General features: G+C 40.3%; 1 protein-coding gene across 1 annotated transcript; it reads left to right on the plus strand.

Moving 5' to 3' along the window:
- Positions 1–20,030: 20,030 nt before the first annotated feature.
- On the plus strand, positions 20,031–38,958 carry LOC126236152 (mitochondrial import receptor subunit TOM20 homolog). The gene is made up of 4 exons (XM_049945237.1): positions 20,031–20,240; positions 20,315–20,406; positions 33,725–33,898; positions 38,455–38,958. The coding sequence occupies exons 1-4, from the start codon at positions 20,111–20,113 to the stop codon at positions 38,518–38,520; spliced, it is 462 nt and encodes a 153-aa protein (XP_049801194.1). The 5' UTR covers positions 20,031–20,110; the 3' UTR covers positions 38,521–38,958.
- Positions 38,959–72,089: the final 33,131 nt, after the last annotated feature.

The raw sequence follows: 72,089 nt of genomic DNA on the forward strand, positions 1-72,089 counted from the left end.
GACAGTTATTAGACATATAAATAAATTTGATGTAGGTATAATTGCAAGCAATCTGTTTGACATGTCACTGATAGTGTAATGGTGAACAGGAGGGGCTGGGAAGCATGGTGAATTTATAGTAACGGTTCGAAACACCTTGAAAGACAAAATTTTTTTCTGTTATATTTTGTTGTTTATTCGAATTATTTGGCGTTATTTGTGAGTCTATAGTCACTGTGCCTATTATCCACAATGATTCCATTTGTGTGCATGGAAATTAGCAGGATGGGTATATTACCCTTACTAACGGAATGTGGGAATTCCAGTAGCATATCCGTTGTTTCTGCAGTTTGCTCCCACCTCCAGTTCCGTTCGTGGTGGTTCTTCTGTCTTCAGCTGTGGCTGTCCTCAGCTAATTGAAAAGTATGAAAGTCACACGACACGAAAGCAGAGCATTTGCTGCAGGAAATACGAAACTGCCAAGACACCTAAGTGATAGTTTCATACTTTCTGCGACATGATTAGCGCTCTCGCACCTCATTTGTGTTTATATGGACATACTTATACAGTAGACATTCAAGATGATAAAATGTGTGGATTTATTAGATTACAAAACACAAACTGTTTCACTGTTTCGAAACAGCGTATCAAAACATTACATTGTACTGTTTCATTTGTTTCGAAACAGTTACGTGTTTCAGTTTGCCCATCTCTACCTCATAGAGGGAATATCCAGTGGCCTCATGAACACGGTTATTATATGCTGATGTGACGTATTAGACGTACCTGTGCCAATCAGAATGATTTTTATTGACATAATAAGAAAGCATATATGTAACTGTGCAGTGGACTCGCTCTAAGCGTCCGTTAGCCTTAGGGTGAAATAGGGTAGTTCTCCACTTTTTGATTCACTATAGTCGACAAATTTCTCTAAATAATTCTGACATAAAGTTCGTGCCTTGATCTGTAAGTACAGCTTCAGGACTTCCATATGGTAACCCCAAGTGGATGACAAATGCTCGAGCTACAGTTTCTGCTGACATGTCCTGTATGGGGACAAGAATAAGGAATCTTGAAAAATGATCTGTAATTGACAATATGTATCTATTATTCTGTGGTCTCAGAGGGAAAGGACCGACAATATCTGCTGCTACTAAGGCCCAGGGGCAAGTGGCTTCTGGCACTTGTTGCGAAGGTACCTTTGTTCGAGGTGGCAATGACCTCCTAACACAAGGCAAACAATTTTGTATATATTTTTGTACGTCTTGCCATCTGCCTTCTCAGAAGTAATGGGCAGCTATTCGACAATTGGTGGCATGAAGACCATTATGACATGCTTGTAGGTTATCAAGACACTGTGCTATTATCCTAGGACGTAATTCTTTCGGGATTACTACTCGTTTACCCAGTGGGGTTTTTCGATACAAAATTCCACCTTCTTCAGAAAATTCGGGCAAAGTTTCATACCTCTGGCATTCAACATCTCTTTGCTGCGCTTCCCTCAATCCTTCAATAGAAATATCATTGGCAACAACTACTCTAACCTTCCGACTTAACGCAACGGCGTTTTGATCCAACTTGCCCGGTTTATGTTTCACTTAATATTCAAATTCGCTCAATTTTAAAGCCCATCGAGTTAACCTGCTACTGGGATCTTATAAGCTTAACATCCACTGTAATGCGGCGTGATCTGTAACGACAGTAAACTTCCTCCCGTATAAGTAGCATCGACAGTAGGTTACGCCAAACATGAGTGCTAAAAGTTCCTTCTCTGTCGTACTGTAATTCAGTTCCGCTTTGTTAAGCTGTCGGTACGCATAACCAATTGGTCGCTCTTCTCCATCGATTTCTTGTGACAAAATGGCTCCTATGGCATAGTTTGAGGCATCTACCGACAGAATAAATGGTTTTTCAAAATCTGGGCAGACTAGTACAGGGGCTCTAGTCAAAACATGTTGAATCTGTTGCAGCGCTTTATCACATTCCTTGGTCCAGGTGAAACTAAATCCTTTCTTCAATAGTTTAGTCAGGGGCTTAGCAGTGGTGGAATAATGTCTATAATAATTTCCAAGTCCTAAGAATGACTGTAATTCTTTGGTATTGGTTGGTGTTGGAAAGTCCTTAACTGCTTTGGTCAAATGGGGATCCGGTTTGACACCTTCCTCACTTATTATATGTCCTAAATATTGTACCTACGATTGAGCAAAGGCAAAATTCTCCAGTTTCACACTCAGGTGGGCTCATTTCAACCTTTCCAATACATCCCCCAATCTCTCTGCATGTTCCTTTACGGTCTTAGAAAAAATGATAATGTAATCTAAATATACTTAACATGTCACGGGTTTTAGTCCACGCAACAACAAGTCTGCAAATCTCTGGAAAGTGGCGGGTGCATTCCTCAAACCAAATGGCATTCTTACAAATTCATATAGTCCTGTAGGTACAACGAAAGCAGTTTCATGGCGATCCTGAGGTGCAACAGGGATCTGGTGATATCCAGAGCGTAGATCAAGTGTGATGAAAAACTTACAGTTGTCTAGTCGGTCCAAGGTGTCATTGATACGCGGTAGGGGATATGTGTCCGGAGTAGTTACTCGGTTCACCACCCTCATATCGACACATAGACGATAGGGTTTCTCACCATTTGCTGACTTCTTCGGCACGACGACCACGGGGGACACACACGAGCTTGAGGAAGGCTGAATAATTTGTGCTGCTAACTGCTGCTGAATCGTATTTTTTACTACTGATTGCAAATGATATGGTAAACGATATGGTTTTTGCGCAATGGGCCGATCTTCACAAGTTGGAATTTCGTGCTGAACCAAACCCGTAGCTGGTAGAAACTGCCTCTCTTCAAACAACCAAGAAAACTCCTCTAACACTGGCTGTAACATCTTTTTCTCTTCGACATCTAAATGACTTAACTTCCCTGACAACTGATTCCGTAATGGCGATGCCACATAACCCACTTCTCTACCTGGAAATTTCTTTTTCTTCCGTCCCTTCTCGTCTGTACTTTCTTTGAATCTCAGCTCGTCCTACTTCTTCCAAAATCTCCTGTCCACTAGCGACAATAGTACGATTTGGTATTATAACATCTTTCACATAAAATTATCTATACTCACAGATATGGAAAAACCTTCCTGCGTTCTTTCCAGTCGACAAATATTTCTCTTAATGTGAACTTGTTGACGATCTAACACATCATTCTGGGTGAGTGGGTCCACCAGAATGTCTGTCCTCGGCTGCCTCCGATTCGTGACATCCATCCAAAGAATTTTTCCATTTCCGCCTCTTATCCTTACAGGGACAGTGGGTTTTATCGCCCACATTCGCGGTTTTATGGGAGCCTGTGAACGGCACCTTTCACAGCTTCTTCGTCTCTGATTGGTCAGCGCACTGCCGAAACGATTAATTGCTTCACCTAACTGCACAGTTCACGTCCGATAATTCACTGTCGCCTGATAACGGTGCAGGAAGTCATTCCCTAGTATGATGTCGAAATCGCGTTTCTTTAGCCTCACTATTTCCATCTCCTGACTGTAACTATTCCCATCTACTTGCAGGTTCACCACACACATCCCTGCAGGACTACTAATATGAAATCGGGTGGCTGCAGTACCCTTCAGTCGTTTTTATCTACAAATAACACACTCACTTGTACACCAGTATCAATTAAAATATTAACTAATTTGTTGCCGAGTATGTCACTTACACTAATGTGCTCCACCTCTTTACTCTCTCAGGTCCTCACCGGGTTTGTTATTCTAGTCAGGAGCAAGGGTGATTGGCGAGCCTGCCCCCCCACTCGTTTTCCTGATTCGACCCCGCGTTGTGGCGGTGACTGCGCATCTCATTAGAAAATAGTGATTTTGTTGGTGAAACATTATTGAGATGGCCAACAGTCTGCCAAATAGTGCAAAAAGGTAGACGACAGCACATTGCCATGTGGTTAGGTCTCCCACACCGCTGACAACTTACTTCCCTTGCTAATACTGGCAATGGTTCCGGCGGACGCGGTGCGTCAGCGCAGAAGTGCAATATATCTTCGCGTACTATTGCCAAACGAACAGCTTCAAACAAAGAGGCGGGGTAGGCCGCTTTAACCTCTCCATCCATTCGGGGGTCAATACCGCGAATAAACACATCAATAGCTCGTGCTTCTGCTTCTGGGTGCAAAATCCTATTCTCATTGGTGTTTTCGCCGAGCTTGTAGGTACGACAAGATACGGCTCGTAGGCGATCTGCAAAAGCATCCAAATCTTTGTTAGGCTTCTGCCTAAGAGTTGATAACTGATCTCGATAGTACCCGATACCTCTGGTGTCGGAATAACGCGTAATCGATCCACGGGCCAAAACTTCAAAATCTTGGGTATCACGCAATTTGTCCACTGTCTCTATGAACATTCTTACTTCCCCTGTCAACTTAAATCTGGCTATGTTGACCAATAGATCATCTGGGCAGGCACAAGTACAACCCACATCACGAATATTCTGTACGAACATAACTACATTTTTATGAGACTTTTCAGAAAAGGTGGAAATAAAAGAAGCCACAGGAAAATTGCTTACAATTGCCATGTTAGCTGAGGTTGTGGTAGTTGTATTAGTGACAGAATTAGTATTAGCTGTCACGGGTTGTACAGTTGTTATGGGTGTGGAGCTAGCCACAGATACAGAAGTTCGCACGCTGGCTTCCACCGTCTGTTTCAAGACGCGGTTTTGCTCGATTAACTCTCGATTTTGTATGAATAATTCATTCTAGTATTGATGGCTTCGAGCGGGTCTTGCTAGGCAGCTGCCTATCCGGGAGTATCCCGTTCCGTTGCTCGAGTTCCCATCAGCATGTTTACAGGGGGCTCAAGTGATCATAAATGAATGCTACAAACAAAGAGAGGCCACAAAATATCCTAATCCAGCAGTGGATGGCCGACGATGTTAAGGTGTGAAGCAACGCTGCGACTTACGCTGAAGTTGAGTCGGCGCGACCTGTTGGTGGTGGCGACAGCGTGGTGAAGTGGCGGGCGGCAGGATCGCTGGCGGCTGTCATAGATGCAGGCTGGCTGCTACCCGGCCCTCGTGCGGCGGCAGATGTGATGGCGGCCGATGACGGCGGCTCGCCCGGCACCCGGCTGCATCCCCCTCGCACGGCAGCGGATGGCGCGATGACGTCCATCTCGCTTCGTTCGCTGTCATCTCTGACTCAGGCGGCTGCGTCACTGCAGCGCGCGTCCTCTACGTGTTTCTACCATGGAGGTAAAAATAAGAGGAGTTGTCATGACGTCACAAACTTGAAGCCGACCCAAGTGAAGATCCACCATGTTAGCTACCCCAAAACATTTGCTTCTGGTGGTTTGATTCCGTGTTGTCATGAAGTGTTTTGATAAAAAATTCCGGCTGCGTCGCTTACGGGTGTACTAATCGTTCTGATTGTAGTCTAAAGTTTAAACAAATCACATTTCATTTGTAAGTGGACTTATTAAAGCGCTATTTTCTTACATATACTTGAAATTCTGATGCACTGTAAAGTTTTACAGTATGGTTTTAGCCGGCCGGAGTGGCCGTGCGGTTCTAGGCGCTACAGTCTGGAACCGAGCGACCGCTACGGTCGCAGGTTCGAATCCTGCCTCGGGCATGGATGTGTGTGATGTCCTTAGGGGACTGATGATCTCAGAAGTTAAGTCCCTTAGTGCTCAGAGCCATTTGAGTCAGTGTGGTTTTATTTCTGTGATTTGATTTTAGATTTCCTATCAACGCAACGCAAAGAGCTCTCTGGAGGTGAGCAAAACACTTGGTTTTCATTGTTTGAAAAGTCCTGGCAAGAAATATCCTGGAAATGAGGACAAATGTTTTAAAATGCAATAATTTAGTGTAAATGTAATGTAACTACATGTAGTTAATTAAATCTTCAGCATAATGTGTGGAAAACATGTTACAGTGGTTAAATTATAAGTACTTAAAGGGTTACATATTTCTTAAAGCAAAGTTCCCTATCTAAGTCCTTGCTATTTAGATCATTACATTAATCACTGCATTGTCGTGTTACCCTGTAAATTGCTGTTATTTGCAACACTGAATGTCACTTGGTAGGTACAATTTAAAAACAAAGCAGATGTGTAAACTACAATGGGCCTGAAATCTTAAATTCAGTTCTTTTCCTTCGTAATTTAACGGATCTATCACTTTGTTGACATGACAGCCGGTCTGTTTATATCATTCCTGCATACATCTATGGGACATCAAAGGAAATAAGGTAAGTTTCTTGCAAACTTGAACATTTAAAATTTGCATTTTACTTGAAAATGAAACGAATACAAATCGGTGCCTCTGAACTATCAATCATTGCTTTTGGAGTTCCGGCTTTATCAATTATCGACACAAACACAATGAAAGTGAATAGAAATGCTTTACGAAAGCACACTTTTCATAGCACATACCGTTACTTGTCTTCTCGGTTATTGTTTGAACAAAAAAGAATTACAGTATTGAGGCCAGAAGCGTCATATTTTCGTGTCGTAAAACAGTGTAACATTTACTATATAAAACAAATATCGGGTGCACACAGCAGAAATAACGAACAAGAAGCAATTGTAAACACTCGTCTGCTACTGTTTTGGGGGATCCAAGATGGCGGCAGGCCGCGCCCACCGGCTTCAAAACAATGTACAGCGTAAGTCTGTAGCGCCATCTCCCCTTATTCTACCTCCACGGTTTCTACAGACACAGTCACGTCCCATGCGGTGCGAACATGGCGGCTGGCTGACGCATTCTATACACATGAAATGCTCGCCGCTCGAATCCTAATGAAGTGGAAGCATCCTGCCGTGGCTAAAGCTCATTGTCCATAAAGAAGTGCTAATGATGTTATAGCATGGGGCTACTGGCAAGATACTTTCTCCGGAAGAATTTAAATTAGCGACAAAGTCGCTATAGGAACGAATCCAGATTCTGACACCAGTTTGTGCAGGAACGGCTTGGTTGGGAGTGGTCAAGGTGGATTGAAAGACAGTGTTCTGCTTCAAATGGGGCCTTTTATTGGCAGAAAAACCAAAAATTCAAATGGGCAACACGAGTCAGACCTGGGGAGGTGAGGGAGAACCAAGATGTAGTGGTGGGCGAAACATAATTCGCCGCTAACTTCGGCGACATTGAAGAAAGGTGGTTGCTGTCATTCGTACAAGTCTGAATGGTGTGGCAGCTACAGAAACAAAGTCCTCGGCGCTGCAGCACTGGGAAGAGAAGATGATGTTCACAGCTATAAAGCGCGTGCCAGAGAGCACTTTTGGCCCACGGGCGGCAGGGTACATCCAGCACAAGAACGCGGCTTCCTCCATACTGATAGCCCAGGAGCCGAGAAAAATGAGGAGGGCGGCATGGAAAGTTCCGAAGCCTGGCCTGACCAGCTTCGCCTAAGCAGCATTACCTCATCAGCACACGAGGGAGGTGCACGATCGAGACTGCCCACCTCGGTGTTGACTTGCTGCTACCGGATCTCGGGATGAGAAAATTACAGACAGCTGAAGCTACCGGCTAATGCTTGACCATAGCAAGAGACTGAAATAAACCTTTTGAAATAAAATAACGATAGAATCTCCTACTATCTGGCTCGACCTTACAGTGTATTTTCCAACCTGTCTGTCCTCTCGTACGCTGTTGATTACAGCATAATGATTGACTGACAACACTTTGTCTAGATGGAGGGAGCTTACCAGCCTGTATTGTTGCAGCTGTATAGTCTGTACAATGTGATGTACAGCTTTCTATGAGAGCAAAACGAGCAAAACTTGTTAATATCATTTTAGCACCTGACACAGACCTTGAAGTCATAGTAGAAAAATGAAGTGTACGGCAGTGTACAAAACTGTAGTCATACACAGCTTGGATGTGTTACAGCCAAAAAAATCAACGTATTTAACTGCTTATCAAGGACCCATACAGGAGTCCTCTCTTGTGATTGATAGTCTGCTGGATATGGTCTTCCTCCAGTGCAGTCGACTAAACTTTACGCAGATCTGTGCAAGTGACTCTGTGCACTAGCCACCTGCTCCAACGAGGTGATACATGTATATGTAATATGCTCGATGTCAACAGACAGACAGTATTTGTTTTTTCGATACATCGGAAGAGAGAAATACAGTAAAATCTTGTAGGAGGTTCTATTATAAGGAGTGGTATAACTGGTTAAAGTTTGCATGTAGATAGTTCTCTCAAAATTACATTGATTTTGCTCATAAAACTAATAGAAATCGGCTATATCTATTCTCATTGAATCATGGCTGTTTTTACTATTATCGTCAGGACTGTGTGTTTAGAAAACAGGTGTTGTTGCAAGTCCTGTGTTATTTCATACTTCCTAACTGCTAATTATAAAGTAGACAACACTTTAATTGTAGCTCGTTGTAGAACCTAGAAATGATAGTACATTTTTTCATGTGAGTAGATTGCGTGAAACAGTCTGTGACGAGCAAGCTGCTTACAAAACTAGGACACAAGAATCTGCTGTACGATTAGAAACTTTACAGACATGTCTGTAGAGGGGAGTTAGGAGCAAAAATATCAAATGTAAGCATGCATACGGTAATTGGTTGCAATGTAGGGGAAGGGAGAAATGCGGTAAAATCTTATAGAAGGTTCTATTACAAGACAGGCTCTCGTGATTTGTTTCATAAACAGCAGTGTGACATAGCTTCACATTGGTAAAACAGGACTTGCCATAGTGTACAAAACAGTAACGTCCGCTTGAATTATAACAAGTTGTTTTCGAAGATAAAAATGATTGTTTTTCCAATATGTGAGCCAATGGTATGAAAGATTGTATCCTCTAATTTTATATGTCTGAAATGTTTGTAATACACACATGAATGGCAATTTATTTACAGACACTCATTTGAACATAATATACGCTCTCGGGTCATGTAATTTGTCCATCAAACTGACTGAAACTGCTTAACATAGATGTTTTTCTTCGGAGTGCAAATTCTCTCTTTTCTTTACTCTGATGACGATTTGGAAATAAGGTGGTGGTGGTTAGTGTTTAACGTCCCGTCGACAACGAGGTCATTAGAGACGGAGCTCATGCTCGGGTTAGAGAAGGATTGGGAAGGAAATCGGCCGTGCCCTTTCAAAGGAACCATCCCGGCATTGGCCTGAAGCGATTTAGGGAAATCACAGAAAACCTAAATCAGGATGGCTGGAGACGGGATTGAACCGTCGTCCTCCCGAATGCGAGTCCAGTGTGCCAACCACTGCGCCACCTCGCTCGGTTTGGAAATAAGGAGGACATTCTGTGGTGATCAGTAGTTTTCACAGAAAAATAGTGGATGTTTTATTCCCCAATTTTATGCAGGGTGGGCATGAGTAGGTCGATTTTGCTCATAAAACTAAGAGAAAATGGACTGTGCCTATTTTCGTGGAAAGAATACATTTATTATCATCGTGACTATGTTCTCCGTTGTAATAGATGCTCGGTTGTAAGAGATGCATTGATGTTAAATACGACTATTCTCCATCGCAGAACTGTGGTGTGGTGGACAGTCCAATGTGTTTAGTCTACCGACACAGATGTGGAGGCGGGATGGAACCGCTAAAATTACATTTTGCGTTGGTGAAGGGCCGTCGCCTGAAGGCAGACTGGGTGAGGCCAGTGTCTGCGGGGTATGGCGGAAGGCTGGGTGTGGCCAGCGACCACGAGCAGATGGCTGTTGGCCACTGAAACACCAAGAGCTGCTAGGCGATAGCAGTTGACCATTGGAAAAAGCTGAGCTCCCTTTGTAGGTGGATGTAGGGAGGGACGGAGGTATGGTTGAGGGGAGGAAGAGGGCCTCGAATTTTGGCAGTTTGTCATTGTACATCGAGGACAACTCACGTTCAACTACCGCCAAGTCTGGAATCTTTTGGGACGATGATTTTCCCCCATACAAGTGTACATTATGACCCGTTCATTCTGAGTGCAGATTTTTCACGACAATTTCCAAGTGTAATTAGAATAGTGTTGCATTTTTTCCATCAGTTGTGGTACCATGCATTGGCTTCAGTTACCTGGGCTGCAGGGTGATTGTCGAGCAGGCATCTGTAGCGAACTCTGACATCAAATATCGATGGGTACAGTCCTCAGCTCTAGGCATACAGGTACTGTACGTATTAAACTCCTCTCTGTCCATCACCAGCATCTCGTCAGTTGAATATATTTCCCACAAATAAAAAAAAATACATATCGTACCTTACAGCCCAGCGTTTTCCTGCCAGCTTGTAGATAAAGGGTAGAGTCTGATTGCGCCTACCACTAGTTTCAAGTGGTATTGCGAATTTTTTCCCCTGCAAGATAACACCAGTTGTAGGACATCGCCATTTTTGAGCTGTGTCGCGATTTCAGGCAGTCCTTGTGTAGCGCTATGCATATAGTTGTGTAATTAGACCGGTCTGTATGAGTAATGGTGTAATTAGGAACGATCATTAGTTTAGTTTCACATCCAAAAAAAAGTACACTAACCTAATCTTCCTCTCCTGCATCTTGGCAGTTTCCATTTGTTGGGGGATGCACTCGGACTTTTCATCCACAAGGTCCAGGTTTTGTCTCCCAGAAATGGCACCACAATTTTTAATTTCCCGCCAATTCCAAGCGCCCTTGGTGGTATAATTCTGTTAGGGGCGTGCATTTGGGCTTTCCCACCAAGAGGACAAGGGTTCAAGTCCCAGAAAGGGTGCCACCATTTTTAATTTCCCACCAAATACCGGGTAGGGGAGAGGTGGGATGTCAGCTCAAGCATGGGACAAAGAAATTGCCATCAAAATTCGAAATTGTTGCCAAAATTCGAAATGCCCGCCAAAATTCGAAATTCGCACAGGTAGGGTATGTGGGGGAGGGGGAGGGGCCAGAGAGGGGGAGGGGGCTTGGACTCATGTGCAGGCTGAGAAAAACACTGGGGGTGGGGGTGGGCATGGTCAGGGTAATTAATTGGTCAATTTAGTTAATTTGCATATCAAATTGATATGCTATCAGTATTGCGCTAATACCTCCTGTACCCTAGTACAGGTAACATTTTATCACGAGAGAACGTATACAAGATGTCTACACAACATGAAAGTCAAAGTCAGACTGTTTTGGACCTCCATTCCTACAGATATCCCATTTCAGTGCTGTAGCTCTTTGGACTCTTACATCAATAGTGCTGTTGTCCTTACATGTATACACCCCATAATATAATTATTATCCACTTTCCCACTCTCTACAACCTATTGTAACTCATTTCGTTTGCTCTGAGCAATATAACAATTTTCTGTGCTGTTTGTTTACTGGTACTTGGTTCAAATGGCTCTGCGCACTATGGGACTCAACTGCTGTGGTTATCAGTCCCCTAGAACTTAGAACTACTTAAACCTAACTAACCTAAGGACATCACACACATCCATGCCCGAGGCAGGATTCGAACCTGCGACCGTAGCAGTCGCACGGTTCCGGACTGCGCGCCTAGAACCGCGAGACCACCGCGGCCGGCTACTGGTACTTGTTTCTTAAATTGACAGACAAGTAGGAAACTACCATGCAACTATTTTTGTCTCTTTCCATAACCTTCATGGAATCGTTAAATGCTGGCGTTTTACCATATATGAATTTTAATTGCGGCTCCAAGCATCCATTAGAGAAGAATGTATGTAGTACATCTGAATCTTTTGCTTGTGATAAAAAGCAAAATTTCAATGGGGAATACATTTGAAAGATTCTTTCAGCTATAGACTAAATCTTAAGCCATGTTGGTTTACTATACTCTAACATTAGTTTGTATTGTACCTCTGCTTCTTTGAAAGAACCTTTATGAGCAGCTACATGCACTGTAAATATTTTAAAAGTATGAATAAATGTTCATAACTTTGTCATTGATGTCTAGTGGTAATTGATCAGCTGATGTTTGAATAGTGTAGTGTGCCATATGTATGTGTAGCCCACACCAAAAATTTTTCTGCCTGTGTCCTTGTGAAGTTTGAAGTAAACATTACATTGTCCTTCACATTGATTGGTAGCCAAGTTTATATCTGCACAATTATCAATTACTTTTTCTTTAACTTTGTGCTTTTCAAGAATGACCAGTAAAGAATGGTATATAATGACTCCAGTTTCATGAGGCAAAGCCAAGAGATCTAATATTTTGATGATAATTCCGTTTGTAGTACTACGCTGGTACTGGAAATATTTTGATTTCTTTTGATCAGAAATACCTGTAAATATACAGACAAATGTGACATCATTGAGTAATGTCTTAAGATTATCTGAAAGATACAGCACTGTCATATTCTTTATAACAGCTTCACTCTTAGTTGTTGTCCAGGCATACTTCTTTTCAGAAACTTTTTAAACTTATTTATAACTGCATTCCATCGATTGAAAACTTTTTGACTTACCATACAGAAAGCAAATGAACTTTCAGCTTTTGCAAGCTCTTCTTCCTTATCCCCAATTTTTTTTATGGAGGTAAGTTGACAGAGATACTTACTCACCTAGCAACATATAATCATGAGCAAATATGGGGCATCATGACATAAAAGGGATTAGGGATCACAGGTCATTGTAACGAGAGTGATCTCTGTAACACCAAAATCTACCAAAAATGAACACAAAATATACCCATTTAGAAAAAGCACATGGAAATCCATTTGACCCCTTTGTAAAAGACAGCCTTCACTACTTCAAAACTGACTATGAAAGTGATGACCAGATGTGGATTAAATTAACGCATTAGCGCCGTGGGTTGCCATATGGCAACGTTTGTAACACTTTTTTAAAATCGTTGATACCACGACATCAATGAAGCGAGAGTGTTGGCAGCACTGGATTCCATTCCACAAGACTGTAAAGATCACTACAATGCAACAGTTTTAACAATACATTTAAATTGTGCGGCGTAAGCAGTGTTGGAAGTCGTTGTTTGCTGAATGACGAAAAAAAATGGAGTGTAAGTTCGAGTAAGTACGTTTTACACAGTAACTTACGATATATAATTTGATTTTTTAGTATGGTTGTGCTTTAAATACTCAAATATGTATTCTTTGGAGGTTACTGCTTGCTGTGAAATAAATTACGTTCATTTAGGCCGTTTGAACGTCGGTGTTGCCATATGGCAACGCTAGGCGCTTGTACTCAGTAAAAGGACGGATTTTCTCTTTTTTGTTATAGAAAAGGTTTCTCGCTTTCTGAGGCGCTGGAGATTCTTTATAATGACAATACTGAAGGTGATGTGTTTGTTGAGCCCCCAGATCCGAATGTAGACACAGATGAAGATTCGGGAAATGAATATGTTGGCGAGTAAGTATGCCTGTCATTGGTTTGTAATTGTTTGTGTACTGATACCGACTTTATTATGATTTGCTATTTCATTTCTTATTTTTACAGATTATTAGACAACCTGTTCTCTCGTCAACTACGAGCTAATGCTGAAATAAGGATACCAAATAACGAAAGGATCGGTGTTGATTATGAGCACTGTAATCCGCTGGCGCCATCAATGTGTACTGCACAAGACCCAATTGTACCTGAAACAGCTACATGACGTCCAAATATACCAGAGCCATCTGTATCTGAGGTAAGAAACCAAACTATTTCTCAGCTTGATTTCAAGAGAGAAGTAGCAACAGTGTACTTGCAAAGACACCAAGCTTTACCAAAAGGAGCTGGGAAGCCATCTGCTTCAAGGGCATGTTCCGACACCTGCGTATGAGATTCAATTAGGTTTGATAAGACTGACCACCTCATCCAGCACACAGAAGGGAAGAAGAAGAAAAGGTGTGCACACAAGGACTGTAAATCTATTGTGAGAACAATGTGTTCAAAGTGTAATGTGGGATTGTGTATTGACTGTTTTATTCCATTTCATGTAAAATAATGCTGAGTTCAAGGTTTAATTTTTGATTATTAATTGTACTATGTTATAAAGTATCAATTGTAGGATGAAGACTGAATAATAAATTTGCGCAAACCTTGTATATGTAATAAGAAATTTCAATGACCTACTTATTTTAGTTGAAGTTGTAATCCATATAAATTTATGTAGTGAAAGCGCCTAGCATTGCCATATGCAACATCAAATATCTAGCTAATGGTGGTAATGACTTTCGTCGAAACAACTCTATTGTGTAATTTATGCCTTTTGCAGACATAATAACGCATTTTTTTAAAAAAATCACGAAAAAATTAATTCCGGCGCTAATGGGTTAAAGAAATAGTATCGACGCCAATTAAGAGGTTTATACCAAATAAAATAATAAAAGATGGTATTGATCCTCCTACAATATGCAAAGCAGGTCGGAACACTGTTGCAGAAGCAACAAAAAAAGCATAACATATATAAAGAAACAAAATCTCGAGAATTGGTCATATTTTACTGAAGGTCACAACTTACTATGGACTGCAAAGCAACATGCTTTTAACAGCTTCTACAAAGAAAGTCGGCTTCGAAATCTGACAGAAAATCCAAAGAGATTCTGCTTGTATGTAAAATATAACAGTGGCAAAACTCAATCAATACCTTCACTGTGCAATACCAGTGTTAATTTTACCAATGATAGCACCACTAAAACGTAGTAACTAAACATAGTTTTCCTCAATTCTTTTACCAAGAAGACGAAAATAATTCCAGAATTCAGATCAAGAACCGGAGCCTATGTCACTTAGAACACATATCCTCTGTGCAGCGAAGCAGCTTAAATCGCTTAATAAGGGTAATTCTTCCAGTCCAGATAGTATACCAACGGAGTTCTTTTCCAGGTAAGATCGATGAAGAACATAAAAATAGTCCAAAGGAGGTTAACTTGTTTTGTATTATCGCGAAGGAGAGTAGAAAGTTCATGGATATGATAAGTGAGTTGTGGCAGCAATCATTAACACAATGGCTTTTTTCGTTGTGCAAGACCTTTTCATAAAATTACAGCCACCAACTTATTCCTCTGAATGCGAAAACATGTTATTGTTGCCAACCTATGTAGGAAGGAATGATCATCACAGTAACATAAGTGAAATTAAAACTTGTACAGATAAATTTAAGCATTCACTTATCCTATGAAATGGTAGAGAAATGGTCTGGAGATGGTTCAATGAATCCTTTACCAGGCACTGAAGTGTGAACTGCAGAATAGTAATGTACATGTAGATGGTCATATACCTGCAGTGGTCAACACCATTTTATGCTTCTCAGATGTAAAATGCCTTTATATATAATGTCTGTTGGCATGGGCAACAGAAAATATCCCATCATATATATTTCACCCTAGTTTTGCAAATCCAGCATGAATTTACAACTTTTCGTTTTCGGTGTAGTCGTCAACATTAAATAAAACAAAGAAATACTGTAGTGAAACTGGATGGAACAGACAAATACAAGTTAACAATGTCGTATAACTGAGCTCACTGACTTAAAACCAAAAAAGTTGTCACCACTAACCCTTTTTTTACTTTGACTAACAGACCTATGCTATCAGAATGAGATTTTCACTCTGCAGCAGAGTGTGCGCTGATATGAAACTTCCTGGCAGATTAAAACTGTGTGCCCGTCCGAGACTCGAACTCGGGACCTTTGCCTTTCGCGGGCAAGTGCTCTAGGTGGAAGGTAGGAGACGTGATACTGGCAGAAGTAAGGCTGTGAGTACCGGGCGTGAGTCGTGCTTCGGTAGCTCAGATGGGAGAGCACTTGCCCGCGAAAGGCAAAGGTCCCGAGTTCGAGTCTCGGTCGGGCACACAGTTTTAATCTGCCAGGAAGTTTCATATCAGCGCACACTCCGCTGCAGAGTGAAAATCTCATTCTGGAAACATCCCCCAGGCTGTGGCTAAGCCATGTCTCCGCCATATCCTTTCTTTCAGGAGTGCTAGTTCTGCATGGTTCGCAGGAGAGCTTCTGTAAAGTTTGGAAGGTAGGAGACGAGATACTGGCAGAAGTAAGGCTGTGAGTACCAGGCGTGAGTCGTGCTTCAGTAGCTCAGATGGTAGAGCACTTGCTCGCGAAAGGCAAAGGTCCCGAGTTCGAGTCTCGTTCGGGCACACAGTTTTAATCTGCCAGGAAGTTTCATATCAGCGCACACTCCGCTGCAGAGTGAAAATCTCATTCTGGAAACATCCCCCAGGCTGTGGCTAAGCCATGTCTCCGCCATATCCTTTCTTTCAGGAGTGCTAGTTCTGCAAGGTTCGCAGGAGAGCTTCTGTAAAGTTTGGAAGATAGGAGACGAGATACTGGCAGAAGTAAGGCTGTGAGTAACGGGCGTGAGTCGTGCTTCGGTAGCTCAGATGGTAGAGCACTTGCCCGTGAAAGGCAAAGGTCCCGAGTTCGAGTCTCGTTCGGGCACACAGTTTTAATCTGCCAGGATGTTTCAGACCTATGCTATGTTTCTTTATCTCAGTCCTTTTCAGTTCTCACTTCTGAGAAAGTCTGAAAAGGTATCATCAGTGCTGCTCTTAGGTATGATATCATAAAAATGTTAGCCAATTCACCAGACCAAGGCTTACACATTCTGATCGACATTTACAATCATTGTTGGAAAATAGGTAATCCTGGACGATTGGTGCATTTAAGGAATTTTTCTCATACTCGAACATGGTCAAGTCCCAGGTGCGGCCGCTTCAGACCATGCAGTCACTCTTACTTCCTGTATACTCAAAACATTATAAAGAATCTTGAAAAGTCGATTGGAATAATATTTTGAGAGTAATTCTCTTCTCCCTGCCTCTCAATACAGATTTCGAAAAAAAAGAGGTAACACTGGCAGCCAGAGTATATTAACTATGGTCATACAATAAAATGCACTTATGCTTTTAAGGCTACAGTACTGGTGTTAGATGTTTCTGGGCATGTGACAGCATGGACATGAACATCCTGATATAGAAGCTCTAGTCGATGGGCATCCCAGATCTCATTACCCACAACCTTCATTCCATCATATATCAATATGGATTCTATGTTAGGCAACAGAATGATACACTGCATGACCTATGCCTGGTCGACTGAGGACTGCCGCAAGCCTCCATTTTGTGTCCAATTCTCTATACAGTGTATTCACCTGAACTTGACACAATCTTTGGTCCTTCAGCAAAAACCTTAATGTACAGCAATTATATCTGCATGAACACTTTTTCTCTCAAATTGAGGATGGTACTAATGTGGCTGTATCAAACAGAGGACATATTCTTCTTCTTCTAGATGTGCAGAAATGTATTTAGTCTGGCAGGCACCATCTTTACATGGTGGAGACAGACAGTAGCAATGCCAGAGCTTCGAGTATGGTCTTTTGTCATCCCCAGAAGCAGTTCAATCAAACGACTTCGACTTTATGTTGACAGTAGACTGACACAGGCATATCATGTGGAAAATTTGAATACCATGGTCGGCCAACCACTCAGTATAATACGAGTTGTGTTCCATGTATTGTGGGAAGCTGATGTTACAATCCTACTCACACTTTAAAATGGCATGATTCATTCTATTTTGAAATATGGGTGCATGTTATACGGTAATTCTCTGTTGTCAGTACCAAGTAGGATCAGTCTGTTACAGTACCACACTATTTGAATCTGTGGAAAGGAGTTCTTCTCTTATGAAGGGGGAGGCAAGAGAGAAGACCCTACAGCTAAGGTGAAATTTATTGGCTCAGAAATTCATATTTAGCAGAGCAGCAAATGCAGCTCATCCTCTCCTCGATGTACAAAACTGCTTCATTGAGAACAATGGATGCATTGATACAATCCAATGAAGAAAGGCACCTTTACTAGTTCAAAGATACAGACAGCAATTATATGTGATCCTCTCATAATGAAAGACTCACTGCCACCTATATTTATTTGGGATATGAATATTTTATCACCCTAGAGCGTCTGAGTCATCATCCACTTTTCCTACTGTTATCTTCCTACAGATCTCGTCATCATGGTCATCACTGATCAAAATATACGCAGACAGCTCCAAAACAAGAGAAGGCATTGCCTTCACTGGCGTCCACAGGGATGCACTATCCTGGGCAATTTTTAAGCTTCCAATGGAAGCTGACTGCTGAAGATTTCGCAATGAAGGAGAGTCTTAGATACATGGCAGATCAGTTTGATGACATCCTTGTTGTCAAGGATTCGAGGAGTGCTCTGGGAAACCTAGAAAAACATCAAAGAACGCTAACATGAACATATACAGGTATTGTGGATCAAGGGTCACTTTGGTATTTCAAATAATGAGTTGGTGGACCAGCTGTTGAAACGAAATGTGAATAATGCTCCACTTTATTACATTTCCTTGCTAGTGTGAAGAAGCAAATCTTTTATGGATGGTCTAAGATGTGGCAGCTCTCATAATCATCTAAAGCTAGGGAAACCAACCTTTTAACTTACCTGGCCCACAATGGAACGAGAAGTGTGTATTTAGGCTGCACCTAATACGCTTAACACCTACAATTACAACTGAAGAAAAGGAATGGATCGATGAGAGAACAGCATCATGAGGTGGGAGTTTCAAATTGCAAATATTCAATTTACCGTAACTTTACATAATGGAATGTTTTTCTTTCATTTTTTTTCGAATCTATAGTACATCTTCCCTTCTTGAGCTGCACTGATAATTACTTTGGGCCATATGAGGCCCCTCGGGCCATGGGTTGGACATCTCTGTTCTGAGGAAGACATTATGCAATAGTACAGCCGAGCATTTAGCAAAAAAATTGGTTTACGCAGATAAAGCTCTCTAGAGATCTTACAACTATTATAGGGCATATGCAGCTGGGTCATGTTTGGTATCTTTCACATCTTTATAGGATGAAAGTCCAGCCTTCCCCATACTGTGAAGTCCATCCAACTCAGGTCGCAGAACTCAGCTATGTGATGCTTGGGAGATCACGTTACGACAGGCAACGGCGCAACGTTCTCACAGTATCTGTAAAAGATCTGTTTCGACAGCTGGCCACAGTAGACTATGCCTAGTTTCTACAAGAAGCGCATGTACAGCTACAAATTAGACACAAAAGTTTCAGCATTAGAAGATGTGACACATGGACTGTGCTGAACAGTCGGTGGTTAGCAAGCGGGGTACCAGCGAGGTGGTCTTTATCTCGTCCGTGTAATCTTCACGGTAGTTTTTATATTCAAGATACTCGAATGCGATTTATGCAGTAGACTGTCTACGGCTCCTGTCAACATTCATTCCTCGGTGTTATAGTCATATTTCCTTTCATTTTAATTTTTCTAAGTGTATTATGACGTTTAACTTGTCCCAGCGTAATTTAATATGTTGTATGTGTGATACTGTGCAACAGTTCTGTCAATACCCCCTCCTTTTACTAAGTGGTTAACGCCAAAGGCCAAATAATAATAATGAAAGTGATGATAAAATTTCAAGCCTTAATATATAAACACGACAGTGAAAAACTGTTTTCGTCTTCCGGGAGTGTCGCATGTAAACGTAGAGAATCGAAATAAAAATGATCTTCAACGTCTTTTACATATTGGTTTAAAGAAACTGATTGAGGAGCTCCACTGGATGACAATTGTCATCTGCAACAGCTTTACCATGCTGGTCCCTGTTTGACCCATTGAGTAATAGCTTAAGTTTGATGGGGAATTCCAAGTTACTTTCCGAATGTCAGCTACTGCCATTCTAGTAAGCAGGGGCTCTCCCCTTATAGACTTATGTTGTAGCGCTTACTACTTATTAGGCGATAAGAAAGGGAGTCAATGATAATGATAGCTAGTAGATGTGAAATTTTCTCTTTCAAATTGACAGTTTTGCATGAAATGCAGCTAGTGACAACACTTAAGCTAACGCATTGAATTTTTCTTCTTGATTTTACAAATGTGGAAAAGGAATATGCATTTTTTGTTTGGTAGTCCGGACTCCTTTCTTTGTATATTGTCTCTGTGTTCCAGAAGCATGTTAATTGTTGCTTTTCTTTTGTCAGCTGCAGATATTATTTGGCTAACTGTTTCATATATTTTGGCGCGGATAAAATTTATGGTGTACAATGTAATTTCGACTTTACAGTTCCGGTACACCACGTGAACGCGTATAATGTCGTCTTCGCATTTGTTTGGTTTTCGAAGTTCTTTGGCCTTCAGAAGGTTTGTGTGGGGGATGTGTGGCGGTGAAGTGAAAGGAAGGAAAATAATTTGTGTTTAAGAATGACAATGGTTTCGAAGGCGGCGATTGGAATTGCGGCTGGTATTTGTGGGACATTATTTCTTGGTTACTGCATATATTTTGATAGGAAGCGCAGGAGCGATCCGAATTTCAAGAAGAAATTGAGGGAGAGTAAGTGCAATAGATTTTGTTGTAGTAGTTTCAAGCAGTTACAGAACTTACAGATATTGCTGCTATTTCTGCAGGAAGGAAGGCCAGAAAAGCAGCTAGCAAGGAAGGGTCCAAATTTCCAGATCTGAAAGACAGGGACGACGTTCAAAGATGGTTCTTGCAGGAGGTAATTCTACAGTAAACAAAGTTACAAAATTGTTTTGTCTGTCTTTTTCGCTAGTTTTCTCTACATTTTGATAGGTGTATGTTACCAACAGTACAATGCATTAATCGGACGACACCCCAGAATATTTTCTTAACATCTGTGGCTCGAGATTGCTTTTTTAGGTTATGTGTGAGACTCATTTTCTGCACTTTTGTGTCATTTCGTTAAGATGTAGATTTTACACTTACAGCAATAAATTAAGAAAACAATTACTGCGGAAGACTGTCTTATCTGTTACTGTTAGTGTTACAGTTCAAAATTACTTGTGTGATGCTTGTGAATTAGTACTGAAAAATGGGTAAACATTGTTTAATGCTGTTCTGTAATATTTTGAAATTTGTAAGGAAATATGCTCGATCAAAGGCTTTTTGTCTTGGAAAAGATATATTTCACAAATGTGATAATTCTGTCTGCCCTAAAATAGTATATATGATGACCAAGTTTACTATATTTTGTTAGTTCCATGGGCCATTAATTGAATTTGGTGTGCAGCTGGATTTTATTATGAGTGATAACGTGTTACTTAAATAGCAGGTGACTTTCTTGGTGGATGTGATCAGTCTTGAAAGTGTTCGATGTAAGTAGTGTTGAAAGCTTCATGGGTCATTCCATGTCAAGTCACCCAGGCCTCGACACCAACCATGTCAGATTTTTATGAAAAATTTGTTTGCTCTATCTCTTATAGTCTTTTTTATAAATTTTTAAAGTTTTTAGATTTGGCGTTGTTTCAGCAGTCGGAAATCGTAACTTAAATGTGCCCTCACAACTAAAAAAAATTGTATATTAAAGAATACTCAAGATATCAGTATGAAATTTTGGAATAAGTTTGTGTATTATATCTAAACGTTAAAAAAATTACCATAAAGATATATTAAAATCTTCCAAATGAAAACAAATTTACAAGGTTTTTTTTCTTTTTTTTTTATGCTAACGGATGTTTAGTTTTACAAAAACTGCAATATCTAGAGTCTCAGACCGGATAGAAAGCTCAAATTTGTTTTAAAATACTCTTAATTGTATAGGCTATTAGATAAAAGAACAATTATGTTGGCTTTTTAACCTGTTTAATAGTTATCTAATTTTTAAAATAATATTAATTATATTTTAAAAATAAAAAGTACCAAGTGACTTAGACACCGAAAATAAGTTTTTGTCTTCTTGGAGTAACAATGTACGCTTGGATTTTTTGTTACTCCTGTGTTTTGAACAAAAAATTATTGCAGTGTTAAATAGTGCTTGGATAGTATTTTATTAAGTTTATTCAAACTTTCAGTAAGTACTGTTATTTAGTTTACAGAAATTCTTTTCCAATATCCTATAAAAGTAACCAGGACAGTAATCAGACCAAAAGTGAAATTAGTATGTCAGATATTCAAACCTGTAGCGTAGGATTACTTAAAAAATCTGACTGTTTCCAAACAACCTACACATCCTTCAAAAAAGTTACAATCGGTATCTGAATTGAGTGAGGAAGAAAAAGATTTGATCCACTTACGATCTGGAATTAAGCTGTGTGAATTTAAGAATATATGTTCACACAACAACTACTACTTTTTAAATGTTTTTGAAAAGTATCAAACAACTTGTGTAGACCCACTAAAAAAACACACAAAGCCCATCAAAAAATTGTTGACAAGTGTAGGCTTGTATCTTTCTAAACAATTACTGACAAAAAATATTAGCATAAAACCTGGACAAAAGCTTTGCTCAACATGCCATAACTTTTGTGAGGAAAAATTGAGTTGAAGTCAATGAAAGTGAAACAGATGATGAAGTCATGGTTGAATTAGAATCATTGGAATCCAGAAATGAATCCCACGTACAAACAAACATTGCTCTTGATAATGTAGGTTTAACACCGATAAAGCTTCATGGCTTGTCAGAACACAGTAAATGGTCTTATTTTAAAAGTAAGGTTAGTAGTATTGAATAGACTGCAAAAAAAGGCAGTTTCAAAAGCATTAAAATATGATGGACGAAGTTCTGATGATGACGAAGAAGATAAAAGTGTGGTTGAGAAAGCAAAGGATTTTGATGTAATGATTTCTCTTATGAAAGAGAAGATTTCATCTGTTGGGAGGTCTAGAAAAATTCAGATTCTGACCTTGGCTCCAGATTCTTGGAGTCGAAGTAAAGTGATGAAAGAATTTAATGTAAGTGAGTACATGGTGCGACAAGTTAGAAAGCTAAAAACTGGAAAGGGTATTTTGGAAACTCCTGGTCCAAAACAAGGTAAAACTCTTTCTGAAAATACAGTAAGACTTGTAACATATTTTTATGAAAAGGATGAAAGTTCCAAAGTGCTACCTGGAACAAAAGACAAAGTAAGTGTTCAAAAAGATGTGTACGTGCAAAAAAGACTCACTTTGTGTAACTTGAGAGAACACTATAATTCTTTCAAATGGGAGAATCCCGAGGTAGAAGTAGGATTTTCAAAATTTTGTTTCTTGAGACCTAAATGGTGTATCCTTGCTGGTGCTGCAGGCACACACACTGTATGTGTATGCAGTATCCACCAGAATGTTAAACTATTACTGGATGCTGTGAAAATTGAAGAATCTTATAAAGACCTAATTAAGATGCTTGTGTGCAACACAGAAAACCAAAACTGCAAATCCCAATCAGCAGCCTTTAAAAGATTGAAAGAAGACCCACCACCTAAAACAGCAATTATAGTGATGGATTTCAGTGAAAATTATTCCTTTGTTGTACAAAATGAGATCCAAAGTCACCACTGGAATAGAGGTGGTTGTACTCTACACCCAGTTGGAGTTTTTCTAAGAAATGAGGGAAACAATGTTTCTTTCCAACCACTGTTTTATTAGTGATGACCAAGAACATGACACTCGTTTTGTTAATTTTGTACAAAAAGAAATTACAAAGTGGCTGTCATTACATCATACTGACATTGACTCAGTTCACTACTTTACAGATGGTTGTGCTGGGCAGTACAAAAGTAGAAATAGTTTTAAAAATTTGACTGAACACGTGAGAGACTTTAATTTGAAGGCCCAACACACTTTTTTTTTTTCCCCCCGACAAGTCATGGGAAGTCAATTTGTGATGGCCTAGGAGGAACTATTAAAAGAATTTTAAGGAAAGCCAATCTACAGCTTTCAGACAAAGAACGAATAATGACAGCAATCGATGTGTACAAGTTTTGTGAAAAAAATATTCAAAACATTCATTTTCACTTTATTGACAAAAAAGAAGCTGATTTGCTACGGTTAAAACTAGAAAAATGTTTTTCAGCAACCCGAACCATTCCTGGAACAAGAAGTTTTCATAACTTCAAACCACTTCCAACAAACAACCTTGAAATTAGGACTACAGATAGTGTAAAACCCTCCTTAGTCTTTTCTTTACATTCTTCTTCTGATTGGGTTCGTGTTGAACCATCCATAAATAGCTATGTGGCTGCAAATTATGATGGTAACTGGTACTTCGGACTGGTAAAAACAATATTCAATGATGAAGATGATGCAGAAATTCTATTTCTACATCCTTCAGGACCAGCTGAATCATTTTATTGGCCTGAAAGAGAAGATTCTTGAATAGTGCCTTTGGAGCACATAGTCTGTAGTAGACGCACCTCAATCAAGCGACACTGGAAGAATGTATTACTTCAAAAAAGACTGTATCAAAAGAACTGAAAGCTCTTGGATGAAGTGGAAAAACAGTTTGAATCAGCATTAATGTTTATTAAAAAGACAAAATTACTCAAAAAATTCAATGTTCCAAGCAATCAGTTGGGTTATACATAAGTGTCATAAGTACACTATCTTTGTACATAATTCTAATGTAATCTACTATAATTAATAAACATGTTAAAAAAAGCCACCATTATTTTTGTTTTATCAAGTAGCCTATATGTTTAAGAGTAAATTAAAACAAATTTGGGCATTCTATCAGGTCTGAGACTCTAGATATTCCAATTCTTATAAAACGAAACATCGTTAAAAAAAAGAAAAAATGCGTATATATTTTTTTTCATAGAAAATATTAATATATTTTAATAGTATCATTTTTATCTTCAAATATGTATAATAAACATACTTGCTGCAAAAATTCATGTTACCTAAAAGAGTTTTTAAGATAAGCAATTTTAAAGTTTTGAATACAAATTAAATTTACCATTTCTGAAGGTTCGGAAAACGCAAACAATAAAAACTTTAAAAATTTATAAAAAAACTATGAGATACAGCAAAAAAATTACAGGTTTTGTGAGGATGGTATTAGAACCATTTGAGCCAAATTTCATGAAAATCTAAGGAGGTTGGTGTAAAATTTATTTTTTATTGGGTGATTTGATATGGAATGACCCTCATGTAGTTTATAGGCCTAGTGAGATGACATGCCTTCAGTTACTGTAGAGTAAGGTAATTCCTATTATATATTGCAAGACAGTTTGTTAAAACCCGTTACTACAAAGAACACACCAACATTATGTATTTCCATGATGGTTAAATTAAGCTACAATGCATGTGTATAGTCTACAAGCAGAGAGTAATGCTGTATGAATTTTGCTCATGTTGAAACTTTGGCTTCCCAATAACAAGAGCAGTCTCAAAAACTGTTATTTATTCTCTTCTTTTATCCAAGTGTGCTACACACTACAAATTGTGTTTTGTCATGTTGAATTTATAGAAGCTACAGTTGGTACTAATTTAATGACAGTTCATAATATCCCAATATATTATATCCAGATAGGATGTGTAAGTTTGTAATGATCCTATCATACTCTTTACTGTTCTTAAAAGTATAGTGTTCTATGTTAAGAGGTTGTGGTCACGCATTCAAAGCAGCATGACCTTACCACCACTTTGACTGTCTTATGTGGCTGCTAAATTTAGACTCTCAAATAAATCAACAATATAAAGACTTTGCACACTGCTTTTTGTAACTTACACACTCCTAATGTAATTAATTGTGTTTGTGTCACTTTGAAAGTTAACTAGGCAATCTTACTTCATCCAAATTATTTAGTAGATGACATAGGGGGTTGTTGCAAAACAGTTATAAACTTCACACCTTCAACTATCACTTCGATGGGCATTGTTTTCCAGTAAAGTGCAGTGACACCGTACAGCAGGATGAATAATGACTCACCTTGTGAGCAATCCTTCTAAAAAACTGTTTGTCTTGCAATGAACAGTCGTTAAACCAGCTTGTTTGTTTGCCTTGGGGGAAATCATTCAATTTAATATTTAGTGACTATTATTATTGTTTCTTGTACTGGAATGAAACTTGTAGACTTTAAGTTATTTCATATTCAAGTATTACTTCAAGAAACTTGTTAAAAGGAGCCAAATTTAATACTGGTCTTTATAATCAAGTTACTTTTAATCTTCATTTTTGAGTATATGAATTTGTCAACAACAGTCATGCATAGAGTGAATCATTGTGACCCATCAAATTTGAGAGGCTCCTTTTTCTGGGGCAGTGGAGGCGTCCGATCCCACCCGTTGGCTTTGTCCAGTGACGTAAGCGGCGGCGTCGTGTGTGACATCACGATGGTGCAGAGTTTAGTTTATGAGTGTGCTGTGTTTGTATATGTCATTTTGTTGCGGTCGGTGGTGTCCTCTGGTGGTGTGTTTATACTTCGTGTGTTATGTGATGTATTGGCTTCATTTTGGTGTTGCTGCTTGATCTGTTCAGGTGTCGTTTGTGACTGGTCTTCAACAGAAATTGGTTTCAGTGAGATAAGAATTAAGTTTTTGTTGTGTCTAAGTTATTGTAGTTCTGTTTGCTGTATGTTGCTTGATGAGTCATTTATTTTAATTTGTTGCTGTTTTTGTTAGGTATGGATATGACGGATAAATATAGTGGGTGACAATATGTTGTCCCTGATAAAATTCTTACAATTATTCTGGCTGTTGGCTGAAGTGGTGAAGTGTGGTGTGTGTCATCAGAGCATGCGGTTGGCCAGAGTTCCGGCGTCTCGGACCAGGGACTGGTACATGTGGCGGTGCCATAGGGACAACATATGGTGCTCCATAAGGAGTGGTACCTGGTTCGAGAGATCTAGGTTGGGCATGCGAGAGATGGTGTTGCTGACGTGTTATTTTTGTTATAGATCCTTCCATAGTTTTTGTACACATGAGACTGGTGTTAGTGAGAGGGCTGTTTATGACTGATTTTCGTTTTGTAGGGAAGTTTGTTCTGAATATATTAAGTACAGGGGTAAGTTGGGTGGGCCTGGGGTGTTCGTGGAGGTTGACAATTCGCAGTTTGGGAAGAGGAAGTATGGGAGGGGTAAATCTCCAGTTGGTTTATGGGTGTGGGGGCTGTTGTATCTGGGGGCGGTTTTTCAGTGTGTGTTTTTAGCGTTTTGGAGGGGTACATGAAAAGGAATTGGTGGGATTAATTGAGGAGTTTACAGATGAGGTTAGCACAATAGTTTCTGGTGCTTTTTCATCTTAAAGGGGGTTTGGCCAGAGGGGTACGATCATTTATTTGTTAACCTTAGTTTAGAATTCAAGAATTATGAGACTGGGGCACGTACAAATATGACGAGGGGTTTTAAGGGGGTGGTTAAGTCAGTTGTTGGGAGGGGGAAGAGGCACTCTTCTAACCTTCAGTCACATTTAGATGAGTATTATTGGCAGAAAAGCATCTCAGGGGACTATTGCGTTTTTTCAAGGGCCATTAGTAAAATGTTTGGTTGGTTGGTTGAGGTGTTGCGGGGGGGGGGGGGGGGGGGTAGTTGTTGGTGATGTTTGTGGAGGGAGGTGGGTGGGTGGGGGTGATAGTTGTTTTATGATTATGTTGTGGAGGATCTCTTCTGTTGCAGTTGTTTTTGAGTTGTATTGTATGATTGAGATTTGCCTATTTTTTGGTTTTTATTTGTTGATGGATCTTTGATTATGGGGGGGGGGTGTAGGTTGTGGATGGGTTGAGAGTTTGTTTTGGTCTCTCTCTTCTTCTTCTTCTTCTTCTTCTTCTTCTTCTTCTTCTTCTTCTCTCTCTTTATTTATTTATTTTTTTCCCCCACTTTATAGGTAATGGGAAGTGCCTGATTTCAACATCTTCTCATAGCTATGTGTGTTTTGGTATCGTGAGCTGCTGTTGGCCTGTATAGATGAGGGGAAGTGACCAATTCCATTGCATCGTCGTAGCTATGTGTGTTTTGGTACTGTGAGCTGCTGTTGACCTATTTAGGTCAAGGGAAGTGTTTGATTGCAATTTCTTTTGTTGAGGTGTTGGTTTTGTGGTAACAAAAGTTGTGGTGGTGGTGTAATTTTTGGAGTTTTATAATGTGGTATCTACAATTACGGTTTAGCTATATAGGTGAAGGGAATAACCTATTCCTGAGGATATTGTGAGTGTAGTGGAATTTGAGAATTTTGTGTTGTCGATTTATGTTGTTGTTTTGCGTGGTTTGGGATGGTGGTGTGTGTTTATATTTAGTTTGTCCCCACCCAAAAACCCTCAATTTCCCATGCTTGTACTGTTAGTTTGATTATATTTTTGGAGGAAGATGTGTGTGTGTTGGTTTTTCAATCTATTTTCATGTTTGTTGTCATGTTTATGTAATGGAATCATAGGTGCCATATTGGAGTCGATGTGAATAGTCGTTTCTACCATATTGGTGACATCATGGGTCAAAAGAGATGGGTGGAATCAGATGCTTCTGTGATCCCCCTTTTCGTACATTAATAGGCACCACCACCATTGTGTTAACTGTTGAAACTAGTAACATTAAGATTTAAAGTAAATGAAGTAGGTGTTTGAAATTAAATATGCACGCTCATAAATTTTCAGTGTTGTATTAAATCAAAACACTTCTCACAGCTGTCGAATTTATGAGAGACAGGCTCTCCTACATAATACTAAAGAATAAATTGTCTGTGGCTTGCCTTGGGTGGTGCAGTGCAGATAGGATGTTGTGGTGCTAAGGTACTCCTGCACATTCTTCTTGCATCTAATAACTTCGGTAGACAAAAGTACCATAATGGCGACCCTTGATCAGCATACTTGAAATAGTATGGGGTAACATTTGTCACACCTGTATTGCTGGGAAAAAGACTTGCATCCATGGCAATGATTTAACAGAGATGATTTTTATTTGCAGAAGCGATAATTGTCCCAAAGTTGGCACAAATATTCCATGTCTTGCAGGGCTCACCACTGCATGGCCTTCCACTCTGACTGCCAGCAAGCTATTCTGCCCAGATCAGTCTGTCTGCAGTGTACCTTGTTAAAAAAAGGGGGAGGGGAGGCATTCCCAAAGCAGAAAACAGTCACACATTGCCACCCCTTCTCTATGTGACCCACAGGACTATTGGCTGCACAATTCCCCTAGTAGAAAATACCTTCCCCGAACAGACAAGAGAATGGTTTAGCTGTTCTCAGGCCTAATGAGGCCACAGCTTCAGTGCAGAATACTATGCATTGAGTAACAATAATTTAAATTGCCTTTGGATGAGCTTACACTGTTTACATTTTGCGTTCATTTATTTATTTAAAGCTTGAACAACAGTTTGATACACAATATCAGATACTCTTACGGTTTCATAAGGTGTTGATTACATCTCACTCCCTATATGAACATCATTATATCTTCATAAATCAGTCAACTTGTGCTTTTATAATACACCACAAGCTGTGTAAAGTAAAGCAGTTCTGTTACATAAGTTTTCCTCAACACGATCGTGACTCCACCATATAAACAGGGCCAGAATTTTGTCTGTGTTACAAGCGTCAAGAGGAGCCACCAGCTTTTGTGCTGCAGTTATTTCTCTTCAGTCAAGGGCCTCTCATTTCAGAGGAACATGGTTCAAATCCCCACTCAGTCATCCAGAGCTAGGCTTCTCTAAATCACTACTGGCATGGTAAGTCCACATTGATTTGGCAGTTGATATCATGGTGACAAATGCCATTGAATTTGAGATGTTAAAATTCAGGTCAAAGTAAGAATTTTTTTTCCCCTCCTCAAAAGTTCGTGCCCCAAGATACCGGCCACCATAGGTGGCAGCTTGAATGACTTTTTCAAGTGACACTTGGCAAAATATTAAAATGCAATAGCTCAGGGATGGTTAAAGATATATTATTTAAAACATAATGTTCAAATTAAAAAGAAAACTACAATTTGGAATTGTGTGTCGAAGTTCTTTTGCTGTGACTGACTGACTTTTTTAAAATTAGAATTTAAACTTTTTTTTTCCTTAAGCTACCAGCCCTTAAAAAATTTCAATATTTTTACTGTTGATCAGTACCATACAATCATACATCTGCTTAAAAGGATCATTTTCATGTTGCATTTTAATATGTTTAATAGACGGTATTCCTGTTTTAACTTTTGTGTTTAATTTCTTCAATGTAATTGTTTTAAGATTTTGTTTGCATAAAGGCACCTTCCCAAAAAATACAGAGGTTTTACAGGAGCTGTATACCCAAAGGCATACCTTGAGAAGGAAAATATACCACATTTGTTCTATAATTTCTTTTAATCAACTCTTGGACCAATGAGATTAGGTAAAATGATATAAATTAAATGAAGTTGGAAATAGGGAAATGTTATTCTGAATTGGCTTTACATAGAACTTTCCAATTCATCAAAGGTGTTTGGAATTATGTGAAAGCTTCCAGGTAATTCCAGAGTTTCACAGAGTATATTAGAAAATCTGGAACTGTCCAGATAATTCCTTTCTGCTTGGCCTGGTATATAAAAGTGAGGTTACATAAATTGACAGTTCCATGTCAATGGTGTGTACCCTTCTTTCCAGCCCATCACAACATGCTACCTCACACTTTCCTTCCACTTTCCTCTCCCTCAATGAAATTTAGTCACTACTTTCTGTTCCACAAGCCCAATCGTCATATTCACCTCCATCGTGAACATGATCATTTTCAAGCATTACCATTATTCCATAGCAGCATTGACATTGTCAACAGTTATTTTATTGTAATTGTAGTAGAAAATTATCTACACAGTTTTCAAGGTAATAAAGTCCACCAACATGTATTCAGAAACATTTATTTTCACCTGCTGTTTTATGCATTTTCAGAACTATTGTTAAATATGTAAAATGTTTGACTAAAGAGTAATTTTATGCCTGGGGTCTTGAAATAAGAGTGAGAGAGAAAAAATAATAGTTCAGCTGTTGACATACAACCTGTTCACCAGATTTGTTGTCTACTGCCAGTAAGCTTTTGTGAAAATTCTGTTAATTTTTAGGGCTTTTAGTATGGTAGTTATTATGTTTGAAATGTCATCTGTCCTGGACCAAGGCAGGATGAAGTGTGTTTACTGTTTGGATAGCCATTGGTTGGTTGACTCGGGGGAGGGAACCAAACAGCGAGGTCATCGGTTCCATTAGGGCAGGATGGGAAGGGAAGTTGGCCGTGCCCTTTCAAAGGAACCATCCCAGCATTTGCCTGAAGCAATTTAGAGAAATCATGGCAAACCTAAATCAGGATGACTAAACACAGGTTTGAACCGTTGTCCTTCTGAATGCAAGTCCAATATGCGAACCACTGTGCCACCTTGGTTGGTTCTGTTAAGTATGGAATTAAGGCTAGAAGAAAAGAAAAATCTTTCTTCAAAATAGGAGTATGAAGACTCGAGTTCAGTACTCTCTCGAAATAGATATCTCCAGTGATGACTTTCTCTGTTCTACATTTTTCCTAAACTCTGTGCAGTAATTGGAAGATCTTATTTGAAGCTGTGACATGATACTTTGAATGGATGTGTGAAGTCATTAGTGGTACGTGATGTCGAAGGAGACACCTGTTAGTTTCAGAAACATGATGATTGTCCTGGAAAGAGGTGACTTGCACTTGGTTTGGAAAATATAACAGAGGGCTCTTCAGAAGTTATGTTTGGAACATGGGAGGAGGATAACCCTTGTCCTGGACATATTCATTGAAGAACTTGAAAAATTGACAGTAAAAGCAGGAAAACTACAACTTTTGAAGAAATAGCAGCAATATGTCACAGAAGTGAAGGGATGGAATAGAGGAATTATCAAACCAAGATACCCCCTCCCCCCCCCCCCCCCCCTATGAAAAAATTCAGGAGACACAAAGTTATGGGTGAACTTTCATTATGCAAACTTTAGGTATCAAGAGACAAATTTCATTTGTCCAGTCAAAGTCTCAGAAACATCAGGAGAATATTTGCATTCACAACCTACTGTGGGATGTTTGTCTCTTGTACATGGCAGTGACTAGTGGGTTGCAGAGGTTATAGATGTTGGTTGTGATTTAGATAAAATCATTGTGAACTTTATGCTACAGAATGGAGCAGCTGCCTGATATAGATTTGCAGCTGCAAGGCAGCAACACTACCACCAGTGATCACTTCTAATTTATAATGGATATTTGAAAGTTGTTTATTAGACGTGTTCAGGATGAATTAAAATGTTGGTCAAGTGAGGCTAGATTCTGATTTTATGAAGCCTTTGTGTAAGAATATGGCAACAGAAACTGGTTTGTGGCAGAAGTTATGTTAATGAAACCTTTTAAACTGAGATGTGGAAGCTCTTTTGAGGGAGTGTTGTGCCATGTGACACCAATGAGCAAAGTAGCTTGGATACACGTTCCCAAGGTAGGATCATTTTAATCAGAAAATTCTCATGTGTCGTATAAAAAGTCACCTAAACATCTTGAATTATTCCAGAGATTGAGAATTTGAATATATTATGCATGTGACAAATGTTGCCTGAGGTGCCCTCTTTGGGGGTAGTTTCTTACTTCGTTTGTTCAATTCAGAAACATCTGAGCCTATGAAGGTAAGATTTTTTTCTTTGCCTGTATGAATTGTTACGAACTATAAACTGTGGAAAATTTCATGACTGTCTCTTTGAAAATACCCTGGCTGAAGCGCTATTAACCATGATGTTGAGCATTGTAACCAATCAAAGCTGCAGCTGAATCCCTGGAAAATCCTTATCCAGTATAAGATTCTGTTTCAACTTTAATCACCTCTCTTCTTTCTTTTAATGGCAGTACTCTTATATCATTATCAGCCATTTGATATCAGCTGCTGGATAAAGACCTCATCTAGACTTTTTCATGCTCTATGGTCCTCTTTTTGAAGCATTACTGATCTGGATTTTTACCTCAGAAGTCTTGGAGCTTTTCTGTGTTGTCCGTCATACTGTGATTTTTGATTTAGTGACTAGTTTCTAAATAATTGCGTCAACATTGTAGAAATAAATTTATTATCTTCTTGACAGAAGTAACAGTGCTGTGATCAACTTGTATTCAACAGTTTAGGTAGCTTGTGTACCACAGGTCAGCACTTCACCTATGCTAAAATTGTTATGACTGAGGGCGACATCTTTACTGTACACTGGTGACTATCGAGTCAAGTCCTGACATAAATATAACATCAGATTTATGTTTGTTACATAAGAACTGAGCACTTTTACTGCTCAACTTCGACTTTAATATACATAGTAATTGTACGAAGATAGCTTGGCACAGACTGACTCATTCACACTGAGTGTATGATATTAATGGAATAAATATTAATTGCCTGATTGATAGTGATAGAAACACCTCAGGGATGTCGGCAGTTTAGCTGCTAAGCACAGACTAACTGACTAATTCACTCAGATGGTCTTGTTTCAGCTACTAAGCAAGGACTGACACATCTACGTATAGACTTGTGTAATAATAAAAATCGTAATTTTTTTGCATGCCAGTGCAAAATATAGCAACATTAAAGGGCACAGAAATATGGCTGTCAAAGAAGCAAATTGTTTACCTATGTGCTGGAGAAATAGTAGTTAGCAAAATTATCCATACTATTTTATGAAGGTGATTCCTATTTATGAAAGGAGTCGCAAAGCCCCGAAGAATGTTTCGAGAAGATAAAATTTTCCGATTGAGTACTTTTAATGCAATTAGCTATTTTTGGAATCTGAAAAATGAGAGCTGCAAAACTGTGGCACTGAATTTTAGAAGTGATTACTGTTTAAATGTGTTTTGTAGCTATACATCATGAGATTATGCATTTTGGCAACTGCACTATGCACAATTGCACATGGCACACAATTTTTGTATGATGAGATGAGGACCATGTAATCACATCTGTTACAGATGCACTTGAAAATGGGGCATGTCAGGAACTAGTAGTACTGACTAAACTGCAATTTTAAAATACAGCCCTGTGGAATAAGTGTTTCCTCAGTATCAACGCCATGGTACCCAATTGGAAGGAAATGATCAATTTTAAAAACTGATAAGCTGTTGTGATTCTTTACTAATAAACCACTGTGTGGGTGGTATACCAAGGTGTGCTAAAAGCTGTCACTTTTTACTGTTTCAGATCCAACTTGGCGAAGAGCTTTTGGCACGTGGTGACCTGGATGCTGGAGTGGAGCATTTGGGTAACGCAGTGGCCGTGTGTGGGCAGCCAAATCAGCTGCTGCAGGTGCTCCAGCAGACTCTGCCACCACAGGTGTTCCACTTGCTGCTTCAGCGGCTCCCAGTTGTGGGCCAGGTAATTGAAAAACATTTCACACACAGTTTGACTGCAAATTAACTTATCAAATTTTCATGTGAATGGCAATTATTTTTCATCAAAAACAACATACATTTTGTTGTGTCTTACATTAGCATAATTTTTTGCTTAGTTAACATTCCACATTGACACCATTATTATCCACCAGCTTGTGTTAACGTGTTGTGGAGATCATGATACTTCTGCAAGTATAGCAGCTGCGTTATTTTAAAGACTTACGAAACTTTCCACTTTTGTAGAGCGCAGCACTTTGTTTGCCCATTCCAGAGGAAGAAAATTGTAGGGTATAGATCAAAACTCCTTTCTGACATTTCTAGCAGACGATGATGAACCTTTCGTGGAAAATTGGTGCTATTGGAGACGAATGCATGGTAGATGGATCAAAGAGGTTCTTTGCTTGATTCCAAGAGATACAGAAAGACATTGATGATCTAACAAGAGATGGCTGTTTGACTTTACAGCCAACAGCAATTCATGAAGCTAAAGACCGTAATACCTGGAGATACCTAAAGTATGCTCTTATCTATCAGTGGATGTCAGATGTTTATAATGATGATGGTCTTTAAGGAGTTAAGCATATTGGGAAGGAAGTGTAAAAATTCCAAGACATTTGAAGAGGTTTGTATGTGTGATCTTTGGTTGCCTGATTCTTCTCAAAGTTTGTTTGTCAACCTAAAGGATACTGAAGAGTTTCTAAAAATAATTGCACACCACATATTTCATGTTTATGAATGTTTATTTACACTGACAGTCCCAACAATGATCAGGTGACTGTGAACTGATGCGAATCACACTGGGATAGTACAGTGTCATCAGTAAGCTGCCAAGTATTGTAACATGGGTGAATAGGCAGCTTGAAAAGACGAGAAAATTGACCCAACTGATGTTAATATCAGCTTCATCCTGTAACACAATGATGTGACATGTTACATCATACATGCACAAAGAGAACACTGATATTATTTCATTTGCATCTATTACTTTTTGGATGTAGGTTGTTGCGTCAGTCAAATCTGTAGTGTACCCAAGATCTAGGCTAGATTAGAAACTGACATTTTGATTGCACTTTGGTGAAGGAAGTGAATGTGAATACGAAAACTTAGTTGTGGTGACATGCTGATATGTGGCGTAGCGAGGGGTCTAGTTTGCAAAAATGTGTGGGATGCATGAATTAACCTGAGAAGACCACTTCTTATGTGTGTAATTGTAATGTGCTAATGTTACCAAAAGACAATACAGCTTATCTACCTGGAATTTTTTCAATATATAGCCAGTACCATGTGATGTATTAAATGCAAACAATTTGGCTGTACCATGGTGATATGTAAAGTCAAGACTACCTGTGCCGGATGTTTAGCTGCTCACAAATTGGATAGAGAATGTTCCACCGTACCTACAAGTGCCAGTTGCAAGTGTCCTGCATGGAATACAGAATTTCTGGTGGTCCTTGAAGAAAATAAAATAAAATATCAGGATTGTGTTACACATACAGTTTGCACAAATTACTGCTACAGCAAATATAGTTGCAAAATTGAATTGGTGACTATACTTACAGCGTGTCCAGTGTGGAACAACCTGTACCAGGAGAGTCAGATATCATTCAGATTAAGACATCTTCCTAGAATGTAGACAATGAAGATCAAAGGAAAGCTCACACTGAACCATCCAATCTTGCCAAATTCACACAGTTTATCAAAAGAACTGACAAGCTAAAAGAGCAGCATCAAAACCATCAAACCATTATTTCCACAGGTCTGATGGATCAGACAAGGATATGGTGGAATTAAAGCTCTTGACACAAATGAGATCCATCTGAATCATAATTTGCCCCTGTGCAAGGGTTTTACAATTTCCACAAAAGGATAACCTCAGTGGGAAGAGGGCAAAGAGTGGTTTGACTACTACTTACTCTGAACACCAACCTTGAAACAACTGCTGCAGTGGGACAGTAATAATATACCCTGAAATGTGCTCTATAAACATATCTCATAATAAATTTCTGGAGGCTATCATCACCATGCTTCGCATTTCCTGCATTGTGGGCACTTAACACACAATGTTTGTTACAAGACTTCATCAGAAAATGTTGTGCAGTTGACTTGTTCAGAGCCTCATATATTCAGATTGACAATTTGTCTTGAAATAAGGAAGTAGTTTCTAATCTGATCCAGTTCTGTTATTACCTTTCAGCAGACATACATAGCGGAGAAAATGGTGTAAAATAGGCTGTTCCATTACTCTCCTGTTGGGCAAGGGCACCCCTGTGCACTCCTGATCATGCTAACTGGCTGGTGTAGCAATGAAACGGTGTAACTGATTTGCTTCAAACCTTTTCCTGTACATGGTTACCTGCCAGAAGGCCCTATTGCATGCATTCTGCAGATGTGTCTGCTTGGCCACTTCTGCCCATGGGCACTCGCCCAGTGGTTTAAGGTCTTGTGTGCTACTGCCCATGCTGTAGCCAGTTGCCCACCCTGCTGTCCCAGGTAAGCATTTGATCTGGAACAGCTTGGATTAGAAAATACAGGGTAGGCACCAAAGAACATTATTCGTTGAAACATTCATGCAGCGAAATGGTACAACTGATTTGCTTCAAACCTTTTCCTTTTAACAGTGTTGCTAAATTTTTTAGGTTACAAGGACCTCATTTGTGCTCCTTGCATCTCACAGCAGACGCTGGGATGATATTTATATTCTTCCCTAGCCTCGCGCAACCTGTGGGTGGTGATGGGCTGAAATGCAGTTGCAATTTGCTGCTATAGCTGTGGCACAGATTGTAGCAGGAGTGGGACAAACAACTTGTCTGTAACATAACCCCTAAAAATCACAGGGTTTTTAAGTCTGGTGATTATGGTGAATATCTGCAACAAGCACCATCAACACGAGCACAGCTAAGCCGTTGTCCAGGCAGGTGTGTGTGTGTGTGTGTGTGTGTGTGTGTGTGTGCGTGCGCGCGCCTTGCCTTGCCTTGCCCTACAGCCAACTGGACCACAGGACGTGTACCATCTCATGACAATATGAAGCTGTTGCAGTTGTCTTGCAAATGAGGCATAAGCCACAGAGAAAACGTTGCGGTAGCAAAGCTCTGTGATGGTTTTCTCCGTCAAAAAGAAAGAGCTGCAAATCTTCCTTGGCATTGCGTAGAACACATTGACCTAGTGTGAATCTCACTCATTTTTGATAGAGAAATGGGGGTTTTCTGTCCCCCAGAAACCAACATTGTACTGGTTAACTTTGCCATTAGTGTGAAATTTTGCTTCATCACTAAAAATTAATACCTTTGACATGTCGTTGTCCATCTTTGCTCACATCTCAGTGCAGAATTTAGATCGTGCAGTAATCTCCTGGAATGAATGCATGTATGGTTTCATTCATAACCGTTTACACTGGATTTTGGTAATGTTTGTCTCTGGGATATGAAGCTCATGACATGCTTGATGTGTTGATTTCTGTGGGCTTTGCTGGGATGCTGCTTGAACACAATCAACATTTTGCTCTGACACTAGAGGCTGTCCAGGACCTTTGCATTTGCAAATACAGCCTTTCTCTTCAAACTGTTGTACCAGGTATAAATAAGAGACTGTTTTGTGGATCTTGGTGAATGTGTGTTTGAAATGCTCGTTGAACAGAAGTTACAGATTCATTTTTTGATAACTGAGGGACACGCCAGTCTTCTGGTTTATTTGCTATTTTCTATAGTAGCACTCTGATGCTGACAGCCTGAAACAAAAGAGTTGTCCCAAAATGTAAAAGAACTTTGCAGAGATAATCTAATGGTAGTTAAAGGTTTGAAGCAAATAATCTGTACCATTTCGTTTCAGTGAACGATGAGTTGTCACTAGCAAGTCTGAGTGCCAGTGCCACACAGCATGATGAAAATTCTTTTGAAAACAGTCCACTGTGTTGTGTGTTCAGGAAACAGCAAATTATCTGTATCAGGCAGATGCTTCCACTAATTTGATGATGTGTATCAGTACAGTCAGTTAGGTGGCATTGATGGCTGGTTAGGTGACTGAGAGGGGTAAATGAGCTGCCTAATTGGAAATGTTTTCTTTCTTTACATGCAATGATACCTCTTCTTTGTGAAGTGAGTGATATGTCTTAAGTGTATGTGTTTAGTTTTGGGGCCTGATGATTAAGTGGAGTTATTGTCATGTGTGTTATTAATTATTAATGGAAAGGATGAAAAGTGTTGGTGGATTTTATACTTGTATTGTGTAAAACATAATATTCATGTTTGTGTTTGTATAGTTTTTTTAAATTTCTAAATTAGGTGCTGTTTTTTATTGGTACTGCAGCAATACAAAAAATTAACTGATCTGAGCTAGAGTCCACTGTATTAAACAAATTACTCTCTACCCATTATTTATTGTGACTAATTGTCAGCTTAATGCTTATGTGTTTACTGCATTTTAATTTAGCAGTTGTATATTGGTGTACAGTGATTTTTATAATTAAAATAATCACATATCTATCTCTCTAGTATAGCTACTGCTTCTAATTGTCCAAAGCTAACCTATTTTCTTGTTGCACAGAAACTTGTTGCGTCAAGTGGAATGAATATGCCAACCATGGCTGGCGTTGAAGATGAGCTCGAGTAAGCACATTTGTTACGTCATGTCATGAAAAGGCTGGTTGCTGATGTAGTGTGAGGCATAAGATGCCATTTGGCCCACTAGTTCCTGTGGACTACAGCAGTCAAATCTTTTTCAAATCTGCCTGCCTTGATGGCAGATGAGTACAAAGATGCACATTTCTTGGCATAATATCACTGAATCAGGATGAAAGTGGCATATGAAATAATTTCAAAATTAAATTTTTGATATTGATTTCATAAGCCCTTCTCTTATCAGAAACTTATTTTGAATGTTTTGATTGTATTTTTTATTATTTTTAAGTAACACTTTTATTGAGTAAGTGATTATGAGAGATCAATAAGTATAGTGATATACCAATGTAATTAACAGATTAAGATAAAAATAATTGTTTACTTGGTAAATTGTTAATCAATTTAACTGTTAATAAAATGTTACACTGTATTGTTGTCCACAGATTGTGTTACATATATTTGCCCATTATCCAAATTTTAATCATTTTTATACAGTAATGTACTAGCTTTGAAAAATGTTACTTTTGTTGAGTGCTAGCAGACCATGTAGTAATGGAGAAAGAAAGGAATTATCAAGTGTGTTCTGTATGCATGGCATGTGTGGCATAAGAACAATTGCTGTACTCATTTGTGATGATTGCCTTGACTCGAGTTTTTTTATTAACTGTGAATGAAAATTATGGAGAATACATTAATACAAGCAACAGAGGAGGTACGAGTGGTTAAGATTGAAGCAGTTTGAGCCCTCTGGAGATTTATGGAATATCTCAAATGATAGTGCTAGAGAACACCATCTTTGGCAGGCTGAAAAGCACACTAATATGAACCACTCTCGTGGTGCATGCACAGGCTGTTGGTACCTCAAGATAGGCACATAATGCCATGAAATGGAGATAGCACCACATCAGGAAAATACATAATTATGCGCAAACCAAACATCAATGTACGAAATGCATATCAGTGTCCAGAAACAACCCAAGTATCAGAAAGGTTTTATTACAAGTCCACCATAGAGCGCACAGTTCACATGAAAGAACTGAGAGACAAGCGTGACTGAGATTGTCCTTGGCAGATCTTAAATGTGCCACTCCTCTTTACTCATATGACGTGGTGCTTGTGGATATACCACTATGTGCCATGCCTTGCGACCTGACTTTGGGCGTAAGCATAATTATATTGATCAATCCTTGAATTTGTCCAGTGGGATTACAGGAATAAGCAATGATTAGAGTATGCTGAATTTAATTTACCATTTCATCTTTGAGTTCTGAGATAGCAGCTGAAGAGTTGTGTGAAGCCTCTATTTCAATTCTGCAGTACAGTTATGATCTCAGGATGGAGAATAGGAACAGTAATTATATGATTGTGAAAGTTTATGGAAGCTGTTGCAAGACAAAGTTGAGAGAGAGAGAATACAACATGAACAGTTGGAGGGGGGGGGGGTGATCAGATAGATGCAGATGGAAAAGTACACTTGAAAATAAGTTGAATGAGTCTGAGTTGCAACACTGTCCAAATCACCATTTGTATCATAAATCCAATCTAGTGGCAGGTAAGCATGTATGGTAAGAACAATTAGTTTTTCACAACCAATGTATGTCAGTTTGTACATGTGCCTCTCACATGTTAATGACTGTTGGCCAAAAACCAGTTGTGATGTAAAATAAAACAGTATTCCACCATGTAGGAAATATTTCCATACTTATAGCAGCTCTGCTGCCTCCTAGCTGGTCAAATTCTTTTTGCAAAATACAGTGCTGCATTGAAACGTGTTTTAAAAAATTGGCCTTGGGTACTTTACATATGCGTGAATACAACCTTTAGAATGCCATTAAAAGTTTCTGTTAACTTATAAAAATGATCCTTTGAATTGTAAGATGATAAATATTTTGAAAACAAATTTTTATGAAGATATTCAAATTGTTTGGATTTCAATGTAATTTTAAAGTTGTTGAGTAAGGACTGTAACTAGTTGGTAATAGCATAAAGCAGTTCATCAGTAATAGCACAAAGCAGTACACACAATTTATTGCCACACTTGAATTTTGGCTCTGGGGAAAAAGGGCACCAACAGCAAAAGCATTTTACTGTTTTGCATGCATGGCACTAGCAGCGACAGTTGATACTTTTAATACCAAAAGCATTTATAATTGTAGTCTAGTGTAAGTTGGGAGTATTATGGCATTGGAGGAAAAAGCTCACCAGTAGCTGATTTGTGCCGAGCAGGTAGGAAGCAAGTTGTGTTCACTTTGAACAAATAAAGAAAAAATCTTAATATGATTACGATGCTGTAAAGTGGAACACTTCAGAGGACTATGTTGTAGGCGTACTGCTTGCATTGAGTTGTATCAATGATCTGCTACCAAAAGGTGCAAATGATTCAGTTGGTTTTTTCTATTGCAAATGCCACATGTTTTATTGTGAATAAAGTGGCACCCACTGTAATGTTTATTTTTTGTTCCACTTATAGTTTTATTACTTTTTAAACTGTAATAATTCTCCTGTTCCCACTTCCTATATTCGTGACCCAAATTTATCCTTTTAAACTGGATTGCCTTATGTAGATAATGTTAATGTTTGTATTCATGCTGAATGATGGCAAGGAAAATATGTTCACATTAACTTAATACACACCAAATTAAAATTGATACTGCGGACTTGTTAGAATTTTGATCAATTTAGTTTTTAGTGTCAGTTTTGGTAAGTTTTTTGTTTAATGTTGTACACCTGTTTGGGGGAGTACTCAGGATTGGAAAGTGCTGTGGGCTTATAATTAACAAATAAGTTTGGGCCCAGGGGGGGGAAGCACCTTGTACATAAAGTGTTTTATTACATTGAGTGCTCTGTTCATCACTAGTCCTCCATTTTGAAACAGAGGATATTTCTTCCAGTAGTCTTGTAATCAGATGGATTTCACCTTACCCATACGCAAATAAATACCCATGAAACAAGTTTTTAGCTACAGCTAGACCCATTGTTTGATTACCACCTAGAATAATGTTCACAGTGTTGTCAAGTGTGTCATCCACTATAGACTGGAGTTTGTCACCTGCTAGTAGTATCCTAAAGGAATCCGTCGGTGTATTGCTAGTATGATGTAAACATCATTTTGGAAAAGGAGGATACCGCATGTCGTTTGATCCATCGAGCCTAGTGTTCCCATTCGTTCTGATTTTTTTTGGGACTGTCCATGCATTCATTGTCCCCAAACTCACTTTGTGGGCAACAGAATGTCCCGAATTTTTGTTTTATATATTATGTTTTTTCCCAAACTAATCACCTGTTGTGTTACAATGATTTCTTCCCCGGAGTTTTGGAACTTTGGCATTAAAGTTCATTCGCATGAAAAAACTAAACCGTATTGGTTGTTAGGTTTGTCTCATTGATTGCTTATGTTCTAACTTTGCTGTTTTGCAGTACTTGCAGCAGTGACTGTGATAAAGTTTATCTTATTATTAACAGTGTTAATCATGGGAAAATGCAAGTGCCAACTAAACACTGTGACACTACAAGAATTCCTGTTTAATAAAGAACACAGTGGCAATTTTGAGTGTAAAATTTAAAACTGAGCACCATTTGAGTAACTTACTGGAAGTTCAGCTGATACAAAGCTATGCTTCAGGTTACCTCTTCAAGATCAAAAATTGTGTTGTGCTACATCTGTTTTACTGGGCATGGCTAAATAATAGTAAAAATGCTGCCCACAGTTTAATGGCTGAGGCATATGGAAATTTCAGACTGCAGCTGTTAAGGTGCAATTAAAAAGTGACCACCTGCTGATATTTAAAGTAGAACACCAACAGATCGCGTAGGAGTCTTCATTCCCCGACATCGACCTTTACTGAGTTTGACCTCTGCATGTTGAACGAATTTTAAGACCTCCTTGGTCTGCAAGAGCAGTAGTTACTCCAACAACGATGCCTTCTTCAGTCTATCCTCGTATGGGTGTTGGCACTTTAAGAGTGACAACTATTTATTTGCAACTGCTGTATGTTTCAAAGTTGTACTGTACTTATTTTTGTCAGGAAAGTTACCATATGTCTGAGCCCTGACAGCAAAGCCTGAGCTGTAATGTCATAGATACATCAGAGAGTTGGAAGACAATCTACTAGTCAACATGGGACCAGAAGCTGCCACCATCAGACTCTGTCTTCACTAGTTGTGGGCCTGACACATGTGTGAGTCCGAATGGTGGTGATTTGAAGCCTTTTGACTAGTGGACTAATCGCTGACCATCTTTCAACCACTGCTTGTCACCTGACCTAAGGATTCGAGGTTTAAGCTTGGGCCATCTAGCTGCCCAGCCATAATTGTCTCTGCAGGCACACATCGCCGCTGTGAGTCGTAACCTCCAGCACTGGGTGCATAGTTCGACTCTGTATGTTTTGGCATGCACACACTGTAAAGTTTGTGGCAACAAAGCTATGCTGTAAAATTTTATGAATGGCTGTGGTAAAAGTTGTGGGTATTCTTTATATAGCTTGAATTTGCCTTGAACATTGTTTTAGATTGCTGTCTGTTACCTCAACTGTCTCTTCTCGATAAATTGTTGTCTTGCTACTTCATTATAATGGACTGGATCCTTTGTGCCACTGCCGCATTCGAACATTGAACTCTTAAAGACTTCATTCCGTCTTTCAAGGAAAGCTAAATGAAAGATCGCAACTTCTCCAAGCTAAGAAATGACTTTGAATAAACTCTCATTTCAACTCTTCTATATTTTAAAGTTCATTACTGCTCATTAACATATATTACAGTAGCTCAAATGTAATGTAAATGGATAGATAAAAAAATCTACTCGCCAGGCGGCAGCAGGGAAACACACACAAATGGATTTAACGTTTACAAGCTTTTGGAGCCAGTGGCTCCAGCTGGTAGAAGAGTTGAAGGCAAAGGACTGAAGAGGTATAGGGAAAGGGGTACAGTTCAGAAAAGTCACCCAGAAACCCAGGTCAGGGGAGACTTACTGGATGGGACTTTTCTGCACTGTACCCTTTTCCCTAAACATCTCCAGTCCTTACCCTTCACCTTTCTTCCTTCCCCTTCAACTCTTCTGCCGGAAGGAGGAGCCAATGGCTCTGAAAGCGTGTAAACGTTAAATCCTGTAGTGTGTGTGTTCCCCTGCTGCCGCTTGGCGAGTAGATTGTTTATCCATCCATTTACATTATATTATCAATAATTGATTGTTTGCTTTGTTATAGTAGCTCAAATATGCTCTGTCAATAATAAGACATCAATTGTTAAAACACGTCTTACTTAAAGCTCGTACAGGCAATCACTGGTATATTAAAAGATAACTCATTTACCTTTGATGATGATGATGGGATTGTTGGTAGGCTGCTCATTCTGTGCAGCCCATGATACATCCAATTGGAGGCATCACTGTGTAAACAGGTGCGCCCAGTCAGGAGATGCTGTGTGTTCGTCACTGATGTTAGTCAACCCACCCATAGTGTCAGTGCCAAAATAAAGTGCCGTATACAGTCTTTAATTACACCTTACACTCTATTTATACCTATTTCCTCTATCATCTTTTGCTGGAATGATTTTTCATAGTGGATAAGGATACTGGGTAAAACATCGTAATAGACTAAACATCCAAGTGTCCTGGAGACTGCCACAGCTGCTGTTGTAGGCTGCCACTCCCCACCCTGAGTGATCACCTACACCACTGAGCTGCCTGCATTGCCTCACAAGAGACCATGTGCTGCCCATTCTGAGCAAGGCTTGATGTCACCGGCCGAGTGCATCTAGCAACTTGGAGGGATATGGCCATTTCCTATTACCATCATTACTGCTGTACTTTGTTATGGACTGAAGAGATTGCTTGACAGTATTGTTTTCGTATGGAAATGTTGATCCACAATCATCCACCCAGCAAGTTATTGTGGCCATGCCGAGGCTAATGAACTAAAAGTTATTCTGACCACTAGCAGCCCACTCTTTATCACCTGTAGGTCACTCACCTCTGGCCCATACATTTGGTGTCTGAAGTATTGTTGCCGTGATGGCTGGTTCAGGAGCAATGTCACCAGCTCCAGCGTCGAGAACACGAGAACACAGTGTGTGTTGTTGGCTTTTTTTTTTTTTCCTGCAAGTGTCATGTTGGGGCAGTGGGTCTTTATCAGGTTTTCAAGTTCATTTTTGTATGAGAATTGTGGAAAGTAAACTCGAACAATGGTTATTAGAGTGTGTAAAAATGTGTGTTATTTTGCACCTGGTTAGTATAGGCAGTGTGTGTAAGTGGGCGGTATTGGTCATTTTGGTAAACAGTGCACTAAGTCAAGATGGATCACAATGAGTAGAAAGTAGAATGGTTTCCTGTTGTTGTTTTGGTGTGTCTTTTTCATTCGTTTTTGTGTTGTATTTTGTTTTGCTGATAGAGGTTCCACAATGTCGAGTGTCTTGACACAAGGTGTTTCCTTGCAAGAAGCTATTCAGTCTTCGGTGAATCAAGCAGCTCAGCTGAAAGCAGGCAACACAGAGCAGCATAGGCAGCTGGTAGCTATGAGAGAAGGGAAAACTTTGTCCAGTTGAACCATTCCTGTATTAGATTCAGTTTGGATAACCTTTCTCGGGCAAGTCAACAGAGATGGTGTTGGCTTTCTTAGACGAGTTAGTAGCAGCTGCAAGACTGGGCTCCTGGATGGATGAGCAGCTGTTACAGGTGACCAAATTGCACTAACGGGTGAAGCAAAAACTTATGTGATGTACTGCAAAGACTTGTAGAATGTGCCTATGTTCGAACAGCTGAAGGAAGGTCTTGTGTAGTGCTATAAAAAGCAAAATAACACTAGATTCTTCATTAACAGCTGAGAGGGGTGTCACAGAGGCAAACTGTATTTGTACAAAATTTATTGGTAGTATAAAGAAATTAAATGCTAATCTCTAAGTTTGAGAATGAATTCTCTAGGAAGCAGAACATTGAGAATTTGATGTTTTCTTAAGGGGGCTGCTACCCATTTGTCAAGGGGGTGGAGGGGAAGGGCTGCATGCAGGAACTCCGAAGGACCTAGCTGCCACCATCAGGGTGGCCATGGAGGTAGACATACTGATGAGAGTACAGGATGAAAGGAAAGTCTTCTTAGCTGACTGAGATGTTATAGCTGCTGACATTTGAGCCACATTCAGAAAGTGTCACCAAACACAGTGTGACAGATGTGGAGTGATTGGGCACCGGTAATAGGATTATAGGAGTAAGTATTATACCAGCTGTGGTCTGGGGGTAGTGTCTTCAACTATTAATCAAAATGTCCTGGGGCTCAGGTTTGAACCTTGCAACTGCTTAAATGTTGACAGAAAATCATCAGTAATGGCAACCGAAGACTTCTGGAATAAGAAGCCATCCTCATTCTGCCAACAATCTCGTCAGAGGACAGGAGCGGGCAGAAGTTCAGGGCACTCTCTTTCCTGTAAAACATTCTGGCCAACACCCCTGAATAACCAATGAAAAGGTAATGTGCTATGATTTGGGATGTGGATTATTAGAAATTTAAACATTGTAGGTAACCTAGAAAATCTGAAAAGGGAAATGCTAAGGCTTAATCAAGATGTAGTGGGAATCGGTAATGTAAAATGGACAGAAGATAAGGATTTTTGGTCAGATGAATACCAACAGCAGTGGAAATAGTGTAATGGGAGCAGAATTTGTGAAGGAAGGTAAGGCAGAGAGTGAGATACTTTAAACTGTTCAGTAATAGGGTTCTCATCAGAATTTACAACAAATCAACACCAACAGTAGTAGTTCAGGTACACATGTCGATGCCACAGGCAGATGATGAAGTGATCGAGGAAGTGTATTGGGATGTTGAATTGGTAATTCAGTACGTAAAGGGAGATGAAAAATCCAATAGTCATGGGGTACTGGAATGTGGTTGTAGAGGAAGGAGAAAAAGAAAGGATTTTGGGAGACTATATAAGTGGTAGCAGGTATGAGAGAGGAATAAGAATAATTGAGTTCTGCAATGAATTTTAGCCAGTAATAATGAATATTTAGTTCAAGAATCACATGAGGTATACTTGGGAGAGACCAGAAGGTACACGAAAATTCCAGTTAGATTACATCATGGTCAAGCAGAGATTCTAAAGTCAGCTGTTGGATTATAAGGCATACCTATGAGCAGATATAGACTCAGATTAAAATTTTGTAATGATGAAGAGTAGGCTGAAGTTTAACGGATTAGTCAGGAAGGATCAGTGCACTAAAATGTTGGATACGATAGTACTAAGGAAGGAAGAGAGACGTTTGAAGTTCTCGGAGACTATAGATACTGCGATAATGAATAGCTCAATAGGCAGTTCAGTTGAAGAGGAATGCACATCTCAAAAAAAAAAAAAAAAAAAAAAAAAAAAAAAAAAAAAAAAAAAAATCGCAGAAGATGGAAAGAAAAACACATGTTACCAGGAAGGTAACTGCGAAGCAACCATGTGTAGCAGAAGGTATACTCAGTTGGTTGACAAAAGGAGCAAGTAAAAAACATGGTGAGGGGAAATTCAGGAACATGGAAATGCATATCGCTTAGGAATGAAAAAAGGAGAAAGTACAGGGAAGCTAAATCCAAATTTCTACGTGAAAAGTGTGAAGAAATTAAAAAAGAAATGACTCGGCATATAGAAAAATCAAAACATTTGGAGAAATCAAAAGCAAGGACAGTAACTTTAAAGAGTGCAATGGGAATTCCTCTCTTAAATGCGGAGGAGAGAGTGGACAAATGGAGAGAGTTCATTGAAGGCCTGTATGAGGGGAGGACTTTGATGACATGATAGGAGAAGAAACAGGAGTCAATGGTGAAATAACAGGGGATCTTGTATTGGAACCAGATTTTAAAAGAACTTTTTAAGATCAACTAAGACAGAAGTGATACGTAACATTCCATCAGAATTTATAAAATCATTGGGTGATTTAGCAACAAAACAACTATTCACATTGGTATGTAGAGTGTTTGAGACTGGGATATACCGTCAGGCTTTTGGGAAACATCACCCACACAGTTCTGACCCCAGGAGGGCACAGCACTTCTGTAAGTATGAGTGGTGCGTGCGCAGGACCCCAAGCTATTGCAGCCTTTCTTCTCTTCTGGGTTGCATTCCTTTCGCCACATCCACTCCCTACCATCCTAGCTCCTCCTGTTCCTGTCCCCCTCTCATCACCCTCCCCTTCTGAATTCTGTTTCCAGTGTGGGTTCCTCTCCCCCTTCATCTTCCCTACTGTAGCCCCCCCGCTAGGTCACCAACATGGTAGTCAATCCATGTGGTATGGCTGTTATGTACCCATCTGGCTGAGCACACTGACAACAAAGGGATCACACTTCTGGTACCTGAGCTGTCACTGTCTCACATGTGCCTAGGAATGGTTGCTCATCTTTTTGGGGCATCAGCACCCCCAACAGCCCTTGCTGCAGCTGGGTGGTGCCCATGGTGAGACCCCTAATCAGAGTGGGGGGTACCAGGGCGGATGCTCTGCACTTGCTAGGATCCATACTTATGGCCACTCTTCCATGGCCATCTCTTCAAGACAGGAAAGGTTCTCTCTCTGCTCTTACATTTGCTTCCTCAGCCTTCCCCTCCCTGACCATCCGCAGGGGGCGGGGGGAGGGTCTGAGGCCCACTGGCTTGGGCCGAAACACTTTCCTCCATTACTTAGTTTGTTCCAGGACGGGTGAGGAGACTTTCACTGCTACCAAACTGATCTTTTTTGTAGAACACATTGAAGATAAAGTTTGATGAAGCTGAGTCCCTTAGAAAGATGTGATTTAAACCTCTGCCAGTCAATTGGCTTCCCTTGTGGTTGTGAGCACTTAGGAGACATCCCTGTGAGTGTTACTCCTGACCAGTCCTTAAATATGACTGAGAGTGTTATTTTCCACAGGTACCTCCTCCTTCAATCTGATGATGAACTGGGGACTAATCTGGTATGGTGCACTGCTAATTTTGTCTAATGGTGGAGTCCCTAAGTACAATTGTGTTGATAGCGGTGTTTTCATCCTGGCTTTTGAGGAGGTACCCTTCTGAAAAAGTCAGGTATGGTTTACATTTGTGGTATGAAGCCCTACATACAACCTCTTGTGCACTTTTCCAGTGCATGTGTTTTGGTCATGTCTTTGTGATGTGAGGGGACTCCCATTTGCAGTGACTGGGGCTGCCATCTCCATATGGGGAGTCCTTGCGCCCCACTGCCCAAGTGCTGAACTATTCAGCCCTTATTCTCTTTCCTCACAACATTGCCCTATCTATAAAAAGGAAAGGAAGACTCAGGAATTCAAAACTCTCAACCATCTGTCCTATACTGTCCGCTGCGCACCTGGTGTCTCTAATGTGTACCTTTGCTTCTGTTGTGTCCTTTCCTCCTCATTCCTTCTTATCTCCATTCTGTCTCCCCTTTCCTCATCCCTCGTGGTTCCCATTCCCATTCCTCATGGAACTGCTCCTTCTCCCTCTTGTCTGGCACCTGCCTCTAGGAGCCCCTTCACTGTTATCTCCAAGAAATGAAGCCTGTTACTTCAAGTCCAGTGCAGGACCCACACTCTGTGGGCCTGAAGACTGCTTGTTATCTTTTGGATCCTGATACTGCCGTGACCGACTCTCTTCCGGACCATCCTCCTCTCACCCTGTGAAGGAGAAGATGATGATGTAAAAGTCTCAGGATGAACCGCCTGCCTCCCCACCCAACATCCCAGGGGGTGTTGTCTCCCCCCTCTCATTCAGAGTTTGATCTTGCATTCATAAATCTTTGTCCTTACCGGTGATGGACACTGACTTGGCACAATGATGGATTCTGGCCTGTTCAACATCCATGTGGCATCTTATATTACTCTCCTCCAGTGAAAGTGTGATGATAATGATCATCACCTTCTGGGGTTGTCATCTCTTCTTTCTCTGCACTCTGTAGCTATTTTGTATTGCTGGAAACTTGTTTCATGGATGCTCAATCGCCTACTGTTCATGGTTTCCAAGTGTTCCGTCAAAACTGGGTTGGCCCTTTGTGAGCCTCCAGCGGTGTTTGTACATTGATCCGCATGGACATTGTTAGTTCCTGGGTTCCTCACTTGAAGTGGTGGCTGTTTGGGTCCATTTAGACTCTGCAGTAACAATATCAAATCAGCCTCCTACACTTCCTGTTCTTCTTGCCCACATTTGACAGCTCCCTCCTCTCTTCCTCCTCCTTGGGGATTTTAACACCAATTACTCTCTCTGGGGCAGGGCGACTACTGACCAGAGCAGGATTGTTGAAGACCTGCTGGTAGGACTTGTTCTCTTCCTCACTTTAGCATGGCTCACACCACTTTCTCGCCCATTGATCTTTCCATCTGTAGCCCTGGATTCCTCCCCTCCATTCTGTGGAGAGCCCACAACAATTTGTGTATCAGCAATCATTTTGTGATTATCTTTTGTTCAGCATCACTTGCCTGGACGAACTCCCAGATGGGCCTTTACTAATGCAGATTCGAATGCGTTTTCCTTGGCTGACATCCCAATGACTCCACCATACGGTGGCACTGATGAGTCCTTACGGAGTTTGATCAATGCCATCCATTTGGCAGTTGCTTCAGTGATTCCCTCTTCCTTGGGTTCTCCCCAACAGAAGGCTTTCCCGTGGTGGACCTCCGAAATTACTGGGGCTGTTAAAGACCGCTGTAATGCCCTCCAATGCTACAAATGGCACTCATCTCTCAACCACTTCCTGGCCTGTAAACAGGTTTGGGCCCAAACCCGCTCTCTTCGTAAACACTAGAAATGGATTTGTTGGGAACAATATGTTGCCACCATAGGGCCACACACGCCCTCTTGACAGGTATGGGCAAAAGTCAGGCACATTTTTTACTGCTGTCCTCCTACAGGTGTTCTGAGAATTTCCCTGAATAGTGTTATGCTCGTCAGCCTGGATTCTGTCACTGAGCATCTTGCTTGGCATTTTGTGCAGGCCTCGGCACTGGTCCACTATCTGCGTGTGTTCCATGTTCTCAAACACCATCTGGAATCACTCCCTTTATCTTTTATTCCCTGTCACCTGGAACCTTATGATGCACCGTTTAGTGACTGGGAATTTACTAGCGCCCTTGCTCACTGCCCCGACATGGCTCCTAGACCAGATAAGGTGCCTAAACAAATGCTTCAACACTTATCAATGGCTAGTCAACGTCATATATGTGACCTTTTTAACTGTCTCTGAAGCGACAGGAATTCCCTTCCCAGTTGTGAGGAAGTGTTGTTATTCCAGTTTTGAAATCGGATGAACTGCCTCTTCATAATGACAAGTACCATCTGAACAGTTTAACCAATGTGCTCTGCAAGTTCTTGAACATATAGTGAGTCGAAGTCTATTTGTATCATTGATTCCTGGGACCTTTCAGCTTTGACCCAGGGTGGTTTTCACCAAGGCTGCTCTAGTATAGATAATTTAGTCCACCTGGAGTGTGCTATCTGAACAGCTTTTGCCCAGTGTCAACACATTGTTCCAATCTTCTTCGATCTGCATAAAGATTACAATACCACATGGTTCTACTACATCCTTGCCACCTTACATGAGTGGGGTCTCCATGGCCCTTTCCTGATTTGTATCCAGAATTTTATATCAAGTTGCACATTTCAGGTGCAGATTGGCACCTCCTGTACCATATCCCATATGTAGAGAATGGGGTTCCTCAGGGTTCTGTTATGAGTGTCCCTCTCATTTTAGTGGCTATCAGTGGTCTGGTGGTGGCTGTGGGACCTACAGTGTCTCCCTCTTTGTATACTAATGACTTTCGCATTTATTTTTATTTGTCCATGAGGGGCAGTGTTGCTGGTAGCAATATACAAGTGCAGTCTCAGGCTGTCACTCATGGCGTCCAATTTTCGGCTGCCAAGACGTGTTAGGTATTTCTGTCATCAGTGGCCAGTCCCTCAATCTTGATGGCCAGTCCCTCAATGTGGCTGTCTCTCCTTTCTTGGGGCTGATCTTTGATGCCCAGTTGACATTGGTTCCACATCTTCAACTAAAGCTGACATGTTGGTTGCACGTTAATACTCTTCGATGCCTCAGCAATAGCAGCTGGGGCATGGACCACTCTAGTCTGCTATGGCTCTACAAAGAAAGTATTGGGCCATTCACATGTAGATTAGGGGAGTCTGGCACAAGGTTTGGCATCACCTTTGATGTTACAGATGCTGGACCCGTACACTGTTGTGGGGTACAAGTGGCAACTAGTGCCTTTTGGAGCAGCCTATTGATCAGCCTCCTAGTGGAGGCAGGGTTCCACCATTACATTCTGCACCAATAACAGTTGATTGCTTATGTGTTATACATCTGCTACTCCCCAGAGCACCCAAACTAACATCTCCTCTTCCCAGAGATTGAAATCCACCTCCCACAACGGCAGCACAGGTCTAACGTTAAGATTGCCATCCTCATCCATTCCTTTTTTTTTTTTTTTTTAAACTGCAACTTTCCCTTCTGCCACCTCTTCTATGGGCCACTCACATACACCAGCATGGTGCATCCCCTGTCCACAGCCCTGTCTTGACCTATCACAAGGTCTTTTCACTGATGGCTCAATGGTTGCCAGTCACACTGGCTTTGCTTATCTTCATGCAGGATGTAATGAACTTCGCTCCTTGCAGCATGGCTGTAGGATTTCCACCATGGATTTGATAGCCGTCTCTTATGCCCTTTATCATATTGATTCCTGCACTAGTGAGTCTTTCCTCATCTGTAGTGACTCTTCGAGTGGTTTACAAGGTCTTGGCCAGTGTTACCCTCACCATCCATTGGTCCTGACTATCCAGTATTCCTTTTTGCCATCAAACAATGTGGACACTCGGTGATCTTTGTCTGGACCCCAATTCAAATTGTGAACCCTGGGAATGAACTCACTAACAGGCTGGACAAATTGGCTACTGGAAAGCCACCTCTTAATCGGTATTCTTGTACCAGACTTTAGATTTGTATTTATGACGTCAGTTTCTCAGGATATGGAATATTGAATGGCATGCTCTGACTTCACCGAATGAACTATGGGCAGCAAAAGAGACCACAAATTTGTGAAGGCCCTCCAAGTAAGCATCTCATGAGGACTCCATTGTCCTTTGCCAGCTCCACATAAGCCATACTTCACTAACTCATGGACAGCTCCTCTGTAGCAAGGATCTGCCCCACTGTCGTAGTGCCCGTTTGACAGTAGTCCACATCTTGCTGGACTCTCCTAAACTAGCTGCATTGCAGAGGACTCTTAACCTCCATGACTTGCTACTCCTGGTGTTAGTGGACAATGCCTCAGCAGCTGACTCAGCCTTGTAGGCCCATTAAAGGGTTGGCAGGAAGCGCCATTCCCTCCTCTGCCCCAGCTGGGCAGTGACTGTCTGGGCTTGGTGGTTTGTCCCAGTCCTCGCCCTATCGATTATTTTGCTCTTTTTCCCCATTCTCACATATTTTGTTTGGCTTGGTGCTCTTCCTCTGTGCTTCTCTCGGCATGTCCGTTGTGAGGTTGTATCCCCCATCACACTTTATGCATTCGAGGGCCTCCGGCTCATCCCTGGACAGGGCACTTCATCTTTCTTTCTCACTTTTCATCTTCCTTGTGCCTTTCTCTAGGCTTTGTTGACTGTTGATAGACCATGGAGTTTACTTTCTGTGGGTGTCGCACACAAGGCTCTTTTTTGGTGTGTAGTTTTGTTGACTTGCCTGTTCCATGGGGGAGGGACTGATGGGTTGATAGCTTGGCCCCTTTAATTATTAAATCAACCAACTAACTAACCACTTCATTCTGAAGATAGCAAGAGGTGACAGATGTGAGAATTATTGCATGATCAGCTTAATAGCTCATGCATCCAAATTACTGATAACAATAATGTACAGAAGAATGGAAAAGATAACTGAGGATCTGTTAGGTGACGATCAGTCGGGTTTTAGGTAAGATAAAAATACTAGAGGGACAGTTCTAATGTTACAGTAGATAATGGAAGTAAGACTGAAGAAAAATCAATACACATTCATAGGATTTGTCAACCTGGAGAACAACAATGTAAAATGTTGCATGGTGTTCAAAATTCTGAAAAAAAAGTAATAAACTATAGGGAAAGATGGATAATGTACATTATGTACAAGGACCAAGAGGAACAGTATGACCCCCATTGAAAAGGCTGTAAGAAAGGGATGTAGCCTTTCACCCCTACTGTTCAGTCTATACATCGAAGAAGCAATGACAGAAAGAGAAGAAAGGTTCATGAGTGGGATTAAAATTCAGGGTGAAAGAATATACATGACAAAATTTGATGATTACTTTGTTATCCTAGGTGAAAGTGAAAAGACTTACAGGAGCTGCTGAACAGATTGAACAATCTAATGTGTGCAGAATGTTTGTGAGAGAAAAACAAAAGGAAGACGAAATTAATGAGAAGTAACAGAAATGGGAACAAAAAAAAACTTAACATTAGAAAGGGGTTCATGAAGTTAAGGAATTCTGCTACCTGGGCAACAAAATAACCCATGATGGATAGGGCAAAGAGGACATAAAACGCAGACTGGCATTGGCAAAAAAAAGGCATCCCTGGTGAAGAAAAGACTACTAGTATCAAGCATAGGCCTTAATTTGAGGAAGAAATGTATATTTTATGCACAGCATTGTACGGTAGTGAAACATGGACTGGGGGAAATCCAGAAGGGAACAGAATTGAAGCAGAGGAATGTTGAAAATCAGGTGGACTGATAAGGTAAGGAAAGGAATATATGGAAAGGGAAAGGATGACAAGACATCTGTTAAGACATCAGGGAATAACATCCATGGTACTAGAGGGAGCTGTAGAGGGTAAAAACCGTGGAGGAAGGTAGAGACTGAAATACCGGGTGATCAAAAAGTCAGTATAACTTTGAAAACTGAATAAATCACAGAATAATGTAGATAGATAGATAGGTACGAATTGACACACATGCTTGGAATGACATGGGGTTTTATTAGAACAAAAAAATACAGTCGTTCAAATAATGTCCGACAGATGGCGCTTCATCTGATCAGAATAGCAATAATTAGTATAACAAAGTAAGACAAAGCAAAGATGATGTTCTTTACAGGAAATGCTCAATATGTCCACCATCATTCCTCAACGATAGCTGTAGTCGAGGAATAATGTTGTGAACAGCACTGTAAAGCATATCCGGAGTTATGGTTGTAAGGTGTCAGGCAAATCCAACACCTTCCATGAAAACCCTGACATGATAAGCAAATCCAGTAGTATGTCACATAGCTCCGAATAAATCGTGACATTAAATTAACCAAAGTAATACGAGTAACGAGTGAGCAAATGGAATACCACAGACTAACACAAGAATGCCTAAATGCATGTCATACCTTCCCACCGTGGGACAGACGCAGTTCCGAGGGGAGAAACGAGAACAGAAGCTGAGAGCAGAACCGTGTCAAGCTGGAAGGCCCTACGATAAGGGATGGACGGACACCCACGTCACCAGCAAACCGCTACGACCACACCACCCGCAAGTTTTAGCGTGAGACTTTTTCGCGTCTCTGTTACGTTGCAAACTTTAAAAACATTGCCCCACCACAAAAAGTATAATGTTTCTCATTGGATAGACAGAATTTTTGTAGGCGGAGCTTAAGGTTAATATTGAGACCCTGATTGGTCAGATGAAAACACAGCCAGATATTTTTTTTTTTTAAACCAACTTCGGTAAATGGTAGTAAGAAGTTAGGGGAGAGTTACTTCCGAGACGGCGAGGTGAGCGGAGCTGTGCTGCCCGCCGCCCCCTGACAAACACCGACAAGGTAATGAATGCACGCGATGCCGCATAACAGCGCATAAAGCTTCACTCAGAACTGCAGAAGTCTCATCTGTTACATCCCCTTTTTGCATAATACTAGTGTCGATCGTCAATTAAAGCTCATGGTGTTCAATTTGCCACTTGCAGTAAAAATTTGAAATGCGAGGATTTTTCTGTTATATAGTTATTGAGAAGCCACATCAGCCACTGTAATTTCCGACAAGTTAGATAAGTAATTAAAGATAATTGAGGGTCACTGTAGACCATTTTGATAGTTTTCTCTTTTGTGAAACTTAATTTAAACCTAGATTATAGATGTGATATGGCATAGGTCATCCTTTGATCCATTGTAGAACTTGGAAACCCATTCAGGGAATATTCGTTCACATTTTTGTTGAACGCAGTCGGTTTTTACCATCCTGTATTAAAACATTTCCTTTTATCAATAGTGCAATTTATAAACGATGTTTTGTGAGTAGAATAAAATTTCCAATGGTAAACTTAACTGCTTTTTCGACGTTATTTTACCAGCTAACTAAAAATAGGAAAGCCTTGAACCCCTTCCACTAAATTTAGTTAGTATTAAGATTCTTTTACAGGGAGTGCAGTGGAGCTGACGCTGAGATCATTAAGTATTTGGTTATATCATCGCTAGTGTCACTGAACTCTTCTGAATTCTACATGTCATGTGTGGTCTGACGTCTCCTTACCGGCAACATGTCCCAGGTTCAAACTAGTCAATTCCCTAAAAAACACGCTCCGAGTGTCGTTGCGCGAAAGTGGTAGGGAGACACGATATAGAACAGACAGACACCACGCAGAATGTCTAGATGGTGAGGCATTGGCGTCGGATGTTGTCTTTCAGCATCCCTAGAGATGTCGGTCGATCACTATACACTTGCGACTTCAGGTAACCCCAAAGCGAATAATCGCACGGACTGAGGTCTGGGGACCTGGAAGGCCAAGCATGATGAAAGTGGCAGCTGAGCGCACAATCACCACCAAACGGCGCACGCAAGAGATCTTTCACGCGTCTAGCAATACTTTGTTTTTTTGTTCTAATAAAACCCCATGTCATTCCAAGCATGTGTGTCAATTTTTACATCTCTAACTACATTATTCTGTGGTTTATTAAATTTTCAAATTTATACTGACTTTTTGATCACCCAGTACATCCTGAAAATAATTGAGGATATAGGCTGCAGTTACTACTCTGACATGAAAAGGTTGGCGCGAGAGAGGAATATGTGGTGGACTGCATCAAATCAGTCCTAAGATTGATGAGAGAGAGAGAAGTAAAATGGCCAAGGAAAGAGTATACTGATCAGCCAGAACATGATGACCACCGACCTACCAGCAGCCTGACCTGGCGAGAAATGACTGCTAGTCAGACAGATGCACAGTGCATGTAGTATCAGATGAGTGTGCTGTCCGTGTGTAGAATGGGGAAGGTGCACCATCTATCTATCTGAGTTTGTCCAGGGGCAGATTGTGATGGCTCAGCGGCTCAGCACAAGCGTTTCAGAAACTGCATGACTTGTCACATGTTTGAGGAGTGGGTGTCTTCAACACATGGCAAAACCAAGGTGAAACCACATGTAGACATCATGAGGTTGGTGGCCACCCATCACTACAGATGTCAGACACCACAGGCTGGGCAGGCTGGTAAAACAGGACAGGCGGCTAACTGTGGCAGAACTAACATCAGACTTTAATGCTGGGCGGAGTAAAAGTGTGTCTGAGCTCACAATGCACTGAAGACTCTTAATAATGGGCCTCTGTAGCCGATGACTCATGCATTTGCCAATGTTAATATCACAACATCGGCAACTGTGACTGAAGTGGGCATACGATCATCGGCACTGGACACTGGCGCCATCGCAGAGTGTTGCATGGTCTGATGAATCCTGATATCTTCATCATCCCACAGTGAGGGCATGAATCCATCTTCTTTCATGGGAACAACTCCTTGACACCTGTGCTGTGGGATGTAGACAAGCTGGTGCGTGCTCCATTATGCTGTGAGGAACATACAAGTGAGCGTCCATCGGTCCATTGGAGCTTGTGCAAGGCACCATGATGGCCAAGGAATATCATAAACTGGTTGTAGTTCACATGCAATCTCTACCTTCCTCTACGGTTTTTACCCTCTACAGCTCCCTCTAGTACCATGGATGTTATTCCCTGATGTCTTAACAGATGTCCTGTCATCCTGTTTCCAACAAGATAATGCACCGTGTTACACCGCCACGGATGTGATGGAGTGTTTCAAGGAACACACTGGTGAGTTCCAATTGACATGCTGGCACCACAGCTCACCAGATCTGAACTCGATTAAACACATCTGGGAAGTGATTGAACATGGTGTCAGTTCTCATTGCCTCCTCTGGAATTTATGGGAATTAGGTGATGTGTGTGTGCATGTGCATGCAGGTTTGGTGCCCACTCCCTCCGGCAACCTACCAAGGCCTCATTGTTTCCATGTCACAATGTGTCAATACTGTTTTCCTCGCCAAAGGTGGACCCAGTGTAATTGGCTGTTAAACACCAATGGGAACCCCAAATCTGTTGGGCAGCACTCCCAGTAAGTTTCAGTGCTACAGAGTGTATGCAGATGCAGAATGTTGCTTAATCTGAATAGTGAATGGTTGACAGCATAAGTTGTTATTAGGCAGTGAGTCTGCACATCTTGGGTAAGAGGCGATTGAACATGCCTTGCTATAGGCTACATTGATTAGCGAATGATGATGTGGAGTCACTAGATTCAACAGTATTAAGTTTTCAGGTTCGACGGAAAAAAGAAATGCTGTGTGGTACAAGGGCTGGATTTCTTGAAAATGTATAATGCAAAATTGACCTTCACAACACATAGTGGTTAGTGAAACATTGTTTTGACTGGGGGAGGGGACAAAGAAGCTGTTGCCAACCACAGGTTGAGCGATCATGATGAACTAACCAATTAAACTGCATACAAAGTCATAAAGACTCAATTCGTGTCATAAAGTGCTGCAAGTCGTAGGGAAATTACTTGGGTGTATTACCTGTCAGTGTATTTTGTGGAGTGGACCCAATAGAGGAGAATGATGAATTAGGTATGTCACAATGTTTTATATGCAGGAACATATACCTACAAGAGTAGTGAGCATGTGGTTCCCATCAGTGATGATAATTTTGGCACTGGTGAAGTAATTGTGGCAAAAGGATTGTTAGCAGCTGATTTAACATTCTAGCTGAAGCTGATACAGGTAGATAGAATGTGGACCTTAGCCATAAACAAACCATCAGTATAGGTGGATTATATGTGAAAGAAGATCATTTGAGAGGAGAAGAGAGGGTAACCATGGACAAACAGCTGGTAGAGTTCTAGTACCAGTTTCATCCTCATGGCCCATTGCCAGCAAAAGCTGCAACACAGCACAGGATTCCAATGGGATGTGAGTGAGTCATCTGTGTGTTGGAAACCAATGGGGGTACCCCATCAATTAGAACTTATAATAGAAAAGTTTATTAGCCAGCAGTTGAACACCGGCGTAATAGAAGAAAGTAATAGTCTCTTGGAGCACTGGTGATTAATGTACCCAAAAGTCATTGACAGTACAAAGAAATATAGATTCTGTTGCAGTTATCACTGTTTGAACAGAACAACAATTACAAATGCTTATTCAATACCGAATGTTATGGAGAAACTCGCTAGTAAATACTTCTATACAATAGACCTAGAATGTATACCATTAATTGAAAGTAGTGCCAGTAGACAGACCACAGATCCCTTGGGTCCATTACTAGTATTGGGAAATACTGTTTGGTTAGAGTGTTAAGGGGTTGAAAGTCGTGACAACGCATGGTCTACCTCGATGACATTATTGTATTCGCAAAGAATAGTGAGGAGCATGTGCAGCCATTAAGAGTGGTTCTTAGAAGATAGCATTCCACACACCTGGCCATACAGGCTGAGAAATGCCATTTTGCATTAAAGAAAGTAAACTACTTGGGAAATGTGGTTACCCATGATGGTGTGAAAATTGATCCCAATTGATATAGGTGGTGCAAAGTTTCTTGGCACCACGCATATGTTAAGAGTTAAGTCTGTTTAGGATTAGCTAATTATTATAGAAGATGTGTGATGGGATTTCGGATACTGCGTGACCACTTACGCATTTGTTGGAGGTTATGAAGTTCCAACGGTCAGCAAAATGTTTAGCCATATTTGAAAAACTGAAGCAGGGGCACTAACAACTCGCATTGCGTTAATCTTCCTATATTTATTATACTGTGTGGTGATGGTAGGAAACAGGTGGTGGGTTGTGTTATGAATCGAGAAGAAGAGGGTAAATAACATCCTGTTGCTTACACCTCACTGCAATTGAATAAGGTAGAGAAGAATTACTGGAGCACTGAGAAGGAACCATTGCTATATGTTATCCATATAGCAAAAAAAATTAATTGTTGGCAGATCACTCAACCTTAAAATGGTTGTTAGGGTTAAAAGGTCCATTGATTTGGCTTATGTGGTGGGCATTGAAGTTAAGTGAGTTTGACTTAGAAGCAGTTCATGAGACAGGTAAGAACCATAGCAATATGAATGGGCTGAGCAGAAAGATTTGGCACTGGGGCATACCCTTGCTGAGTGGCAGGTGGCACAATCCATTGATGCAGATTGCAAATTATTCAAAACATAGCCGCAGTTCTCCGTTCACACAGTGTCTTGTGTAGGTTAACGAAACAGCACATCATAAGGTCTGCTGTGCAATGGGAAAAGGTGGTAAAAGCACATGAAGTTCCTTTTAGTTGGCATGGAGGACATATGATGAAGGACAGATGAGTAGCTGAGCGTCAGTTGTAGAGAAGACGGAACCAATATGTGGATGAGTTTGCAAGAAACTGTGTACCACGTGCATAACATGCAAACTTATGTCAACAGCAAGTGCTGCTGCAAAGATTTGCAGAGGACCCAAACTCTTAGAGGTGACTGGAATTTATATTTTAGGACCACTTAACCAGACAGTGGTACTAAACCACTACACTCTATCATAGATAATTTCTCATGATATATTGCAATGGTCACCATCTCCAGTTGACAGGTGAGCACAGTAACACATGTGATGGTAAATAACTGGTTGCTGAAGTTTGGTGTCCCTGAGACAATCATGACAAATGCACCAATTTCATGTCAGAGCACATGAAGCAGTTGTCACTCATTCCAAATTCATAAACTAAGAACTGGTCTATTATATCCAAAGCTAACTGCAGAACGGAAATGTTACTTAAATGATCATACTGATGCTGTGGTGTTATGTCATTAGCCACCATAATGACTGGGATGTTTACTTATCAAATGAAGGAGTTATGCAAAATTGTAAATCTTGGTGGCCAGTGGATGAATGTGTGATGTTGCAGTGCGATTTCATTGTGCAGATGGCAAGGATCATAAATGGGGGACAAGTCGATACCATGGCATAAAGGCTTTTGCAAATTTCATTCTGTACTGTTGGACAGTAACTCAAGATACCCAGAAATCAGGATTTGGAAAAGGACGTGCAGTTGGGTTCAAGGAATCCAGTTAGAGTAATTGCTGAATTGATCGACAATGGAATAGGAGCAATACTACTATTTGATGACGGTAACAGGAATGAGTGAACCGTGGCTGAACACAGCATCAAGAAGGAAGCGATCAACCTAAAGCGATGACAGAATAAGAGTACTGAGCAATCATCAGAGGGGCCCAGATTTATCATTATCATTGATCTGACATGCAACTGGTGCTTCAGTGACCACAAGGACCATTAATAGGCAGCTCACAGGAAGGGCACTGAGCTCACGGCATCCCTAGTGATGAGTACCATTGACCTCTGCACTCCAAAAAGCCTGTTTGCCGCATGGTGGGCACATTTGCCGGGAATCTCATTGACTCGAGTAGAATTGTCTTCAGTGATGAGTCCCACTTCAAACTGAGCCCCGATGACCAGCAAAGAATTGTCTGGAGACACCCCAGACAGTGCTGGAATACCAACCTCACTTTTGCCCACCATATTGCTTGACAACGAGGAGTGATCGTCTGGGGTGCCATTTCACTTCATAGCAGGATCCTTTTGGTTATCATCTACGGCACCCTTAGAGCGCAGCAATATGTTTACAATATTCTATGCCCCATTTTGTTGCCCTTCATGGTAAGCCATCCTGGGCTTACATTTCAGAAGGATAAAGCCAGCCAGCATACATCCACATTTCTTACTACTTTTTTTTCTCTTGTTCTTGCCAAACTGTACCTTGACCAGCAAGGTCACCGGATCTCTCCTCAGTTGAGAACATTTCGAGCTTTATGGGCAGAGCCCTCCAACGAGTCCGGGATTTTGACGACCTAATGCACCCTCTGGACAGAATGCCACACGGTATCCCCCAAGAGGACAACCAACAACTATGTCGATAAATGTCAAGCAAAATAATTGCTTGTGTAAGGACCAGAGGGGGCCAATGCATTATTGACTTGCTCAATGAAGTTCTTTCTCTCGAATAAATCATCCAATTTTTCTGAAATTTTAATCATATGTTTTTTTTCTCAGAATGTAAATTGCAAACCCATGATAGTACTGGAAAATCAGAAGGAAAGGGGAACCAGTATGGAGTTTTGCTAGCACACTGAAGGATGTGACTTAGCAAGATAGTGCAGAGTTTAGCACACTAGGTTCACATTTGAGGGGACGATGGTTCAAATCCCCATCCATCCATCTAGGCATAGGTTTTCTGTGATTTTCCTAAATTTCTCAACACAAATTCAAGGAGGTTTTCTTTGAAAACAGCACAGCTTATTCCCATCCCCAGCCTTTCATAATCTGAGCTTGTGCTCTGTCTGCAAAGACCTCACTCGAATCTTCCTTCTTTCTTTTTGAAGAGTTTGTGGTAGTGGGTGCAAAAACCAAACACCAAGGTACTGAACATCAGGAAACAATAGAACAGCATAGAGGCAAAAATACCATCATCTAGGTACAAGTAGATCAATGGGTTATGTTGGCAAGGCCATAAACCCTGAAAGGTACGACAAAGTAGTTTATAACTCAGTACCAGGGACTATAACAAGTAGCTGGAAAGGTATCATTGATGGATGTCAAATAGACAACTGTTTAGTCAAGTCAAATGATCATTTTCCCATAACAAAATTGTAAAAGTTTTATTTTCTCAGCAGTTCTGTCTGTTCCTTGGGGTGCTGAATCTGAATTCTATACCTGCTGCCTTGTAGGAGGTCAGGTTCACAACAAAAAACGCAAAAAAACTCATTTTTTTCACATTTTTCAGTTTTTCACCTACATCTTAAAAACTGTATTTTTAGACAATGGCCAATCTTAACTACATTAAAGTAGATAAAGTTTCCTACAGAATGCACTAGTCTGGTTTGGTTTTATGATGAGTGGTATCGGTGCTAGAGCATGCTGAAAAGCATCCATTTATTGGCCATTCTTCAAAAACACAAAAAAAAAAACCCAACTCCCATCCCCTACAATTCAAAAACATACATCTTAACAAAAATCTATATACCACATGAAAAAGACATTAAATTTCTGCAACATCCAATTTTCTCATGAGGGGGGAGGGAGCAAAATGAAAATTATGTAAAATGCCTTCTGTGCCTTTTGCATAAAAGCCCCCCCCCCCCCCCCATGTATCTCTCTCTCTCTCTCATCAGCACTAATTTTCAGCATACCACACTTAAGAAGTTGCTTTGAATGAACTGATGGGAAAACGTGTTCAACGACAACTTGAGCAAATTATATTTACAACGTATTAAGTACATGACACTGAATAGAAACATGAATGTGTCATCTGTCTGTGGTAGTGCATGTGTCACGAAGTGAGTGAACATTGAGCCCAGGATTAGATCATCACTTTGAGTAGGTTCTACATCTGGAGAAGAAAGGAGGCATTTATTAACAGAATATGTGTACAAAAGACAGATAAGGTACATATCTGTGCATAACAAAATCTCTCTACTAATGCCATGACAGCAATTTTTTTTACTTGTTGCCATTTGGTTGTTTTGTCAACGTCAATGTTTCTTGGGGATCTAGAAGGTCCACTTGAAGGGTCTTGGGCACTGGAAGATCCAGGCAAAGTGTGAGTGGCTGTCGAAAGTCCAGGCTGGCAAATGACTTGTTGCTGTTCTTCAACTGAAAAATCTGTGCAGTAACTGAATGGTTAAGATTCACAATGCTGCAAAATATTACATGAGTTAATATCTCCTGTCACCTCAGCTACTTCAGGCAGTGGTATTGTGAGGAGGTCTTCGAGATAACCTACGTCTTCAATATCAAAATTGTAACTGAGTGCAACCCATTACATCACTGGCACTGTTTCATGCAAAATAGTCCTGCTTGCCTATAGCCACTCTGATCTTGGCAATCCGTCTTGCATTTGGATGAGAGAAGCTGTAGAATTCTCTTGGGAGCCAGTGGCTTCAGCGTGGTAAGGGAAGCCAATCTAATTTTTGTTAACTTCCACCCTCACTGCATTGAAACACTGTAGTTCCCGACCCACTGCTGCACCTGATGGAAAATGCTGAAGGAAGGTTGTTGAGATGCAGCTTCAGTGTGAGGTAGGGAAGCTATGTTTTCTGTTTTCTTATAGGGTGATGTCAAGTAGCAGAACTCGGGGTGAATCGAGATATTTAATATTTAAGAATGCTTGTAAAATAAATTACCACAAGACAACACTTCTTAAAGGAATAAAAAATCAGCTTATAGCATATCCTAATGTGCCTTACTTGAAAATCACTTAAAACTATGTATTAGGCACTTTTTTCAAAGAAATGCTTGCCTATTTCCCGTTCTACTCCACCCATGGGGCAGAATGACATAAGGAAATCTTTTTGTGAAATTATTTGATAAACATTGTAATTATTAGGAATGTCATCTTAAAACCAAGACATAAACCTGTTTAGTGAAGAGCTTAGACTAAGGAATATGGAATTAATAAAAAAAAAAAAAATTGTTAACACTAAGAAAATATTGTAATGTCACTTTGAAAATTGAACTTCATTTTTAATGCTTAACACTAAATTACTGTTGCTTTGTTTTCCACGGTCGTGCACCAGATGTATTTTCTGACTTGTGAATAGACAATGTAGAACTACTTAGAAATAAGTCCTATAACCCCAGCCTTGCCCAGCTAGAGAAGTTTCTTTATTGAATCTGTGTGGTAAGCTATTTTTCTCTTCTTGTTGACAGGCTAATTATCTCACAGTGTGATGGTTGAGCATTATCTGTTTGCCACTGACTACAGGTATCTTACAAGCTCATCTTCAGGAACATATTTTTAAACTTTCCATCTGATTTGTCAACTGTGTATTGGGATTATTCTTAGCTTTGATGAGGTATCTGAGCAACAATTATTTGTGCATGTCTGTCTCTTTAGATACCTTTAATGATCCCATTTCAGAAGATAAAATGGTTGAAACTGCTATTTCCTTTGATTTAATATCCTATTGTACTCTATCGGTTTTTGTAGGACATGTTCACACCACCTGGAAAAGCAAGGAAAAAAAGAAATATTTACTTCGAAATGTACTTGCATCAAGAAAATGATGAGACAAAATAAGGCACTATCCCCTTCTGCTCCAAGAGTGCATTTCAGGTTAACAATTTTTATGCAGCATAACAACTAACTTATTTAAACATGTTATGTAACTAACATATAGCTAATGGTGCACATTTTAAGATCACATATCATTTAATGGCATACAATTAACAGCCTATCTTGTGTTGAAATTCACCAAAAGTTATAAAAACACAACTGAATATGTGAAGGACAATGGTTCACTTACAAATCACACTCCACACCAAGTAAAAATGCCTGTCACATGCCCACTTCCATTCAGCTACACAGTTACATGTCATTACGATAGACTGCGGCATTCTCCTGATTAGAAAACAGTACAATACTATTGTGACCCACTTTACTGTTCTACCCCAAGTTCCTCTGCTGCTCATAGCTCAGTTTGTTGAATTTTGTGGACGGATAGCCTTGTCAGAAATTTCTCGACCAGCAGCTGTTATTTCCTTGGTTAGTTATTTATAATTTGAGATGCAGACTTTTGGCGATGGTCTCAAGAAATTTAACTTTGTGTTAGTTGAATCATGCACACGTGGACTTCTATTTCACAGAGAAAGTGTGTGCGGTTGGCAACACACTTCTCCACTGCATTTCGCAGATGGTGGAGGAGCTGAAGGGCTGTACCTCTCTCCGACTTCAGAAAATTGCATTGGGTGATTTCTAGAGACCCATCATTATGAGCAGAACTTCAACATCTTCCCCCTCAATTGCAACACACTTGTGAACTGAAGCCAGGGATTCTGCCACCTGCTCTATCAGTGTGTCTGCATCATCATCTGCCTCCTTAGAGTTGATGCCACTACCATTGCATTTTTTCATCAGCTTGGTGATTAGTCTATCGCTGTTTTTCGCGTTTGACAGAAAAGCTGTTCATGTCAAGTTGCTGCTAAATTACATCTCCACAGACTATTTTATGGTCAATCACTTGCAGTACTTCATAGACTTGGTACTCTTCTGTCCGTCATAGTAACCATTGAATATGATTGTCACACTTTGGTTGCGTTTTTAAAGGTGCACAGGATTCAATAGTTCAAGAAGCCTCACCACCAATTCCTGAGAATGGAGTAGGATGTAAAAGGAAGGATTGGAAGCTGGAGATACTGGCACTAGCCACACGCAAAGTGCCATAAGCATTAAGATTGCAAAAGTAGAGGCGTAGACTAACACATCTTATTTTAAATGCATACTTTGTTTACTTTTTATTTTCAGGAGTGAATTTTTGTCGAGAATGGTAATTAGAGAATTTTTTGCTTTATTGTGCATGAACATTTGTCATTATTAATGGTAGGAATATATTCTGCAATGATTGTTTAATGGATTATGTGTAAATTCATAGGAGTTTCATTGTTGTGATCATGTGTAGAGGAAACATAGGATTCTTAGGAATCCTTGCTAACAATTGTATCTTGTTCATGTAAGCTTTAGTTTTTGGAGTCTTGTTCAGCATTTATTCATGTTAATTTCTTTTATTAGAGGGGAGCATGGGGTGGAATTTTATTGTAGTAATTTATTGTCTCAGACAAGCGTATGGCAACACCACAAGTTAATGTACTTGTGGGTGTAACTATGGGCATAGATCATGAGCATTGGATATTTCTAAAGGGGAAGGTACAGTGATTGCAGCCTCCTTTTCCGAGGTAGTGTCACTACCAAGGACGACCAAGAGGTGCATCATAATACTGGCAGTGCTGCACCTCTTCTGGACAAAGGGGCAGGAACATTACATAATCAACTGTGGAAAGCAGGGGTACTGTTCTCTGGGCAAGATGAGTCACTCTCTCCAATCACCACTGGATGCTGAAATTAACATACAATGCTTGTGAAGTATGGAGGCTGGATGAGGCGCTCCCAAAGCTACATCATGAGGCAGAGAAAATGGTAGTGTCATAGGAAGTATGAGAGGAGTATGTAAGGGATCCATTCTGCAATGATTTAAGCTGAATTAGTATTTTAAAAAAAACTCAGTAGGACGAGAAACTTGCTGAGCTGGATATCACACGACCAAGTGTCTGGAATTAAGCTCGATGCTTCGAGCAACTGTATACCAACACTACGAGGGCCCGATGGACCTGCCTACTCAGCAGAGAAGAAGGCAGAACTAATGGCTAGAACACTAGCAGTGTCTTTCACACTTAATCTTTCATACTAGAAACAGACCAGGATGTTACACAACTTGTAGACCAGCCAACTTGTCATGAAATCTGACCACATACAGCACGTCACCGACAAAGCACATGTGAGGCCCTACGTTACACTTATTAGGACACTGATAACACCTGCAGCTCCAGTCTAAGGTTATGCAGCTCCAACACATCTGTGCACCATGCAGGTAATACACAAGGTATTATGAATTCCAAACAATGCTCCAAGATAAACATGCAGTGTGGACTTAAATAATGCATTTCACCTCGAGGCTTTAGTGGAGCTATTAAAAAAAAAAACTAGCATACGACTGTACAAGAACTCAAACAGACCTTTCATCTTGAATCTGAACTATGATCATGACCACAGGTGGAAGCATAATAATCCAAAAACACTTTTCCTTAGGGATAATTGACCAACTAAGGCAGGCTTAAACTAAGCACACAAAATCAACAAACCACTTTATCACAGTAAATATGACTGCCACTGCCACCTGTGCTTGGGTAATCTACAAAAACAAGGAAGCTTAACACATGAAATGCAAACCCGCTCCCTAAACTACACCATGAGGACCCGATTTTAATATCAGACTGACCTCTCTGCTGATGCTTTTAGCACGTTGCAGATACACTGATGCTACAGTGGCCCGCGAGATATCACCAGTGCCCTGATACAACATTTCCTAACACCCATGCATGAACTGTCGCTAGTAGCACAAATCTGCCAGTAGTAGCTCTATTACCCGACCCAACTGCCACAAATGTTTTCTTTCCATGGCACTTGTTGTGTCACTTACTTCCCTCTCCCCTTAAAAGCACTACCCTTCAGTCACCTTTTTGTCCACTGTCTCTTTGATGGGACTGTATTAGCGTGTGATCACACCCACATGCACAAACGTCACAGTCCCACATCTTGTGACTCCTCGATTGGCACACTAACAATTTTCACGTAGATGTAGATGTCAGAAGAGCTTCCTGTGCTGGTCACCATGCAGGCATGGAGGGACTCCACTTAAAATTACCAGTGAGTCTATACCTTTATTGTCAATGCAAAATGCTGCTTTCATACCATCATGAATATGCCAAATTCCTTCATTCTTTTGATTCCAGCATTCCTCCTCCTGTTCATTATCTTTGAGCTCAAACTCTCTATTTTTAGATATGTTCATGGCTCGCTTACAGCAGTCAGCAGCTATGAACATGCTGATACTTATGAAGAGTACACCTGAAGGGGTGCACTTCACCATCTAATTTCCTTGAGACAGAAACGCTTCTGTCCATGAAACAGCACAGCTTTAGAAAGTGTGTCTCATGTGAAACTCAGCTTGCCCAGGAGGGTACAAGGTGACTTAGACAAAATTTCTAGTAGGTGTGATGAACGGCAGCTTGTTCTAAATGTAGAAAAATGTAAGTTAATGCAGATGAGTAGGAAAAACAAACCCATGACGTTCGAATACAGCATTAGCGGTGTGCTGCTTGAGAGAGTTACGTCCATTAAGTATCTAGGCATAATATTGCAAAGTGATATGAAGTGGAACAAGCAAATAAGAATTGTAGCAGAGAAGGCGAGTGGTCAACTCTGGTTTATTGGGAGAATTTTAAGAACATATCATGATGGTAGGCAATGAAAATGTTTTGAGAACATTGCAAACTTAAGAAATTCAGTAATTTTATACCATAGAAGTTGCACTCACCAGCAGTTTACTCATTTACAAAGAGGAAAATCACAATTGTAGAATTCCATTATGTTAATCTTTACAGGAGAAGCAAAAACAGTTTCTTAAAAAAAAATAAATAAATTGACACAGATAATGTTGCTATGTACTTAACTATATAGTAGAAGCCTCGTTATTGACAAAGTAGAGAAATTCATGCACTTTCAAATCTCTCTTTGATACGGAATCATGAGGTTTTTACAGTCAGATGAAGTTATGAGGATTTCATTGTCTACCATTGGTAAGGCACTAGGACAAGCCATTCTTGAGTACTGCTCAAGTGTTTGGGATTTGCTCCAGGCTGACTAAAGGAAGACATAAAAACAGTTCAGAGGCTAGTAGGTTTGAACAACATGCAAATATTATGGAGGTACTTCGGGAACTCAAATGGGAATCACTGAAGGGATGGCATCTTTTCGAGGAACACCACTGAGAAAATTTAGAGAATGAACATTTGAAGTTGACTGCAGAATGATTCTATGTTGCCAATGTACATTTCACGTAAGGAGCATGTAGAAAAGGTAAGAGAAAGTATGGCTCATATAGAGGCATATAGGCAGTCATTTTTCCCTTGCTCTATTTGCAAGTGGAACAGAAAAGGAAATGACTAGCAGCAGTAGAGTACCATCCACTGCAAAAACCATACATTGGCTTACGGAACACATATGTAGATGTACCTTAATTATGTGCGAAAATCTTTATAACTTCATATTTTCTTGCTGGTATAAAACACAAATCAGATCATGGATTAGATACTAATTTGGTTAGATCAAAAATGATGATAACCAACTGGGCAGTAGATATTCATCTTACATGATGTTTTGAGAACATTGCAAACTTAAGAAATTCAGCAATTTTATATCATACAAGTTGCACTCACCAGCAGTTTACTCAATTACAAAGAGGAAAATCACAATTGTAGAATTACAAATCATCAGTTTGTCAAGAGCTACAAAAACAAGACCGAACTTCGGTAGCTTTCAGATGAGTCCTTTCTCAGAGCTACACAGAGCATGTGTGGTATTGTGTGCACAACACAAATTATAAATAACACTGCACTCAGTAGTGTCAGCTAGGACCATCAGGCACTGTTTGCTGGACTCTGAGGTACGAGCAACCACACTTCACCTTTCAACTCATCATTGTGCAACCTGCCTCAAATGATGTAGCAAAATCTGCAGATTGAGGGGTGAATGTAAAGCTGCGGTTAGCGATGACAATCTTGAAGTGAAAGCCACGTGAGCAGCAACTGCCAGTGTGTATCTGGTGACAACATACAGCACCACCTCCAGGCATCACTGGATTATTTCTCATGTCATACGACAATTGTGCAACTTCGTCATTTGTCGAAGAAGACCAGTGTATCACCATCCCATTCATTTTTTTTTTTTCTGTTTGTATGATGGTGGAGGAAAGCTCTGGGTCTGCTGCACAAACTCCTCACACTACCCACTACACTAGCCAGGTTATTATGAACTCCCAGATATCTTTTACATTGAATGTGTGTGGCACTAGATCAGACAGTATCTGGCCCAGTCGGCATAATTGGCTACATCCATTGACTATTTGTACAAAGTGAAAATATGAAGGAACAATACCTCTCAATATGTGAATTGCCATATCTATCAGCATTTCTACAGATGACGTGGACTTCATATGGTTAGATAAGACACTGAAATTGTTGTCTAAGATAGTCTTCCTTTAGGTGTATGACCTGCATTTATAGTTGTGTATAGGGTTCTACCTGTATAATGCATGGACAAAAGTTCATTCAGGTCAGACCATTGTTTGAGTGTGTTCAATTTGGCACTCTAGGATTATTAAAGAGTCGGTTCTTGCTAGGTTCAATGTGATTAGAAAAGTGGAGGTAGATCACATGGAGATAAACAGAATAAGTTTCATAACTCTAGTGGAAGACACAAAAATAAGTACAAACGTGTGAAAATACTTCTCTACTGAATGTTAGCTGTTCAGGTATTCAAGGAAGGTGCATCTTATCTTTCTTTTACTTATATGCTGAATTGCATAGTAGTTTGTATTAAGGATTTACTTTTTCCTTTCATTTCTTTGTCCTCTACCATTCGTGTATTGTCTACTCAGAATCCTATTATGTACTTTATAACTCAATGTTCATAGTGACTTTCCCTCTCCCTCGTGTCTTGCTCCCAACTTACGAACCACAAATGAAGTTTCAATGTTTTTAGCTTCTCATCCTTCTATGGAGTGTAGCCATGTATGGAAGTGAAACATGGACGATAATTAGTTTGGACAAGAAAAGAATAGAAGCTCTCGAATGCGGTACTACAGAAGAATGCTGAAGATTAGATGGGTAGATCACATAACTAATGAGGAGGTACTGAATAGGATTGGGGAGAAGAGGAGTTTGTGGCACAACTTGACTAGAAGAAGAGTCGGTTGGTAGGACATGTTCTGAGGCATCAAGGGATCACCAATTTAGTATTGGAGGGCAGCATGGAGGGTAAAAATCGTAGAGGGAGACCAAGAGATGAATACACTAAGCAGATTCAGAGGGATGTAGGCTGCAGTACGTACTGGGAGATGCAGAAGCTTGCACAGGATAGAGTAGCGTGGAGAGCTGCATCAAACCAGTCTCAGGACTGAAGACCACAACAACAAACAACAGCCTTCTTACAGTAAAATCCCACTCTTATTTATCAGTAAATGTGTGCCTTCTGTATTGTTAAATTTTGTGCGTTCCCCACTCTCACATTATGAAACAGACATCCTGGGTGAGGGAAATTGGTAACACTGTAGCAGTTAGAGACACTGACTTATTGGTTAAAAACCAATAACAGTTAGTAATGGTGGCAATGTGTCATTCAACAATGATTTACTGTGGTTTAGTAGTTCCAATTCTGGACAATAACATAAGAAAATTTAATTAGTTGTTGGTCCTGGAAGTCCCAGAAACAGTACCCGACATGAGAAAGTGCCATGAATTGGAGTGACATGGTCACAGGTGCTCAGGTCCCATTTCGAGCCTGTTGTTGAGGTAATCGCTTATGAGGATATTTTTAGCAAAATGTCGTATTGCTTTCAGCTATGGACCCACATTACATGAAAGTAGCTTACGAGTGTGTTAAGTTGGCTGGCTTCAATGATGATGATGTGCTTAACTTTTCTCCTGCAAAAATAAAGTCGCCTGAATAATCTCATTGCCTTCTCTACTTTCACAATATAAATCTTGTCCAACCAGAGAAAATGTGAGCAAGGGTCAAAGATCTCTGTCTGAAACAGACAGTACCGACACCAATCTTGAATTTAGTTTGATGGTATATGATACGCAATATGGAAGTCAAGTGTAAAATGGCTTTTAAAAGAAAGTATCATGAAT

This window comes from Schistocerca nitens, chromosome 2 (genome assembly GCF_023898315.1).
Source record: "Schistocerca nitens isolate TAMUIC-IGC-003100 chromosome 2, iqSchNite1.1, whole genome shotgun sequence".
NCBI classification, from domain to species: domain Eukaryota; kingdom Metazoa; phylum Arthropoda; class Insecta; order Orthoptera; family Acrididae; genus Schistocerca; species Schistocerca nitens.

Bases quoted from the DNA above. Each gene is read 5' to 3' on its own strand.
- LOC126236152 (XM_049945237.1), top strand. From the start codon at position 20,111: ATGACAATGGTTTCGAAGGCGGCGATTGGAATTGCGGCTGGTATTTGT. The intron at 20,241-20,314 runs GTAAGTGCAATA...CTATTTCTGCAG, and splicing joins CAAGAAGAAATTGAGGGAGA to GAAGGAAGGCCAGAAAAGCA. The intron at 20,407-33,724 runs GTAATTCTACAG...TTACTGTTTCAG, and splicing joins AAAGATGGTTCTTGCAGGAG to ATCCAACTTGGCGAAGAGCT.